At 49.8% G+C, this 69926-nt stretch overlaps 2 protein-coding genes across 5 annotated transcripts; both read left to right on the top strand.

The window, feature by feature from the left end:
* The first annotated feature begins 14420 nt into the window (after positions 1-14420).
* Positions 14421-29674, top strand: LOC307057720 (uncharacterized protein C7orf57 homolog). Its single transcript, XM_079710961.1, has 8 exons — positions 14421-14477; positions 14724-14892; positions 22268-22453; positions 24117-24225; positions 25033-25189; positions 26232-26329; positions 27809-27966; positions 29034-29674. Exons 2-8 carry the CDS (start codon positions 14838-14840, stop codon positions 29060-29062), a joined length of 792 nt encoding a protein of 263 aa, XP_079567087.1. The 5' UTR covers positions 14421-14477; positions 14724-14837; the 3' UTR covers positions 29063-29674.
* Positions 29675-35183: 5509 nt separating this feature from the next.
* Positions 35184-57176, top strand: UPP1 (uridine phosphorylase 1). Of its 4 annotated transcripts, none has more exons than XM_079711433.1 (8): positions 35184-35290; positions 44420-44483; positions 50198-50312; positions 51932-52090; positions 53114-53228; positions 55744-55953; positions 56238-56340; positions 56977-57176. In XM_079711433.1, the coding sequence occupies exons 2-8, from the start codon at positions 44440-44442 to the stop codon at positions 57017-57019; spliced, it is 789 nt and encodes a 262-aa protein (XP_079567559.1). In that variant the 5' UTR covers positions 35184-35290; positions 44420-44439; the 3' UTR covers positions 57020-57176. The 4 variants fall into 4 exon arrangements, with proteins under 4 accessions (XP_079567559.1, XP_079567556.1, XP_079567558.1 ...); XM_079711430.1 differs by having other exon boundaries at positions 56194-56340; XM_079711432.1 differs by having other exon boundaries at positions 56172-56340.
* The last annotated feature ends 12750 nt before the right edge of the window (positions 57177-69926 follow it).

Raw genomic sequence — 69926 nt, 5'->3', positions numbered from 1 at the left:
CAGGAGCAGAGAACTTACATGCTGTTGAAGTTATGTTGGTACCAATTCAAGCTGTATTGTATGACTTCAGAGCGTTAGTTGTAATCTCCGTGGTAGTCACCAAGAAAACTTCTAAACAATATACAAAAAATGAGAAGACATCAAAACAGTACACTACAGGGACCTCCCTGGTGGTCCAGTAGACTCTGTGCTTCCATTGCATGGGGCACAGGTTCGATCCCTGATCAGGGAATGAAGATCCCACATGCTGTGTGGCACAGCCAAGAAAAAAAACCCAAAGAAACAATTAAACACAAAAGGCAATAATGAGTAAAATGAGGACCAAACAAGGTATAAGACAGAGAAAACAATAAGGAAAATGGCGGAATTATTTTCTTATCAGTAATTACTTTACATGTAAATGGATTAAACTCTCCAATCAAAATAAAGGTTGCCAGAATGGATTAAAGAAACATGATCCAACTGTATGTTGCCTATAGGAGATGCATTTTACAACCCAAACTGAAAACTATAAACCAATGCTGAAAGGTATTTTTTAAAGATCTAAATAGATCAGGATGCTTACTATTGTTAAGATGACAATACTACCTGAAACTGTCTATAGATTCCAGGCAATCCCTGTCAAATTCCAACAATGTGGTCCAGGCATAAAGATAGACATATAGACCAATGGGATAGAATTGCAAATCCAGAAATAAGCCCATACATCTATGGCTGATTGAATTTTTTGACAAGGGTGACAAGACCATTCAATGGGGAAAATAGTCTTTTCAACAAATGATGCTGAGACAACTGGATGTCCACTTGCTAAAAAATGAAGTTGGATCCCTACCTCAGGCTATATACAAAAATTAACTCAAAATGGATCAGTGAGCTAAATATAAGAGCGAAAATCATACAACTCTCAGAAAAGACATAGAAGTAAATTGTCACGACCTAAAATTTAGTAATGGGTTCTTAGATATGACACCATTAAAATTAAAACATTTTGTGCATCAAAGGACATTACTCAAAAAGTGAAAGGGCAACCTACTGAATGAAAGAAAATATATGCAAATTATATATCTGAGAAGGGTCTAATATCCAGAATATATTAACATAAAGGACTCTTACAAGTCAACCACAAAAAGACAAAAACCCAATCAAATGGGCAAAGGACTAGAAGAGACTTTCTCCAAGGAAGATATATAAATGTCAAACAAGCACATAAAAAGTGGTTCAATATTAGTCAATATCAATCATTAGGGAAATGCAAATCAAAACCACAATGAGACAGCACTTCACATCCACCAGGATGGCTACAATCCTAAAAAATGGAGAGTAACAAGTGTTGGTGAGGATATGTGGAAGCTGGGACCATCATACATTGCTGGTGGGAAAGTGAAATGGTGCAGCTTCTCTGGAAAAGAGTTTGGCAATTCCTCGCTAGCAATTTACTAGTAGGAATATAACACAAAGAATTGAAAACAGGTACAGTAAGTCCACTACATGTGAACGAGTTCTGTTCTGAGAGCCAGTTCATAAGTCCAATTTGTTCATAAGTCCAAATACTTATAATACTTTTCACACAAATAATACATAAAAAACAAACACAAAAAATAAAGAAAACATTTTAAATTCTACAGCACAGTACCTTGAAAAGTACAGTAATACAGTACAAGCTGTCATACAGGGGCTGGCATCAAGTGAACAGGCAAGAAATAAAGATACTGTACTACTGTACTCTATACAGTACTGTAAAGTACACAAAAGCACAACCACTTGTAGAGGATGCAGTGCACGTGACAATGTACACCAGACATGTGAACTAAGTTATGTGACTGGACATGTGAACGTATGTTCGAATCTTTGAAAGTTCACAACGTGAAGGTTCGTATGTAGGGGACTTACCATATTCAAACAAGTACATGTACACACATGTTCACAGAAGCACTATTCACAACAGCCAAAGGTGGAAGCAGTGGATGCCCATACATAGTTGAATGGATAAACAAGTTTTGGTCTATTGATACAATGGAATATTATTCATCCACAAAAAGGAATGAAGCACTTACTCGTCTACAACATGGATGAGCCTCAAAAACATGATGCTTAGTGAAAGAAGGCAGACAAAAATGGTCATACATTGTATGATTCCGTTTATATGACACATTCAGAACATGTCAATCCTTAGAAACAGAAAGCAGATTGGTGGTTGCCAGGGGATAGGGGAGTGACTGACTAATGGGTGTGGGGTTTCTTTTGGGGTTGATGAAAATGTTTTGGAATTAGAAGTGGTAGTTGTACAACATCGAGAATGCACTCAATGCCACTAAATTGTTCGCGTCTAAATGGTTAATTTTATATTATGTGCATTTCACCCAAGTAGATAAAAAAAGGATCTGAGGGGCTTCCCTAGTGGCGCAGTGGTTACGAATCTGCCTGCCAATGCAGGGGACACGGGTTCCAGCCCTGGTCCGGGAAGATCCCACATGCCGCGGAGCACCAAGCCTGTGTGCCACAGCTACTGAGCCTACACTCTAGAGTCCATGAACCACAACTACTGAGCCCGTGTGCCACAACTACTGAGTCTGCACTCTAGAGCCTGTGCTCCACAACAAGAGAAGCCACCGCAATGAGAAGCCTGCGCGCCGCAACAAAGAGTAGCCCCAGCTTGCCACAACTAGAGAAAGCCCGCGCACAGCAACGAAGACCCAATGCAGCCGAAAATAAATTTTTAAAAAAAGGATCTGAGTCCAGTTTAATTCCATTGAAATCATTAACACATCAGTGGTGTCTAAAATGGATTTGGCCCCTTCGTGGGCAAGTGGGCAAGCTTACAGTGGGGAAAGACAAAGAAGAAGTTTGCATGCACTGTGAAGTTGTAACTTAAAAGACGTCAAAGGAATATAGGGTATTCATTTCCAAAACAAGGAAAATCCTGAGCACAAATAATTCTACGGTTCACGTGGTGTGTTCCTGACACAGGCAGGGAGGTGGAGCCTAAGAAGAGCAGGCGTGGATCACTGTACACGGCGCTAGGGTAGAGCTGTGGGAAATCTCATCACAAAGGGTCCACAAGTCAGAGGCGGGCAGCAGCGAGGGGTCGGGGGGGCGGGTGCGGCCTCCTGAGGTTCACAGTCTGCAATCAGCAGAGATGAAGACCAGACAGCTGGAAGCAGCAGAGCCAGGCAGCGTGCAGTTCTCGGTAGGAACTGGAACATTCAAGGTAGAGTCCAGAGGTCTGCTGAGATGGGGTGGGTGCTCAGGGCACTAAGATGCAGCTAAAGGAAGGCTGGTGCAGGCTTCAGAGAGCCCTCGGTCCATGTATCTGCATGCAGTCCCAACGAAACAGCCCCCACTGCCATGTAAAACAGCATTTCGTGGTGAAACTGCGTGGACCTCTTTCATGGGCAGCCTACACTTCAGGTTGTCCGCATACCACAGAGCAGTTTTCTGGTGTGCTAGGGTTTGTGATGGGTGATATTTACAGTCAGAAAACTGCAAACGGCATGTTCCATCATTTCTTCAAGAATCCCATGATAAGCCAGAGTTTTTGGTTGTCAAAATCCCATAAGATGAGTCACCCAGATTTAGAAAAGGTCAATTGTATGTGTTCTCAATAAAAATATAAAGGATTCTTAACTTCAAAGCAACTTCTTTCATTTTAAACTGTGATTCTAAGAGAAATAAAGTACTTGCTAAGTTTTCACAAAGATGCCCATATTACTTTTACAATCAGAAATAAAAGACAAAAAAAAAAATGGTTCAAGAGCGTGTAGTCACTTCCAGGCTCCTGTGGAATTTATTACAAATGTGACTCATTCCACTGTGATGTCTCTCACCACACACATCCTGTGAAATGGCTTCAAGGATCATTATTTAGGAAGACTCACCTAGAAGAAGAAAAGTCAGTATAAACACCATACTCGGGACAGTCTTCCGTGGTCGAGTTAACCTAAACAGAAGAAAAATAACAGCAAAAAGAATTTAACAACGCATCACCCTTAACCTTTAATTTGAACTTTAACCTCTACAACCAAGTCAAGAAACATGACTAGTCTGAGTATGTGAGTTAATTTAATTCTTAATCCACTATCTGTGAAATTGAGGGAAAACAGTATTCAGGCTGGTGTATATACATATTCACACATACATACATACCCCTCTCTTTCACACATTACTGTCATGCTGTTGCATGTTTTTATGCCTATAAATGCTTATAAAGAAGAAAACAAAGGAGGTTATCCTAGAGGTCTGCAATGTAGCGTGAGCCAAAGAGAAAAAAGAAAAGTCAGAGTCTGATTTTGTGGAAATTCGGTATTAAGCTAAGGAACTACGACAATGAGCAACTATCTGGTAAAATTCTTGAAAGCAATCCTAACCTTTTTTCCCACTTTTTATTGAAGTACAACATACATACAGAAAAGAGTGCAAACCATCACAAAGCTCAGTGGACCTTCACAAAATGAACGTATCCGTGTAACTTCACCTAGAACCAGGAAAGAGCACGGTGGCTGGTCAGCAGCCCCTCTGGGCCCCCATCAGACCCTGCATTTCCTGACCCTGAAGGGCACCTCTCTCCCAGGCTCTGTGCCCACTGAGTAGGCTTCCTGGTTGGGAAGCATGGTAAACGGAACATATGTGTGGCTGCTCCTCTGAATGTCTGCGAGCCACCCATAGCCTCACGCTGCATGGCTGGAGACCCTTCATTCTTATCACTGCAGAGTACCCCACTGTGTGAGTACACACACGGGTACCATCCTAATGCTGGTGGGCATTAGGGGCCGTGATGCACACCACCATTGCAGTCTTACAAACGATGCTGCTGTGAGCGTTCTTGTCCATGGCTTTTGATGAACACACCGTGTGGATTTCATTGAGGTGAACTCCCAAGAGAGGAACTGCTGGGTGGTAGGGTCTGTGCATATTCAGCCTCAGTAGATTTTTCCAAAGAGCTTTACAATGTGATCCCAGGTATAACCTTTTCACATCCAACTTTAAAGATTGTTTAAAAAGAAAATGGCTAAAATAGGCTAATCACGTTAAGACAGAAGGCTAGGAGCTTTGGGACAAAGTACTCAAAGCTTTGGGACAAAACGTCCGAAAAACTACGTAAAGATGAATCACTCATTAATTACAGATGGCACCTTGATGTAGCAGGAGAAGCACTGGGTCACAACTTAGGAAACGGGGCGTTGTTACTGAACGCAAGTCTGTGTGCCCGATGCACAGTGAGGGCAGACAAAACAGAAACGTTGGAGTGTGGAGCAGAGAAAGTTTTATTTCAGGGCCGATCAGGAGACGGGTGGCTCACGCCTTAAAACCCCTGAACTCCCTGAAGCCTTTCAGCAAAGCCCTTTCATAGGAAAGGTGAGGGACGGGCGTGGCTGGTTGCTGCAGGCTTCTTGGTGTCAGAGCCTTTGTTCTCGCAGCTGTCCGGGAAGATCAGGTTACGATGTTCCTGTAAACCTCCATCAAAACCAATGTTATCCTCTGTCCTGTAAGTTTTTATCTAAAGGTGTAATGCTATTAAAGGTCATAGACAAGAAACAGAAAGACCGGCATTAAATTCCTTCTCCATGCGTCCTTGCGGCATCATCACCCCACATCTTACTTGTTCAGGTCCCAAGTCTCGACTTTCGCCCTCCGAGGTCCAGGCCATGGCTGAGGGGACGAGAGTCCCTGTGCGGGCCGGTCACCCTGCCGGGGAGCGCTCATGCAGAACACAGTCTGGGTCTTCCTGCCAGTGCCCAGGCCCCGCTGAGGAATTTCAGCTGGCAGTGCCCTCAGGGCCAGGTCCCCAAACTTGCCCAGCCATCATCACTGAGGGAGCCAGGTGCCCAGCACCCAGCCGGCCCTCAGCCTCCTCAGGCCACGCAAATGGGGACTGGGTCCCTCGGACCCTTGGAGACAGACGTGTGCCCGCAGTCTGGCGATAACGGCCCGCTGCCCGCCCCGCCCCATGACACTGCTGGGCCTGAGCTTCAGCAAGTCCCTTGAGCAGTTTGGGTTTGGGGTTTTGACCTGTTATGAGTTAGTTTCCATCAACAGAAAGGCAGAAGTCCCTGCTCCAGGCGAATGAAGAACGGCTGAGCAAGGGACCTCAAGGCTGGAAGCTGCTTCATTCACAGTGCTGGACCCTGCACACGACAGAAGCCAGGCAAGAGACCACTGACAAATGAATGACCCGAGAGGCTACAGTTTACTGTCATAATTTCACACTGCTGCTGAAGTGCCTTCTTTAAAAGAGGATGTCTTCTCTTTCATAACCCTTGTCCCCCAGTTGCTGTAATTAACCTAAAACCCCAGGCCACAGAAAGTAACATTGCTGTTTAACATGATACGAAGGAGACAGGAAACAGATTTCCTGAATTCGTTTGAGCTAGTCGACCCAATGGACAGATTTACTCCCTCAGGGATCTGCTCCTGAGCTGTACTGACCATTGGGCTTGTAACCTGACAGCTCGGGAAGCAGCTCAAACCCCGCGGGGAGCATAGACGCAGGACTGTCCCGGAGGAAAACACTTTCCTCTCCCCTCCTAGGCTCCTCTGGCTGGTCTAAGAATTAAATGGACCTGAGACAGATTAGGCAAACACAAGTTATATAACAGGTACGTGTGAGGGAGGCCAGGAAAACGGAGTCGCTCACCCAGATGGCTGAGACCCTCACCTCAAATACCATCTGCAGTTAAAGGCAGAAGAGGAGGTCAGGGTTGGGACTTCAGAGGGGAGGAAGGCAGTTCACATGGGGATGGAAAAGCAAGTGTCTGGTACATAAAAGCAGAGACAGTGGGACACAGAGTGGACTCTGATGTCTGGGCCCTGCCGGTCCCCACCCCGTGCCCCAATTCTTTGCAGACATCCCTCCCTGCTGATAGCTCTGTTCCAGGGACAGTCCCTTTATCTCAGTCCTTTACGCAGCTAAGGGGGCGGGTAAAAAGAACCACCCGAGACTTCTGTTTCTTCAAAATAATCGGCCTAAATTAACCCTCATGCCAAAAAGACAGATTTTATGGGGGGGGCAAATTTTGTTCCTCTACAGAATGAGCCACCTAATTCCCCCCACATAGAATCTTTAAGTGGCTTATCCATCTACAAAAAGCAAGCATGTCTATTGTCCATCCAGGGTGGTGAGAATGTGCTGAGAGCAACAGAGAAGAAGGTCTTCCCAGCCTTCTTCCCCGGAGGGACGTGCATTCTTAAAACCACCATACCCCTTGAAATCTCACTGGTCACCTGGGGGATCCACTGTCTAAAGAGAGTTACTCAAAGGTCATGGACCCCTCCCGAGGGACTGGCTTAATGAAAATTACCACATACCCCATTAACCAAAGGTTAACTAACCTTTTTGATTAAACCTTAGCTGTTACCATGGGGACGGTTACTTCATTACTCTTTGTTTTGTTTTCCCAGCAGGCAGTGCCAAGGGGGCAGGTGAAGGGTCTTGGGTCTTTGGGCCACCCAAGTGGCCAGGGCTTTTCTGCTGTCTCCTCACGTGCTCTAACTAGAGGAGACAGTTATTAGCTCAAAATGTGTACCCACTAACAGCCTGTGTAGTCAATTCTCACCCAAGGATGTAACAAATGCCCTCTGTGTCCACAGTCGTAAAGCTCAGCGCTGGACCCTGCACACGGCAGAGACCGGGCAAGAGGCCACTGACGAATGACCCGAGACACTGAAGGTTACAATCACATAATTTCACACTGCTGCCAAAGTGACATTAAAAAAGAATGTCTTCTCTTTTATAACCCTTGTCCCCCGCTTGCTGTAATTAACCTAAAAACCCTGCCATGGAAAGAAGACAGCAGGCCACAGAAAGTACTGGGATTCAGAGAAATCTTCCGAGGCTTTCTCTATAAAGGAGGGTTATTTTCCAGGTAAACAGAGCACATAGGACACATGACACGTATCCCACCGGATCTTACGGAATCCCCCTGCAGGTACGTACCCGCTGCCGTCAGGGATTTCCTGCTCGGCGAACACCCCGCTCCTGCTCGAGCCGCTGCTGGCCTCCTCAGAAGGAGCCCTGAAGAGCCTGGCCCCCCACCTCGACCTGGGTCTTCCACTCATTTTCCTCAAGAGGAACAAATTGCCGGTAGATGGAATACCGTCCGCTGTCTCTTTGCTGCTTTAACGCGCTTTGGGTTGGTTTGGGTTTTGTCTTCTTACTTCTCAGGTGGTTGTCCTTTGACGAGGAAACCGAATGAACCAACCCTGAGATGCCTCGGGCTCTTCTGTTGCATCACCTTCTGTGACGCATCACAATGGCCCAGCCCCGCGCAGGGGGTGCCCCTGTTTGATGGTGCTGCCGCCATCTTTTTTTTTTTTTTTTTTTTGCGGTACGCGGGCCTCTCACTGTTGTGGCCTCTCCCGTTGCGGAGCACAGGCTCCGGACGCGCAGGCCCAGCGGCCATGGCTCACGGACCCAGCTGCTCCACGGCAGGTGGGATCTTCCCGGACCGGGGCACGAACCCGTGTCCCCTGCACCGGCAGGCGGACTCTCAGCCACTGTGCCACCAGGGAAGCCCTCTTCCGCCATCTTGAAGCTCCTCCTCCGTGGCTCTTTTCTTATGATGGCCCACCTGCTGACATTTGTGACTTCCTATTGTTTTATTCTCCATAGCGCTCAACTGTCCCTTCATATTTGTTTTTGATTTCTTTTCTCTTTTTTGGTTTTTCTGTCTTTGCTATGCTGATTTCAGGGTAAATTTGTAAATGCTAGTATATAATTCACTGATTTTCTCTTTTGTTTGTTTAATTTTTTTGATGTGGACTATTTTTAGTCTTTATTGAATTTGCTACAATATTGCTACTTTTTAAAATGTTTTTTGGTTTTTTGGCCATGAGGCATGTGGGATCTGAGCTCCTGCCCCAGGGATCGAACCTGCACCCTCTGCCTTGGAAGGCAAAGTCTTTACCACTGGACCACCAGGGAAGTCCCACTAATTTTCTTTTTAACTCTGTGAAGTATAGACCTATCCCAAGAAATCCCAAGATTCCTGATTTTTTACCTAATGGTCCCAAATTCAAAAGATACAAAACGATACACGGCAAAGTGTTGCCTTATTTAACCCACTTCTGCCTTGTAGTTATCAGTTCTCCACCCTCCTTGCATCCATGGGACCATTTTCTTTTATTTTCTTTCAAAGATATGATATGTATGTACAAATATATATGTAAAATACATATACTTATGTACAAATTTATGTGTGTATATATGTGTGTATCTATCTCTCTCCATCTATCTGTCTATTCATCTCTTCACTTTGTTGAAAGTAAATGGTAGCTTGCTAGGAACCATGCTCTGCATCTTGCTTTTTTCACGTAAAAATATATCTTGGTGACCGTGATAGTGGTGGTGGTTATGAAAAAAGAAGAAACGTAAATAATAGCTTTGATTTTAGGGTAGTACCTTTTCTCTCTCAGTAAATGGTTTATGAAATTTCCAAAGAGTCTTTAATCTTTTAAAAATGTATTCTAAAATCTGCCAAGTATAATAAATTAATTCATACTAGGAAAAAATATATCTTGGAAGTTTTTCTGACTCACTTTGAGATGATCTTCCTCATTCTTTCATGTCTGCCTAGGATTTCATTGTATGAATGTGCACTGAACAGTTTACCCTGATGACCATCTTTATACTGAAATCAGTGTTCAGTAAATAACCACATGCTGAAGTTATTCTGAGTGTATGAGTACATCTGCAAGAATGCACAGCCAGAGGAAGAACTGCTAGGTCAAAGTCTCTGTGTGTTTGTAATTTTGATAAATGCTGCCTTTGTCCTCTGCGGAGACTCTACCAGTTAAGTTTCCACTAGGAATTTATGAGATTTGCTCCTATTCACCAACATGGTGTTTTATCAACCTTTTTATCTTTGCCAGTTGAATAACTTTTAAAAAACTGTACCTCAGGATAGTTTCCTTTTGCATTCTGATGAGTGAGTTTGAGCTTTCTTTTTCCCACATGATTAAGACCCAAATTCTCCTGGGTCCTGCTCTTTTTGTTGTTGTTGTTGTTTTGTTGACCTGTTTTTGCTTTGTTTCTTTTGCTTGGAAATTTATTTTTAAAATCATTATCATTCTTTCATTTATGTCTTTAAGTGTATACTTATTTCTTTAAGTGTGTACTCATTTTAAAACCCTTTTCAAACAACTGGATTAAAAACAAAATCTGTCTGGAGATTATTCATTTCCTGATGAGTCACCATCTTTCCATGGCCTGTTTCCTCAGTGACTTAGAGTTTTGGATAGCAGACTTATTTTGAGTGGGGAGTTTCCTAATTTCACTCCCATCTCTGATCTTCCGTGTTTATTGGCACCCCATGACTTCCAGACTTGTTAAATTTTTTCTATTTGTATTTTGTCTATTGTTGTTATAAATTTGGAATAAGGAGGTACTTGAGACCACAACCCCAAATCTGATATTTTTCAGAAGACCCCAACATATATATATATATATATATATATATATATATATATATATATATTTTTTTTTTTTTTTTTTTTTTTTTTTTTGCGGTACGTGGGCCTCTCACTGTTGTGGCCTCTCCCGTTGCGGAGAACAGGCTCAGCGGCCATGGCTCATGGGCCCAGCCGCTCCACGGCATGTGGGATCCTCCCAGACCCGGGCACGAACCCGTGTCCCCTGCATCGGCAGGCGGACTCTCAACCACTGCGTCACCAGGGAAGCCCCCCAACATATTTTTAAAAGCAGTATTGTGACACAGACGTTTCAGCCTCTTACATGCAACTGGGTTTCCTTTCTTCTATGAAAACAGATCAGGAAAACCTCATTTTAAATGGAATCAGAAAGCTCCTGAAGGGGGAGCTCTCATGAAGATGCCGGGAGGAAAGAGGGAGGTAAGAATTGCTGTAACAAGGTATGTTAGTGTAGAATCGTCTTGGTCTCAACTTCTTATCCATGATAATAAGAATGTTACTTTTCTTCTGGCACAAGGAGGGCATTCTTCAACATGGGAATTTCTTCTCCTGATTTTAAGGGCAGGAAGATCCCTCCCCACCCCAGTAACAATGCACTAACCACAACTTGCAGCCAACAAGAAACTGCCACAACCTGGAACTCTTGTTCTTTTCTAATGAACTTTTATTCAAAACAACCCTCCCCAATTTCCTCCCAAAACCTAATAAAAACTGACCTTCCCTTTGGACTTGCCTATGGTTCACCACAGTGTGGACAAAGAATGTGTCCTGCCATGTTAGTAAACAGGACATATGGCCCTCAAAAGCCATCAGCCACTGCAGTCTCATGGACTGTGCACCCTGAGGGGACCCAGAACGGAGAAAACCTGGACACTGGCCCTAGACAGCTGAGGTGAACATCAAAGGAATGATTTCAGGGAGCCCAGACTCTTGTATCCTCCCATACATACAAAAGCGCTAAATTCATTAACCTGAGATATCTGGTTTTCTTTACTTAACAGTAATCTTTCGATGTTCTGACCACCTGGTCTTTGTTGCAAAAACTCCTACATATTCTGGCCACCCCGTTACCTTTTGGGGAGCAGTCCTTCCGAGCGAGCTGAGAGGCTGTCTTCTCGGCTTAAGTCCTCAGCAAGTCCACTGAATAAAACATAAATTTCGACTTTTAGGTTGTGCTTTTTCTTTTTTTTTTTCCAGTTGACAATCTTGTTTGTCCCAGATTGCAATTCCTCTGCTATTCCCAAATAAACTCAACACTGCTTTTATAATTTGTCGATTTTTTTTTTAAGATTACACTTTCTTTGGTTCAGAAGGAATTCTGATTGGCCATAATCTATATTAACATTTCTCTTCCCCAGCCCTGCTTGGCTGTGCCCTCTGAGACCCTTTCTTTGCAGGACCTTCCCAGCCCAGTTACTAGCTGTTCCCAGCTGAGCAAGGAGCAAGAGAAATATGCCATCCCTGCCAAAAGTTGGGGAGTGTTGCGGCTGGAAGCAAAAATTTGGGAGTCGTCTCATATGCGGGGGCGGGGGAGGGGGTGGTGTTTGGAGGAGATTGAATAACCAGTGAGTATGGATAGCACACAGAGATAGATGTCCAAAGACTGAGGTCTATGGCACTCCAAAATATAGATGCCAGGAAGAAATGTAGGATCCAGCGATGAAGACTAGCTTGCAGGATTAGCTTGTGAGTTAGAGTGAAAACAGCAGAGTCCCAGGTCTTGGAAGGCAAGTAAAGAAGGTGTGTGGGACCACTTATCCAAGCAGTCTTAACTGTTAGTTTCCAGGTGCAAGAGTTTCAAAGCTGTGAAAGATACGGGAACTTCTGGTTCTGATGAATGATCCAAACATAGTTCTAAAAGCCAGTTCCTCCTGAAATCCTAAACATGACGCAAAGCCTTTGTCTTAGTCCATGAGGGAGCCCACAGACTGGGTGACTTATAAACAACAGGAATGTACTTCTCCCAGTTCTGGAGGCTGTAGCAGGTCTGGTGAGAACCTACTCCTGGTTCCCAGACGCCATCCTAAACATGATGCAAAGCCTTTGTCTTAGTCCATGAGGGAGCCCACAGACTGGGTGACTTATAAACAACTGGGATGTATTTCTCCCAGTTCTGGAGGCTACAGCAGGTCTGGTGAGAACCTACTCCTGGTACCCAGACGCCATCCTAAACATGATGCAAAGCCTTTGTCTTAGTCCATGAGGGAGCCCACAGACTGGGTGACTTATAAACAACAGGAATGTACTTCTCCCAGTTCTGGAGGCTGTAGCAGGTCTGGTGAGAACCTACTCCTGGTTCCCAGACGCCATCCCCTCACTAACCCTAATCCCTGGGCAAACAATGCTGTGACTTATGCAAAAGGCAGCCCTATTATTCTTAGTGACAGTCTACGTGCCTCTACCTGCAGTGGAACAACATTTGACATTGAAAAATGAAGTCTTGATTACTTTCAAGACTGGGCCAGCTGAGGATCCTGAAAATATTATATGAGGGCTGGATAAACCTCAGTTAGGGTTCATTCCCATCACAGGAGTTATCCTCTCATTACCCAATTCGTACATCACCTGTCTTCTGCTAGATTTCTAGAGCTTTCCTTGTGTAGCAGAAGCAGCACCTTGTTTAATTAAAGTTGCCAAATGACCACCTTTAAAGACATCTTGATTTTTCTTTTTTCTGCAGAAGAAAACCTTAGCTCCATTCTACCGCCCGGGTGGTGGGAACCACAGGGTCTCCGGCGGCTAGTCCTCCCCCTCATTCTGTCCGGATGACCACGTCGTGGCCCCTGCTGCGGCCTCTGGGCTCACGGGGCACAGTGGGGAGCACGACTCACAATAGAGACCGAATCCAGGTGGGACAAAAGTTCGCACTGAAGTCAAGCGTTGGGACTCTGAACACTGTTCCGAGGAAACACCGCCAAAGACTTTTTTTTTTAAAGGATCTCGCAATTTCCAAACCAGAAATACTGAAAAAATAAAGTGTGTGGAAGGCGTTTACATGGTAATTTTACTACTGATACACAATTGGCAGGAATGGCTGTGTGCTGAGTTTTCCCAGGTACTTATTTGTCCTTTTTAAAAATTAATTAATTAATTAATTAATATTTATCTTTGGCTGCGTTGGGTTTTCGTTGCTGTGCATGGGCTTTTTCTAGTTGCAGCGTGGGCTTTCTCTAGTTGCAGAGAGCAGGGCTACTCTTCGTTGGGGGTGCATGGGCTTCTCATTGCAGTGGCTTCTCTTGCTGTGGACCACGGGCTCTAGGCATGCGGACGTCAGTAGTTGTGGCTCGAGGGCTCCAGCGCGCAGGCTCAGTAGTTGTGACGCACGGGCTTAGTTGCTCCGCGGCATGTGGGATCTTCCCGGACCAGGGCTCGAACCCGTGTCCCCTGCATTGGCAGATGGCTTCTTAACCACTGCGCCACCAGGGAAGCCCTGTCCTCTTTTTTTTAATGCATTAAATGAATGGGAGATTGACAAGAAAATCCCTGTCGAATTTCTTGGACAGCAGGGAGGCGAGGGCGCACCAGAACTCTGAGGCCGGCCTCACCCCCAGCACGCCCCATGCCTCGCCCCGCCATCAGCGCGGCCTCGCCCAGGCCAGCACCGAGGCAACGCCCCTGTCAGCAGCGCAGTCACGCCCCCGCCACGCCCTGAGGCCTCGCCCGGCCCCCAGCGCGGCCACGCCCAGGCCAGCACCGAGGCAACGCCCCTGTCAGCAGCGCAGTCACGCCCCCGCCACGTCCTGAGGCCTCGCCCGGCCAGCAGCGCGGCCACGCCCAGGCCAGCCCCTAGGCCACGCACTGGCGCCGGGCAGTTGATAGTAGGAGCCCGCGCTCTGCCCCTGGAGCTGATTGGCCAGCTGCGGCCCCTCACACTGCCCCGATTGGCTGCCGCTGCTCCCGCTGCGACCGCCGGTTGGCCCAGGCCGTTGCCCCGGCGACGCGGGTTGCTGTGTTTCCGCGCCGCGCTGGGAGTTTGGGGTTGATCCCAGCCGCCCGCCGGAACAGAGTAACCTCGGACGCTGCAGGTGACAACCACCCAGACCCTAGGCCGGCAGGTGAGCGAGCGGGGTCAGACGGCCAGTGGGGTCGGGGCAGGGAGGGGGCCACCCGTCACCCGGGCCGGGGGGGGTACCTCGGGCCCTGCTGTCCCCTGCTGTCTACTCGGCGTGTGTGTGTGTGCCCCTGCTGTATACCCTCCCTGGACGTGTCCCTGCTGTATACCCGTGTGGATGTGCCCCTGCTGTATACCCTGCCTGGACTTGACCGCATGTCCCGAGTAGTAACGCCTGCATACCTGTCAGGTGGAGGAGGACAGACAGAGCAGGAACGGGGACCCGGCCTCTGCAGCTCAACCCCCGCGTCGGTTCCTGGTTCCCCCGAGAACAGAGAACAGCCGGTCCAGCGTGTCTCCCGGCATGAGGAGCACGAGCAAGGAGCTGCACGGCGCCGCGAGCCGCTATGCTCCCTGCGGTGAGTAGCCCGGGGAGAGGAACCCCGCGTTTGCTCTGCGGCTGGCTGGACTGGCTCACACCAGCGGGGGCGGCCGGGAGGGGACAGGACAACACGGGGTACCCTCAGAGAAAGCTGCACACTGCCCCTATGCCCCGGTGTGGAAGCAAGGCTTAAAGGGCAGCATGGGGGGAAACTAGGCTTGTTAGTTTGCTTGTTAGTTTTTCCCCTATATCCAACAAAAGAAAGCCAGGCTACCCACTGCTGTTGGAGCTTCTCAGTTTTGGGGGCGATAGCATCTCTGAAAATTTCTCTGTAACAGCAACCCTGTGTAAGTCTCACAGGGCTCTCCCTGTATGTTGGCTTGGGCCCTTTCATTTTCAGCTGCATCCCCATGTATTTCATTGATCACCTATCTCTTGCTCCTAATTTAGACCCCAACCAGGGTAGCTATGTCTCCTGCTTTAAGCGCTGGGACACAGGAAACAAGCCTCTGGTGGAGGCTCCCACGGCAGTGGGCTTCTCACTGTGAAGCTGGCAGAAGGGAAGGAGGAAGACCTGGGTGCTGGAGGCTGGTTTTGCCTTGGTTTTTACGCTGCCCCATCGAGAAGGGCTGGAGAAGGCGGGAGGAGAAGAGAGCCCCAGAGCTCTGCCGGGAAAGGCAGGGGGAGGGCGGGCAGTGGGACCAAGCGTGGCCTTCTTCACAGTCTCAACGTGCTTCTTGCCTGGAGCTCTGCTGTGGCCACTGTGGGTGGGTCCGTGGCTGTGCTGGGAACGGGGCAGGGGACAGGAGGCCTGGGTCCCCGTCTCCACGGTGGGCTCTCAGCCTGGGTCTGACGTCTCAGTGCCTTAGTGTGTGGCCTCCCCGTGTGAGCAGCGCAGAAGACGGCAACGCTTGCCAGGTGCTCTGGTAAACGCGGTCACACGAACACTGAACTTCAGAACAACCTGCTGAGGGGTCCTTAGCCCTGGTTTATAGGTGAGGAAGCCGAGGCTCAGAGTTTCAGGAGGCTGCCCTGTTCTCCAAGGCCGCGGCGGCCCAAAGGCAGGGCTCCAGAGCCCCGTGGGATGCGCCCTCAGACGCCAGAGAGCTGTGGGGCTGAGTCACCTTGCCGTCTCTCTGAGCCTGGCTCCTATGGATAAAGCAAGCATGCGAGGGGGTAAGGGAGCTCGTAAAGAAGTCTACATGGTACGTAAGTGATCTGGCGCCATACAAGTACGGGTAATGTTTGAGGACAAGACAGTTCTCGTTCCTTTAACCGTGTGTGTGTGTGTGTGTGTGTGTGTGTGTGTGTGTGTGTGTGTGTGTGTGTGTGTGTGTGTGTGTGTGTGTGGTGACAGTTGGTTCACAGTGACTCGCGTGCTGGCTCTCTGAGCAGGGCACGCAGTGATAAACAGCCAACTAATTTAGAGCTCAGTGCCCGCCCAAAGCTTCCGGTAATGAGAAGTAGACGCTACTCTGTTCTCTGTTGATTAATTAGTAATCAAAACACAGAGAGGAAAAATAAAGCTGGAACCGAATGCCTTCCCTCTAAAAGAAAATATTTGAGCTGAATACAATCAGATAAGATGGTCCTACCCATCCTCCTAGCTCTTGAATTAATTCTCTGTGAGCTTGGGCACACTTCTTTAAAGCTTTCCGGGGCAGGGCGGCGTTGGGCGGGGTTCTCCTTTTCAAAACTATAGTGTTTCCATTATACTGTTCATCTAATTACTGTTCTTTAGATATTTAAAAGATTTCCCATGAACATTCATTTTTAGGCAATGAACTAGCTTTAGTTCCAAGTACAGATTGGGTGGCTAACTTTTAGCTTCAGAGGATGGTGACTTCTTGTTCCTGGGATCCATGTGTGCTTGTGTAAAGGGATCTATTCAGCACCGTTTTCCTGTGCTCCTGCTGTACCAGTCAGGGTTCTCTGTAGCCTAACGTGTGTGTGTGTGTGTGTGTGTGTGTGTGTGGAGAGAGAGAGAGAGAGAGAGAGAGAGAGAGAGAGGGAGGGAGGGAGATTGACCGGAAGATTGATTTATTTTAAGGAACTGACTCACCAAGTTGTGTAGCAGGCAGGTCCAAAATCTGTAGGCCGGAGACCTAGGGGAGGGCTGATGCTGCAGTCCTGAGTCCAAAGGCTGTCTGGGGGCCGAATTCCTTCCTCCTCAGGAGACCTCAGTCTTTTCTCCTAAATCCTTGAACTGATGGCATAAGGCCCACCGACGTTAGGGAGACTTACCTGCTTTAGTCAGAGTCCATTGATTTGACTGTTCATCTCCTCTAAAAAGCACCTTCACAGTAACATGCCAGACTAAACATCTGGGAACTCTGGCCTAGCTAAGGCGACACGTAAAATTACCCATCACACCTGCCAGAAGCCAGTCCTATGTTAGAACCTGAACGCCATGCTTTTTTTTTTTTTTTTTTTTTTTTTGGCCACAACGCACAGCTTGTGGGATTTTAGTTCCCCGACCGGGGATTGAACCTGGGCCCTCGTCAATGAGAGTTCAGAGTCCTAACCACGGGACTGCCAGGGAGTTCCCTGAACACCATGCATTTTTGACAGCTGGTTCCAGTAAGCTCTTAAATGCAAGAGTTACTTGAGCTACGATAATGGCATCTTTCTTATTTCACCCTCCTGGATTTTGTGTCCAAAGTTTTCAATCAGCTGTGATATTTGTTCTTATATTTGGACATGTGGTTAATCAGTTTCTGATGTAAAGAGTCACCAGAACACCAAGAGCCCGAGTGTCCCAGGGTCTTCTCTCTGTGGAGCCATAAGTGGGCCTGATCACTACAGGTCCCTGGGCTTCTGCCCACAGCTCTCGCTCCTGCCAGGGACCCTCACAGGTGGTCACAAAGCAGCCTGCAGGGCTGTGACTTGGGTGCCCACTGAGGGGGCCTCAGGACTCTGACAAGGCCAGTTCCGCTCACCGCCCCCCCGCCTGCCGTGGCCACTCTGGGTGGGGCGGGGGTTCAGATCGATGGGGAGGGCGGGCAGGGAGTAAGCTGGCCTGCATCCACCACCCCTGTTTGTCCTCCCACCCTCCGCTTCACGGCACCCTCTCCCCTAGAAATCCCACACCTTTATCTACACTCACCGCACTTCACCCTTGCGGGACCAGACTTGATGTTTCCATGGAAGCCACACGTAGCCCACCCCCGCCAATCTGCGGCTCGAGATGCTTCCCACAGCATGAGGAAGCCCGGGACAAAGCCCCCCGCCCCGCCGCCCCGCCCCGTTCAGCCACCCTCCTGAGTGCTGCTCCCCTTTGCTGTCTGAGGACGACTCGGATGTCCCGCTTTGGCCTCAAGCAAAAGGAAAGCTGGGTGGGGTTCAGATGACACTGTTTGCCAGTGAAGCCTCCCTGATGGCGGCACGCAGCCCTGCATCTTTCTGCTCCTGTCGAATTAGCAAACCTGTTCAGTTAGGCCCTTACTTCTGTCTCAGTGTTTGTTTGTTTGTTTGTTTTTCCAATTGGAGTCTAGTTGATCCACAATATTGTGTTAGTTTCAGGTGTACAGCAAAGTGATTCACTTATACATATATATCTATTCTTTTTCATATTCTTTTCCATTATAGGTAGATACTGAGTAGAGTTCCCTGTGCTATACAGTAGGTCGTTATAGATGATCTGTTTTATATATAGTAATGTACATATGTGAATCTCAACCTCCTAATTTATCCCTCCCACCCACCTTTCCTCTTTGGTAACCATAAGTTTGTTTTCTATGTTTGTGAGTCTGTTTCTGTTTTGTAAATAAGCTCATTTGTATCATTTTTTTAGATTCCACATATAAGTGATATATGTGGAATTTGTCTTTCTCTGTCTGACTCTGACTTACTTCACTTAGTATGATAATCTCTAGGTCCATCCATGTTGCTGCAAATGGCATTATTTCATTCTTTTTTATGGCTGAGTAATATTCCATTGTATATATGTAGCACATCTTCTTTATCCATTCATCTGTCATTGGACATTTAGGTTGCTTCCATGTCCTGGCTATTGTAAATAGTGCTGCTTATGAACATAGGGGTGCCTGTATCTTTTTGAATTAGAGTTTTCATCTTTTCTGGATACATGCCCAAGAGTGGGATTGAAGGATCATATGGTAGCTCTATTTTAATTCTTTTAAGGAAACTCCATAGTGCTCTCCATAGTGGCTACACCAATATACATTCCCACCAACAGTGTAGATGGGTTCCCTTTTCTCCACACCCTCTCCAGCATTTATTATTTTTTTAATTAATTAATTAATTAATTTTTGGCTTCGTTGGGTCTTTGTTGCTGTGTGTGGGCTTTCTCTAGTTGCAGTGAGCAGAGGCTACTCTTCGTTGTGGTGCGCGGGCTTCTCATTGCAGTGGCTTCTCTTGTTGCGGAGCACGGCTTCAGTAGTTGTGGCACAAGGGCTCAGTAGTTGTGGCTTGCGGGCTCTAGAGCACAGGCTCAATAGTTGTGGCACATGGGCTTAGTTGTGGGATCTTCCTGGACCAGGGCTCGAACCTGTGTACCCTGCACTGGCAGGTGGATTCTTTTTTTTTTTTTTTTTTTTTTTTTTTTTTTTTTTTTTTTGCGTTATGTGGGCCTCTCACTGTTGTGGCCTCTCCCGTTGCGGAGCACAGGCTCCGGACGCACAGGCCCAGCGGCCATGGCTCACGGGCCCAGCCGCTCCGCGGCACGTGGGATCTTCCCAGACCGGGGCACGAACCCATGTCCCCTGCATCGGCAGGCGGACTCTCAACCACTGCGCCACCAGGGAAGCCCTGGCAGGTGGATTCTTAACCACTGCACCATAAGGGCAGTCCCAGCACTTATTATTTGTAGACTTTTTGATGATGGCTATTCTGACTGTTGTGAGGTGATAACTCATTGTAGTTTTGATTTGCATTTCTCTAATAATTAGTGATGTTGAGCATCTTTTCATTTGCCTATTGGCCACCTGTATGTCTTCTAAATGTTTATTAAACCTAAATGTTTATTTAGGTTTTCTGCCCATTTTTTGATTGGATTGTTTAGGTTTTTGTTATTGAGTTGTACGAGCTGTTTGTATATTTTGGACATTAAGCCCTTGTCCATCATATAGTTTGCAAATATTTTCTCCCAGTCCATAGGTTGTCTTTTCGTTTTGCTTAGATTTCCTTTTCTATGCAAAAGCTTATAAGTTTGATTAGGTCCCGCTTGTTTATTTTTGCTTTTATTTCTATTGCTTTGGGAGACTGACCTAAGAAAATGTTGCTACAATTTATGTCAGAGAATGTTTTGCCTGTGTTCTCTTCTAGAAGTTTTATGGCGTCATGTCTTATATTTAAGTCTTTAAGCCATTTTGAGTTTATTTTTGTGTGTGAGAGAGGGAGTGTTCTAATTTCATTGATTTACATGTGGCTGTCCAACTTTCCCAACACCACTTGCTAAAGAGACTGTCTTTTCCTCATTGTATATTCTTGCCTCCTTTGTCACAGATTAATTGACCCTAGGTGTCTGGGTTTATTTCTGGGCTCTTTATTCTGTTCCACTGATCCGTAGGTCTGTTTTTGTGCCGATACCACACTGTTTTGATTACTGTAGCTTTGTAATTTTGTCTGAAGTCTGGAACAGTTATGTCTCCAGCTTTTTCTTTTTCCTCAGGATTGCTTTGGCAATTCTGGGTCTTTTGTGGTCCCATATAAATTTTAGGATTGTTTGTTCTAGTTCTGTGAAAAATGTCACGGGTAATTTGATAGGCATCATGTTAAAGCTGTAGATTGCTTTGGGTAGTATGGCCATTTTAACAATACAGTAAGTCCCCTACATACAAACAAGTTCCATTCTGAGAGTGCATTCGTAAGTCCAATTTGTTCATAAGTCCAAAAAATTTCGCCTACGTAACCAAATAACACCATCGGCTATATAGTACTGTATTATAATAGGTTTATAATACTTTTCACACAAATAATACATAAAAAACAAACAAAAAATAAAGAAAATATTTTTAATCATACAGTACAGTGCCTTGAAAAGTACAGTACAACAGCTGGCATCCAGGGGCTGGCATCCAGTGAACAGGCAAGAAGAGTTACTGACTGGAGGATGGAGAGGAGGTGGGAGATGGTAGAGCTGAAGGATCATCAGCAATAGGAGTTGGAGGGCAAGCTGCAATTTCACTCACGCCTGATGTTGATGGCACAGGTTTTGGTTCCTTGCTGGAACCAGATGCATGTTCACATCTTTGAAAGTTTGCAACTTAAAGGTTCGTATGTAGGGAACTTACTGTATTAATTCTTTCAACCCAAGAGCATGGGATATCTTTCCATTTCTTTGAATCATCTTCAGTTTCCTTTATCAATGTTTTATAGTTCTCAGCATATAAGTCTTTCGCCTCCTTGGTCAGGTTTATTCCTAAGTTTTTTTTTTTCTTTTTGATGTGATTTTAAAAGGGATTTTTTTTTTTTACTTTCCCTTTCTGATATTTCATTGTTACTGTAAAGAAATGCAACAGATTTCTGTAATCTTGTATCCTGCTACCTGGTTGAATTCATTTATCAGTTCTAGTAGTTTTTGTGTGGAGTCTTTAGGGTTTTCTATATGTAGTATCATGTCATCTGCATATAATGGCAATTTTACCTCTTCCCTACCAATTTGAAAACTTTTAACTTCTTTTTCTTGTCTGATTGCTGTGGCTAGGACTTCTAATACTATGTTGAATAGAAGTGGTGAGAATGGGCATCCTTGTCTTGCTCCAGATTTTAGTGGGAAGGCTTTAAGCTTTTTACCATTGAGTATTATGCTGGCTGTGGGTTTGTCATAAATAGCTTTTATTATGTTGAGATATGATCCCTCTGTGCCCACTTTGGTAAGAGTTTTTATCATGGTATCTCAGTGTTTATAAAGTTCTAAGTTGATCAAATCTTGGCTAACATTTGGTCACATAGTCCGGAGGCTTGCCCACATTTTAAGTGCTTTGGGATCTTTCAGGAATGTGTACTCCCGGAAATGCAGTCTAGTTCCAATTCATGGAGGATTGAAGGAGAAGAGAGAGAGAGCTGCACACGTAGGGGATTTGGATACCGCACTGGGAGGCTAAAAACCCCAGGGAAGGGCTCTGCTCTCACTGGTTTGGGACAGAGGGGCAGCCAGTAGAAGACAGGCCAGCAGGCCTCCTAGAAGGTGCTCGTCATCTGCTGGGCACCGTGGCTGCTGCCCGTGGCCTTTAGGGACTGTTAACTGCACGACCGGCAGGATTACGCCTCAGGCAACAGGTGTTTACAAGAGGGCAGTTTCACCTGTGCTGGTGCCCCATGTTGATGTCCTCTACTGGTGTCCTGGGAGGGTGTGACGCCCTCCCTGGTGTAGTTGTCTTCTGGGCAGTGGACCAAACCAGCCTGGATTCCTTAAGTAATGATCTGACCCTTGGCCTCCTCTTCCCTAGATTGGTATTACCAACTTCCTGCGAAGCAGCCTGAGAAAGCTGTGGATGCCCCGCCAGTGTCCCAGATCCCAGGCCTCAGTGACCTGAGGGAAGCCCCCCGTGGGTACACGCCCGGGGAACGAAGGTACTTGGTGAAGGAAACGGACTCAGAGTACGTGAAGCTATCGAAGCAAGGCGGCCAGCCCGGTGAGCACCGCAGGCTTGTGCTTTGTGGCGGGAGTGACACGGTTGTCTGGTCATTGTGTCTTCCCTGTAAAAATATGTGAAGTGTATGAGCTTTGTCCAAGGCCGTAGGAAGTCCGGGCGTGCTGCCGTTCATGGGAAAGACCCACTAGGCTGTGAGTTCACCGAATTGGGATTTTCCTTCTGAGTGACACCCCTGCAGTGACTCCCGTGCCCACCTCCCTGTCTAACTGCAGTCGCCCAGCTCAGGGCCACCCCTTCCCCAGTCGCCTGTGAAGCATCTGTGTTCCTGTTGCTTGTCTCACCGTCCCTCATCCTGTGTATTAATATCTTCTTGGTAATGGAGGCCAGGGAGGAGTGGCCATGGTGATGTTGATGAACATCACACTTTTATCCATGATGTAACTGAGAAAGGCCTGCTCAGCTGTGCTAATTAAAGTTGCTGGTCAAGTTAGGAGTCACATCTATCTAGCACACCTTCTGGCTGGCCTTTGTGGTGAACGAGCCCGAGAAACGCTGACCTTTCTCTCTCTCTTTCTGACCCCTGTTCCTGCTGTGGAGATTGTCACGGGGAGAGTGGGCGACATGGCAGAGGGCAGTACCTGGCTTTAATGGTCAGAAGCCCGCAACTGACCATGTGATTCACTGCGTGTAAAGCACAGAAGGTGCGCCACCTCCCCACTCCCCAGCCACCTGTTAAAAGGACATTAGTGGGACCGCTGGCAGAATCTGAACAAGATCTGTAAACTGGATAAAAGGATTGCATCACACTAATTTCCTGATTTTGATCACTACACTGTGATTATGTCATAACTGTCTCTGGAAGCCTCCCAAACAGTCCCCCAAACAGCAATGACAGTGACAATACTAATGGTTGGGGGAGGGGGGAGAGAGAGAAAGAGCAATAAAGCAAATGGGAAACGAAACTCAACATTTGAGGAATCTGGGTGAACGGTTTAGAGGAATTCATACCATTTTTTGGACCTTTCGTCTAAGTCTGAAATATTAAAAAATGGAAAGTTCAAAAAAGAAAACAGTTAAACACGTCTCGCTAATAGTAAGAACAGTCGATGCTGGCCGCGGCGCCCGCTTCCCCGCCTGACTGACCCCTGCCTGGGAAAAGCCCTCAAGCCGGGGGAGGGGACGAAGACCTGGCAGCAAGTGGGGGAATCGGGAACTGGAGCCCGAGCGCGGCTCTGACCCTCTCAGCCTGGCTCCAAGCGGGGCGCCGGTTAACACTCCCCCTGCCCCCAGGATTTAGAGGGGCCGGTGCCCCGCTTCCCACCGGAAACCTGGAGGGGGCGGCTCACCCCAGAACTGCCGCGTGGGGGGTGGAGAACAGACTGTCCTGGGCAGAGAGAGGAGCCAGGGCGCAGCCCCCCGGGGGGCCCGAGGAGTTGTGTCCCCGCAGATACCGCTCTGGAGCAAGGACCCCTCCCCTCCCCCCAGAGACAGGGAGGAGGTGGCCGGCGGCGGGGCAGGGGTGCAGGAGGGATGTCCTCTGGGCCCCAGGCGGCACGAGCACTGGCGGGTGAGGACCGCGGACACCCCGGCGTGCTGCCCCCCGGCCCGGTGGGGCCCAGGAGGAGCGCCGGTCCCCTGGTCGCTTCGACCTGCCCGCTGGTAATGCGCAGGCCGCTTACCGCCGTGTCTTTTTGGCCTCGAGATCTGTTGAAGCACTTTGCCTCCGGGACCAGGAAGGGCTCCCCCGTGGCCTACTCCGTGCCAGACTGGTACGGCCACCACAGCCAGCCGCCCACGGCCCGCCGGAGGCAGTGAGTATCCTGACCCCCGCGTTGCGGCCCCGCCCAGGCCTGCGTCCCCAGCCTCTGACCTCCGCGCCCGGCCTCTCCGCCCGCCGCCTCCCTGCAGCCCACTGTCTCCGGGAGGCTGGGCGCCCCCTTCCGTCCCGTCCTTGCTGGGGGTCCGCTGGTTGCCCAGCTTCTCCCCGGCACTGCATCCCGGAGGGCCCCTCCCCTCCCCTCCCCTCCCCTCCCCCTCCTCTCCCCTCTCCTCCCCTCCCCCTCCTCTCCCCTCTCCTCCCCTCCCCCTCCTCTCCCCTCTCCTCCTCTCCCCTCCCCTCCCTCTCCGCTCCTCCTCCCCTCCCCTCCCCTCCCCTCCCCTCCCCTCCCCTCCCTCTCCCCTCCCTCTCCCCTCCCCTCCCTCTCCGCTCCTCCTCCCCTCCCCTCTCCTCTCCTCCCCTCCCCTCCCCTCCCCTCCCCTCCTCTCCCCTCTCCTCCCCTCCCCTCCCCTCCCCCTCCTCTCCCCTCTCCTCCTCTCCCCTCCCCTCCCTCTCCGCTCCTCCTCCCCTCCCCTCTCCTCTCCTCCCCTCCCCTCCCCTCCCCCCTCCCCTCCCTCTCCCCTCCCTCCCTCTCCCCCTCCCCCTCCCCCTCTGCTACGGGCCTGGACTTTATCCTAGCAGAACCAGGAGCCCAGAAAACGAGGGGGCTGTGGGTGGGCGGGGACTGGAGAAGGTCAGAGCTGGGTGCTGGGGCGGGGGAAGGGGAAGGAGGGAGGCAGGGAGGGGAGGTCAGGAGGTGGCCCTAAGCCGCGGGCCGGGGCCCTTCCGTCCGTTCCTGCAGGGTCCCCGCTGTGTCCATACCGGATTACATGGTTCATGAAGACTCTCACCCCGGTCACGCCAGTGGCAACTACGAGTACAGAAGGGGGCCCTTCGACTTCGACATGAAGACGGTTTGGCAAAGAGAGGCCGAGGAACTGGAAAAGGAGGAAAAAAAGGTGACTGGAGCCCCACTAGACGGCATGGCTTTGCTTGCCGCCCGGAGCACGCCCCCGCGATGTGCTTGTCGGCAGGGTGTGTCTCGTGGCCCCGGGGTCTGCATTGTAAGTTCGATCTGCTCAAAGGCCAGAGGCCACGGGAAATTAGCTTCCTTCTTCTCCTTATGAATTCACCCCTTGAGGTAAGATTGCCTTTCACTGAGCGAGTTTTAAGGAGCTGACGCTCGTCTCCGGGAAAGTTGGCCGTCACTTCTCATCTGCCCGGATAGAAAGGACATTCACCAGGTTCTGAACAAGCCCGTTCTGTTGACGAGTTTAACATTCCCCGCAATACTCTGTACGGACAAGAAGGGAAGAGGAGACGCTGCTTCTCTTCTGTGCAAACCCTGGGTATTTGTATTTGACCTTGAAGGAGCACCGACTGCAGGGCAACACACTTTCAAGGCATTTCTGTTTCAAAGGCACCCTGTAGAGGCCATCTCGGGTCAGTGGCTTCCTGGTGGCAGCGTCTCGGTTCACGGGGCTGGCGTGGCTCCTGGGACGTGGGGGTCTGTGGGTGAAACTGGTGACATTCACGTTAAAACCGGCAGCGAGTCCTGACGATGAGCAAGGCTGGCCGCCCTTCCCCCGCACAACAGGGGAGCGGCCTCGCTGGCTGGCAGGTTCCTTGCCTGACCCCAGCCTGCTTCACAGTGTCTGCTTGGAAGAGAAACCCTGGAAGTTTATTCCGGGGCTCACAGAGTTGAGCGCTGTGCACAGTGTCAGCTGCGTGCAGCAGGCCGGCTGTCTGTCCTCAAGACACCCGGTCCCAGCCCTGAGCCTGGCTCTGGGGGGTTGGCGTGTTCAGTGAACGGGCTGCTCCTGGCGACGCTTCCCAGCAATAAACAGAGGCTTCGGATGCTAACCAGGGTCACGGTGCCCGTGCCCTATACAAGGCTGGACGCTGTACTGCCGCCAAACCATTGACAGAGCCATGCAGGGGCTGAGAAAGTGCAGGGAGCAAACACTTCTAAGTCAGGGTTTTGTGTGTTTCTCTGTACAGGTGAGGCTACCAGCCATCAAGTCCATGTATCCGAGCAAAGCCGGGACCCCGCTTGGCCCCAAAGACCCTGCAGGAAGCAAACTGTCCTTTCCCCCCATGTAAGTGCACGGGCTGCACCAGCGTGGTCTGGATTTGGTTTGGGTTTGGTCTTTGGTCCAAGTGACCACAGTGACAACCATGACTCCAGTACACGACGCTGACGCCAGCCTAACGGTATTCGCTTCCCAGCAGCAGGTTGTGGTGATGTGACTTCAATGGCACAACTTCCCATGGCCTGGCCCTGTCTACTGGCCTCCTCTTCCATTTTCCCTTTCCTCCGGATGCCCCCCCGGGCCCCTGTGGACCCCACCCTCCCCCACCCTGAGCGCTGAGCTGAGCTCTCTCCTCTTGTCATCCTGTGTCACCCAAGCTCGCCCTATAAACTTGGGGCCACATGTGTGTGCTACTCAGTGCTGACCTTCTCTGTCCCCAAGGCCTGGACCCTGGTGTCTGCGCCTAGTGAGCCCTTGGCTCTGCGTTCAGCTGGAACCTCCGTCGGGCGCCCTGACACTTCGTGACCCGTCCAGCTGTAGAGGGGGTCCCTGAGGCCTTCTGTGTCTCTCCCCTTCCCCAGAATCCCACTGCAGTGCTAGAATTAATGGCGTTAATTGTCTGACTACTTCGTGCAATTTCTTCTCCTCTAGTGGGGCTCGGGGAGGAGCGATCCATCAGTTACACTGTGTGACAAATGCCGTGAAAGCACCACACTCAGCCTGCGAGGGCAAAACAATGATATCTATCATCTATCATCCATCTAACTATCTATCTATCTATCTCTGTATACCTCTATGTCTTTCTATCTATCTATATCCATCTATATTTCTATATCTACCTATCTCTCTATCTCCTTATCTATCTGTCTATCTATCTATCTATAGAGAGAGAGCCCGCCAGAGCCATTAGGAAGACTCTTGACAACAGAGTGATTTACAAGTAAGAAACCGGAGGCTGGGCGGGCACAGGTGATACGCGTCACGTGTTTTACAGCCCATCTCCCCGCCTCTCCTAATGGAGGTTATGATAAGGTCTGCAAAGATGTAAATGACAGAGAGAAGACAGAAGTGTGTAAAGAAGCAGCAGCTAATCTTTAAGGTGCACAGGGAAGAACTAATTAAGAAAGGAACAATTTGTTTAAAAGTGGTAGAGTCTGAGTCACGCATCCCTCCCCAGGGAAGGGGCGGTTCTTTCAGAAGAAGGCATCCCTGGGAAATGCTGGAATTCTTCTTCTTCTCATTGGCTGTTCTGAAGAAAGGTTTTGGAAACTGAACTAAGTATGCACTCACTGTGTACAAGGATGCTTGGAGGTTACTTCCTTATGCTTCAAAGTGGAGAGAGATTGAGAAAGAGAGATAGAGGGAGAGAAGGAGAAGCGTCTCTGTCGTGTCTTCAGGGGCGTAACGCATATAATTTACTATCAGTATGTTCGCTGAGAACGCTTCTGGATTCTCCTTCACCTTTGTAATTAAGTACTTAATTTTTCTCTTTTTGAGGCCTGGTCAAAAAACCAGTTCACCCACAAACTTTTCCAAACTTATTAGCAATGGATATAACGCTGAGTGGTTACAGCAGCAAGCAGCCCCAGACAAGAGGACCCCGCAGACATCCAGGGGCTCTGCTTCGTCTCCGTCCCAGTCTCCGTGGGACACCGAGCCGCCCCCAGACCCAGAGGCTCCGGAAGGCGCCAAGGAAGGCCCAGGTGAAGTGCACGGCCCCTGAAACCCCTTGTGTCATTACCTACATCATAATGAGTGATCTAAACACCGCATAAAACACCTACAGAGTTATTGAGGGTACAGTTACACATGAGGATAATATATATTGTGCTTCCTTCCTCTTTATTCAGATGAATAGCAAAAGTCATTATTTCTGTGGCTTTACATTTTTCTTTTAGTTGTCAAAAATTCTGATGCTTTACAGGGAGATCAGCTCGGTGCTTTGTGACTGCCTGGAGGGGTGGGAGGGAGGGAGATGCAAGAGGGAAGGGATATGGGAACATATGTATATGTATAACTAATTCACTTTGTTACAAAGCAGAAACTAATACACCATTGTGAAGCAATTATACTCCAATAAAGTTGTAAAAAAAAATTCTGATGCTTTATGTGTTGTACCACACACACAATATCAGTTTTAGTCTCCTGTGTCCAAAAGATTCTGACCCCTGCAATGCTTGGTCCTCTCTGAGGCAGCTTCAGATAAAGCCCCAGTTCTTGAAAAGAACTCACAGTTCAAGCTTGAATTTGTTCCATTATCAGCATTTCTTAAACTCTGTCATTAAACTTTGAATAGCTTAGACATTTCCCTGAAATTTGCTGTTCAAAACAGTTTATTAGTTTGATTTTTAACAATCACTGTCACAGGGACAATTAGTCTTATTTTGGGCCATGTCCATCTTAAGGTCTATCGAGTATGATGTTTAGTTTCTGTAGCTCTAGAACTTACTGACCATTTGCCTTTAGGAAACTCACTTTCACTCTGAGGCTTCATTCCTCTGATTAAGGAGGAAGGAGCTGTGTTGTGTCTCTTCAAGCATCTCAGGTGTTTTATGTGATGTTTTGTAAACGTGAGCTCTGCCCGTCTTCCAGTCCGGTGGGCACCACGCTGGCCTGGCCAGTGTCAATGATACTCTCTCTCCATTGTCATCATGATGCCATTTTAAGTCATACAAACTTTTACTGATTTTTAAGGAATTATTGAGAGTAATTCTTTTAAAATTCGCCTTTTATTAAATCGAACAACTAATGCACTCGTCCTTTATTACAGCGTCTTCTCCTCCAAGTGAGTATTTATAGAGAAACTGACCTGCATCCAAGTATAAAAAGTGTCTCACACAAAAACAATTGATGGACATAGTTCTTCAATCTGAAGATGATGCATCTCAGAAGGCTGTGAGGTCCCTCTCCAAACTACCCATTTTCTAACTACAAAAGCTGGTGACATCTATGTCTTTAAAAAGTCAGAGTTCTAGGACTTCCCTGGCAGTGGTTAGGACTCCGCGCTTCCATTGCAGGGGGCACGAGTTCCATCCCTGGTCAGGGAACTAAGATCCTGCATGCTGCGCAGAGGGGCCCCCCAAAAAAAAGAAAAAGAAAAAAAAAGTCAGACTTCTAGAAACACAGTTTGGGGACAGCAAAAGAAGGACCACTTACATTATTACAACAGAATTATTCTTTTATGCGTATCACACAAGATAAAGCATATTCCAGTTTACTTCAGAAGCATACATTTTATTAGACACTACGTGAGAAATGTGGGTTTAAATAATGGTAAAGAAGTGAAAGGCCAGGAGAGGCCTCTACTTTAAATACAGATGCCCCTGTATACACTACCAAATGTAAAATAGATGGTTAGCGGGAAGCAGCCACATAGCAAAGGGAGATCAGCTCGGTGCTTTGTGACCACCTAGAGGGGTGGGATAGGGAGGGTGGGAGGGAGGGAGACGCAAGAGGGAGAGGATATGCGGATATTTGTATATGTATGGCTGATTCACTTTGTTGTAAAGCAGAAACTAACACACCATTGTAAAGCAATTATACTCCAATAAAGATGTTAAAAAAAAAAACCAGATGCCCCAGGCACAAAGGCCCACCTGCACAGGGTCTCTGAGGGGTTTTAGTATTGTTTTTCTGCATGGTCTTAAGTAGATAGAATTTACCTCACCACCACCAAAATATCTGATCTGGTCAAGGAACTGTCGTTGGACGTTAAGGTGATACACTTTCTACTGGGAAATAAATCATTGCAGTGCTATATAATCCACGTGTTTAATAAATTAGCAGCAAGACCCTCTTAATCTCAGAGGAAATTTTGAACAGTTCAAAATTAGTGGAAGACCAAGTAGGCTTGGTAAAGCCCCTGTAACCGGGAAGAATCACCGTTTGGCTGAGCAGACCTGCCTCTGCGCATTTTCCGGGTCGCCCAGGTGTCGCTGCCCGGGTGCCGCCCCGCCCTCCCCAGAACTTCAGATCCGGCCGCGCGGCGCGCTGGGGCTGACCTCGGCCACTCGCTACCCTCTGTCTCCCGTTCCTCCTCCTCTTCTTGTCCATCCTGGCTTTTAACGTGATGAACAGCAATCGCCCAGCGGAGCTTGCCTTTTCCTTACACGGAACCCCGCCCCGAGCCGGCCGCTGCAACTGTCTGGACCTCATCAAGGCTTCTTTGGTGTGTTTTCCCTGCACCTGTCCCAGGATTATCATTTTTCACTGCAATTTTTGCAGCCGCTCGAGGTGTTTCTGACACGCCAGATAGCTGGCTGGCCTTTTAGATGAGTGGCACCGTTAACGCAGGTGCGCAGGGTGCAGTGTCGGGGTGCACGGTGGGGGCCGGGCAGCATCCCCTGGGGCCGCAACAGCCCGGTGGAGCTGAGCCGCCCCCCTGCCCAGGCCGCGCTCCACTGCGCGTTCAGCTCCGCCCTCCTGTGTCAGCAGAACCTTCCCGGCACGTGCGGGCTTGAAGACTCAGCGATCACCAGCCGCCGGCAAGTTGGAGGCTGATGTTTCCGACGTGCGATTTGTGGCTGCGGGGAGGACCGTGCAGTAGATTTTTGTGTAGACTTAAGTAACTATCCTTATAAATAGGTGCAGAGGTACACGTTTTCTTTTAGTTAAAATTAATAGGTTCAATTTTTAAATTTATAAAACGCGCCAGCTTTTGTCTCTTTGCCATTAAAGTCTTATCTTTATTTTGCACTGCAGGTCCAGTAGCACCTCCATCCGCCTCAGCGCCCGCGGAGCGCAGATAAACCCCGCTGTGATGTGCAGCTAGGACCTATGTAACAGCTATAGTTATAAGGCTCCTGTTACAGTTTGTTAACATAGATTCTCACGAAATGATCCATCTTAGAACAGATTTGACGTCACTGCTGCGTAGATGGTGCCAGTGTTGGGTTTTGTTTCTTGCATCCCTCTGGGACGCCGGACGCGTGGCCTTTGCGCCGCTGCGCCTCGCTGGCCTGGGAAGTCCCAGGGTCTCGGAACAGGCCACTTCCTTCCCACCCTCGGCCGACGTCACCACCTGCCATGTGAGCCTCTACTGGCACCACTTCTGTTGAAATCTACGGTTTAGACACTTAACTGGAAATAACTCACCCAAAAGCTTTTTCACTATTTGGTCCTGTAATCTTTGTAGGAATAATTTTTCTGTTACAAAAAAGTATTTAATTCCAGAATATTGTGCAATAGTTTATATTAAGAAACAGATTAATTTATTATGTCTTGAAATGTTAAACATTTAGTATGAAAACGTTGTAGCATTTGCTAGTTTTAAATGTTTGAAAATATTTTTGGCATAAACTGAAATCCATAATAGTGAACATTTATTATTTTGTATTAAGTAAAATATGTTTAATTTAAATATTTAATTTAGTAGTCTTAACAAAAATGTTTTACTACTCAGACAATTCTCTCAGTTTATAAATTTCATTACTATTTATATGTAAGTAATTAGCATAAAAATGTAGTTTTATATTTTGTACATTTAATTCACTCATAAAATAATAATATCCTGCTGGAAGATTTTCAGAGCGCCAAGTAAGCTCAGAGATGTTTTAGCTTCTTTCCCAGAATAAACTTATGCATTTGCTCATGTAAATTCTAAACGTTTTCAATTAATTCTTTAAACGATATACTGAATTGAACGCATGGATGCGTGTGGTCGGGTAACTACACAGCTCAGAGGACGTGAGTGGCGCGTGGCGGTGAAGGGAGAGTCTGCTCTAGAGGAAGGTGCCGACTGTCCCCGGGTTCTCCCCTCCCCCTTCCTTCGTCTACTTCAATCCCTACCTCATTCTCAACCCGCTCCCCCCAAGAAAAAATCATCAGGAACAGCTATCAGTAGCTTAAGACCCTTCGATCCATTTTGAGGAGATTAGAGTAGCAGACCTGTGACCAGGTCCCGGGGCTCCATGCAGGGCACCTGGGGTCTGTTATTGAAAAGGCCAGTCGTGCCGTTAACTTTCTGCTTGGTCATAGAAAACAAATGTTATGAAAACAGAAGATTTGCACATTCCATCTAATTGTTCTGAAGTAAAGCACTTTTGCCAAAAGATCAAAAATATAGCTAGATCATACTAAATATAAATTGTCAGTTAAAACCAGCAAAAAAAGTGTTTAATGAAATAGTACTTTTACACGTATGTGCGTGCATGCACACTCACACACACCCTTCCAGTGTCGTGATGTTTTTCTGACAGGCACCTGGCAACCTCAGCTCAACACAGCCCAGCTCACAGAGCTTAGCTCTGAGCCTTGGTATCCTCCTTTATCAAAAGGAGATACTTCTGGGACTTCCCTGGCAGTCCAATGGTTAAGACCCTGCGCTTCCAATTCAGGGGGTATGGATTCCAGCCCCAACGGGCCATCCCACAAGCCATGTAGCGCAGCCACTAAATACATACATAAATACATAAATAAAAAGGAGATACTTCCTATCCAAGGGCTGTCATGAAGATTAATCAAAATAAGTTTCAACAAGGTTCCTGACACAATATCTGACACTGTACTCAATCATTCTCTCAGCTTTCAGAAATCTAATGTTCAATTTGGTGGTCAGCTTGCTCATGAAGGGAGTCCCAGATACACGTAGGAAAGCCAGCATCCCTGGAGAAAGCTGGGATTCTAACCTCTGTTAACTGATTTGGTACAGAGCCTGAGATCTGCCTGAAATGGGCCCAGAGGTCACGCTCTATGAAAAGCAAAGTAGAAGTTAGTGGAAGAGAGGAAAGACAAGAGAGAATAGCTTCAAGGAGGAGAATGCAGAGCAGTGCCATAACAAGTAAGGCGGCATGGAAAGAAATGTCAGGAATTAGAGCAGATATGATGATGGAAGAGAATGAGGTACTTCGCACCCTACAAAGGGCTTAACTCGAGCCCAGGAAACATCTTCAAAAATTGGCCAGATTGTACGTTAAAAAGCAGCAGAGGAGCTTCCTGGTGGCTCGGTGGTTAAGAATCTGCTTGACAATGCAAAGGACAAGGGTTCAAGCCCTGGTCCAGGAAGATCCCACATGCCGCGGGGCAACTAAGCCCGTGCTCCACAACTACTGAGACTGTACTCTACAGCCCGCGAGCCACAACTGCTGAGCCCATGTGCCGCAACTACTGAAGGCTGTGCGCCTAAAGCCCATGCTCCACAACAAGAGAAGCCACCGCAATGAGAAGCCCGTGCACCACAATGAAGAGCTGCCCCGGCTTGCAGCAACTAGAGAAAGCCCGCGGGCAGCAATGAAGACCCAACGCAGCCAAAAATAAATACATAAAAAAAAATCATAACAGGCTTTTGTATCTCATCTGACCCTCGTCGACCCCTGCAGCAATGGGCATCGTTCCCATCTGAGGGGTGAGTTCAGCAAGTCACCGGCCAGCACGCAGCGTGGCCAAGGGCACCAGGGTAATTTCACATGAGGGACAATTCACTACAGACAGCACCAGTTAATGGTTTAGAGTGAAAGCAATGGGGCAGAAAGCTCGTGGAAAACGGCCTGCAGGCAGAGCCATGTGGATAACGCTGGGCCCTCGTGTGCCTCTGTCCCCAGAGGGGACACTGGGGGGTGGGGGAGCTGCCCTTTCCTGTGCATCTGCCCGCAGCACTCCTGCAGGTGAAGGCCCAGTGGGCGCCAGCCTGTCAGCAGGCGGCATCCATCAGGTGCCTGGGGACACTCCTGAATGTTTGGGTGGGCGGCCTGAGAATACCCTGTGTGACATGGAGGTACCTTACCCCCCCACCACCACGTGTGCCAGGAGGGGTGCTTTTCTCCTCCATCCTGTCTCATTAAGGATCAAATGCTGGCTCTGCCCCGTGATGTTGGTTCATGACCTCCTGATGGGTTTCTTCAGGGTTTCCACCGTGGCTCTGAGAGGCATCCAGGAAGTAGGGCCGCCCTGGGCTGCAGAGGGACTTGGCCGGTGGGAAGCAGCAGGAAGCCTCACTGAGTATCTCTGAAATACTCTCAGCTTTGGGAGAATCCGACCTTGGAATCACTCTGGGGTTTGGGTGAGCCCGACTGAATGGGTGTCACCACTTGGTGCAGGGCGACCAGTTCTGCAGAAGCCTTTGGAGTTCTCTGGTGGGTTGGGCTGGCCTGGGGCGGTGACGGCGGGGCGTCCTTGGCTTTGCTAGCTGAGGGAGCCGCGCTGGAGCTGGCCGGGGCTGGGCTGGGTTCACCTGTGTGGTTTAGAGAAGACTGGACACAACTTGTTTCCAGGTGTCACACTTACCAGGTGTAACTTAACAAATAGGTAAGTCTTTGGTATTTGGTTTTCTGGCTCGTGTGCAGCCTGTTGGAAAGGAAGGAAAAGGAGGCCTTCATCCCCCAGGGGTAGGAGGCCAGTGCCATCCGCCGCCCCAGAGAACAGGGTTCCCCGCACCTCCTCCCCGCACCCCCCCGTCCGGGTACGTGACGGGACAGGCGGCGCTGGCAGGAGACCCGGAGGCAGTTCCGCCGCTTCAGCTGGTGGTAATGAATGAGTCATTTCCTCCCGGGCCCTCCTGGGTGCCGGGTGCTCCCAGGACCAGGACGGTCCCAAACAGAAACCCAGCGGACCGCGCTGGCCTGCCCGGCCCCGCTCCTACCCCGGGGCCCAGGGCTCCCCATCCTCACCCTCTCTGCCACTCTCCCCCGGCCCCCCGGCTCGCGCTCGGGGTGGGCCCCGCGGACACCCGGGCTCTGGCATGAGCAGTGACCTCGGGTAGTCACCTCTGTCCCCCAGGTCTCTGCTGTCAGGCGGGGAGGAAGCCGCAGGGAGGTGTCGTGGGCGGGGCAACCGGTTTCAAGAATAACCTGCTGGTCACCCGCCGCTGCCCGCTGCGGAACAAGAAACCAGGCGTGGGTGGGGCGGGGGCGCCGGGAGGGGAGGGGCCCCGGGAAGGGAGGAGGGGCTGGCGGGAGGGCGGGGACCCCCGGGCAGCCCTACTCCACTCACTCGCCGATAGCTCTTGGCACGCGTCGGGCGCAACCCGTGGCGATCCCTGCGCGCGAAGTGTCTGCGGCCGGCGTCCTGCTTTCGGGGATCACCGACCTGCCGGTGAGGCGACTCGGGCTCGCGGACGCGGGGCCATCTGCGGGGAGGCTGTGCGTGGAGGTGGCGCGGGGAGGATGTGCGGGGAGGGCGCGCGGGGAGGGGCGCGGGGAGGATGTGATGGGAGGGCGCGCGGGGAGGCTGTGCGCGGAGGGCGCGCGGGGAGGATGTGCGGGGAGGGCGCGCGGGGAGGGGGCGCGGGGAGGATGTGCGGGGAGGGCGCGCGGGGAGGGGGCGCGGGGAGGATGTGCGCGGAGGGCGCGCGGGGAGGGCGCGCGGGGACGATGTGCGGGGAGGGCGCGCGGGGAGGGGGCGCGGGGAGGATGTGATGGGAGGGCGCGCGGGGAGGCTGTGCGCGGAGGGCGCGCGGGGAGGATGTGCGGGGAGGGCGCGCGGGGAGGGGGCGCGGGGAGGATGTGCGGGGAGGGCGCGCGGGGAGGGGGCGCGGGGAGGATGTGAGCGGAGGGCGCGCGGGGAGGGCGCGCGGGGAGGATGTGCGGGGAGGGCGCGCGGGGAGGGGGCGCGGGGAGGATGTGATGGGAGGGCGCGCGGGGAGGCTGTGCGCGGAGGGCGCGCGGGGAGGATGTGCGGGGAGGGCTCGCGGGGAGGATGTGATGGGACGGCGCGCGGGGAGGATGCGCGGGGAGGCTGTGCGCGGAGGGCGCGCGGGGAGGATGTGCGGGGAGGGCTCGCGGGGAGGATGTGATGGGACGGCGCGCGGGGAGGATGCGCGGGGAGGCTGTGCGCGGAGGGCGCGCGGGGAGGGCGCGCGGGGAGGGGCGCCGGGAGGCTGTGCGCGGAGGGCGCGCGGGGAGGATGCGCGGGGAGGCTGTGCGCGGAGGGCGCGCGGGGAGGCTGTGCGCGGAGGGCGCGCGGGGAGGCTGTGCGCGGAGGGCGCGCGGGGAAGACTGCGCGGAGGGCGCCGTCTGGATGCTGGGTCCAGCTGGCGGAGGCGATGCGCGCGTGGCGGAGCTGGGCACGTCTTCCTCAGTCCAAATTGAGCGGGAAGGGAATCGGGAGCACTTGGAACGTCCCCTTCTCGTGGGGGGACAGGGGAAATTACGTTTTGGAGAATGAGTGTTGCCGTACTTGCAGAGTTCAAATAGACTCAGGTGAGCGCCTTGAGCCAACAGACAACAAAGTGTCACACCGTAAAATACTGGCGTCGAGGTGTCCGGCAGGTCAAAAGGGAAACTTCAATCACAGAGTATCTGACACAAATACGATTTGCACCGGGGAGCGGGTCCATCTGCAGCTCTTGTACGCAGCAGGCTGTTCTTAAGACTGGCACCTGGGGCAGCCTCGCCGGCTCCGGGGTCGGGGCGTGACCCGGGGACTCAAGGTCACCGGCCCGCAGCCTCCCTGCCCCCACCGCCCCCCGCTCCAGGACTGGCGGTCTTTGGCCCTCCTCGCCAGAGGTCAGCCCTGCCCTGGGCGGCTCCCCGCCGATGGTGAATTGCAGAGAAACCCCGTCTGAAATCCAGGTTAGAACGGGCCATCTCCTGGAAGGCCTGCGAGGCCGGCTCCAGGCGTGGCGACCCTGCGCTCCGCACTCCCCTGGGCTGCTTTGCGTCCTTCCGTCCGCCTCTCCGCCACCTTGCCCTGACTAGCCTGGCCTCACTTTGGCCCATCTTTCCCCACTTATTCTGTTTTCCGGGTCACAGAGACCTTTGGTTCTACTCGCTGGCTGTGACCTTGGCTTTTAAAAGACTTTCGATTTCCCTGAATAGAAAGATTGCCTCCACCTGAGTTTCCCACCCTGCCAACCCCTCCCATCCTGTCTGCTTTCACTCTGCCAGGCTCTCAGCACTGGGCTCCGCTCTGCCACTTCTCAGCCAGTCTTCCATGACTTTTTTCCCTTTTCAGAGGCCAAACTGACATTCTAGTGATCTCTCTAGTAGACTCCTTAATTCACCCAGGTTTATCAGGCATGAATTATATTCTTTTCTAGGACTTTCAGCCCTGGTGGGCACTGAAGTAACACTTCAGTTGAAACAGACAAAGTAGTTTTTCTTTACATTGGCTTTTGTCCAAGTGGACTTTTTCGTCAATCATAACATTAATACAAACTCACTGCTAAAAAAAAAAAAGAACCAAAACTAACATATAACAGAAAGTGAAACTTCCAGCTTTTCCCACTTCTTAAAGGTAAACCCTGGACATTTCTTTCCCTTCCTCCCTGCCCCCTTCTCTCTCTCCCTTTCTCCCATATACACGCACACAGATTCACTTTTGAAATACATTCATTAAAAAAAAAAATGTTATGGGCTTCCCTGGTGGTGCAGTGGTTGAGAGTCCGCCTGCCGATGCAGGGGACACGGGTTCGTGCCCCGGTCCGGGAGGATCCCACATGCTGCGGAGCAGCTGGGCCTGTGGGCTGTGGCCGCTGAGCCTGCGCGTCCGGAGCCTGTGCTCCGCGGTGGGAGTGGCCACAATGGTGAGAGGCCCGCGTACCCCCCCCAAAAAAAGTTATAAACGTTTACACACTTAGCTATATGCCAAAGTAACCCACCTATCTGAATTTGGTTTAGTGGGTTAAAACTAAAATAAAACAGAACAACAACAAAAACAAAACAAGAAAACCGAAACCACCTGGAGGGCGTTTTGACTTTGCACAGGTAGTGTTGCTGAGACAGTCTTAAGTAAGGAAGGGGTGGGGTCAAACCAGATAATGTCGTATCTCACGGAAGTAGAACAGGCAACAGGGAAATTGTAACGTGCGCCGACAGGCCCACATTGAGAGCTAGAGTGCGAATTTCGTTCGCACTGTGCTCCCTTCAGTGGTGGCTGGGCGGAAGGTGAGCGATGGCCTCCTGTGGCTCAGGTGGAAACAGAGAGTAGTTCTCAGTAATTAATGATTTAAAAAAACAAATAGTTCAGGAACAACCAGCTGTTCTCAGGTAAGAGAAGTCACCATAGCAAAGACAAGAAATCAGTCATAAAGACTCCCAGTTCTGTTTCAAAGGTAAAGATCGGCCTGAAGCACATTCTTGAGCTGTTTTGCAGGATCCAAACCCCTTTAAGCGCCCAACCACCAGATTAACTGGTGCCTAAGGGATGGTGACGCTGACCTGCTGACCTCTGGGACCCACGTGACTTACTCAATCAGGTGCCTGGATTTTGTCAACCTAGAGTGACCTTTGCCTCTTCTTAAAGCTAAAATCTCTGCCCCAAGGGTGGGATTGCCGCCATGTTTGCACATGCACTGTGTGTTGGAGCATGTTGTCCACTAGGCAAGGGCGTCCAGAACTCCAATCTACACGGAAGGTCACGTGTGCCCTTTCATGAGTACGCATGTGCCCTTGGCTTAAAGCGTCCCCATCCTGCTGCTGGGGAGACAGTGCTTGGATGGCTAGCTCCCTGTCTCCTTACTTGTTACCAGCAGTAAAGGCTCCTGCTTTAATCAGAAGCACCTGGTGTGTTTATTGGCTCAGCGCCCCGGGCAGTGGGCCCATCGGGTCCCCTAACAGTCGAGGAACCTGAGACCCCAGAGCCAGGATCAGAGTTCTCTGGGAGGTGGCACCTCCCGGCCAGAATCTAGTGAAACCCTCCTGTTTAGAGAACATGGGGTCCTGGAAGGTGAAAGGAGACAACTTTAGGACACCAGCGGCCCTTGGGACAGTGTTTGTTAGAAGGAATGCTTTCTGAGACAGCTCCAGGTCGGCGGCGTCCTCAGGAGCGGGGTCTCATGCCACTGGTCGGCTGGGCTGTGGGAAAGCTGTCAGCTCTCCTGGAAGCCCTGTCTCTGGACCAGGGCTCACCTGGGACCCTGCTGCCCCCTGAAAGACAGAGTGGAAAGTCCATGCTTCTCTAGTACTGGACTCGGCCCCAGGCGCCTAGTTCCTACCGGCCCTGTATCCCCCAGCATTTCTGCCTCAGGTGATGGCTGCAGGCACCTTGTGCAGGAACCCAGTGCCTCTGATGAAACGTCCAACCTCACCCCTTGCTTGGAACATCACACTGTGGCCTTCTTTCCCTATCCTCCCACTTGACACAGGCATCCCTGGCAGCCTCACCCTGATACCACCTTCCAGCCCTTTGGATTCGCCTCCTGGATGCAGAAGGTGCCACAATTTCCTGTTCTGATTGCATCTCTGCTCACACTGTGTGCCTCTCAAATCCAACGGCAGGGAGGAAAAGCTTCTATCCTCTTAGATTCAGTTCTTGGGGGACTGCAGATTAAAAAGACAAAAGACAGATTAGCAAGAGAAAAGACAGATTTTTATTTACATGTGTATGGGAGAGTTCAGAGAAAATGTGGTTTCAGGAGGTAGTTGGAATTTGGGGCTTATATACCATCTTAAAAGGGGGTGGGGAGGGCTTCCCTGGTGGTGCAGTGGTTGAGAGTCCGCCTGCCGATGCAGGGGATGCGGGTTCGTGCCCCGGTCCAGGAAGATCCCACATGTTGTGGAGCAGCTGGGCCCGTGAGCCATGGCCGCTGAGCCTCTGCGTCTGGAGCCTGTGCTCCGCAGCGGGAGAGACCACAACAGTGAGAGGCCCGCGTACCGCAAAGAAAGGGCACTTAGGGAAACACAGAGGACTTCGGAGAGACAAATGGTCCCTTAGGAAAAGAGATGAGATATAAGATAGGACAATATCTGTTTGGGTTTTTTTCAGAGAAAAGAGTTTTTTCCTAGGAGGGGTCGTGACATGTTTGGAAGTCTCTAGGTTCAGGCAGGTACGGGCTTTCGGGAACTCAAAGTCTTTAGCTCAGAATAGTTGTTATGTGACAGTGGCTCATTCTGGAGCCCTTCGTGTGGATCCAATATACAAACCTCTGACCGTCATTCCCTGCTTCCAGGTTTTCCGAGTCCCCCGGTCACCCCCAGGACGGTTGTCGGTGGTGACACACGGCTGTCTGGGCACCTGGTCCCTAACCAGCGCCCCGATCCTATCTCCCCATGCTGAGCTGGCTGAGCTGTTTGCTCTGCGCCCTCCACACATCTCATGGGGTTTCACGTCTCCTTGTTGTAAATACCGTTAGTCCTGTCCTCTCTATGCCGCATCTTTTCCTGGCTATTCCTAGTCAGGGACCACTAAGAAACATTCCTCACGCTGAACTAGATAGACCTCTGGGCGCTGTTCGCACCTTTCCCTGGCTCTCCGTCAGCCGACCTGCATTGCAGCTCACGGTCACTCATGTTTGCTGCAGTGGACTCCAGCTTCTCGGAGCCCTGGGTCTTTCTCATCTCCCTTCAGATCACACACACCACAGCGGGTGCGGGTTCTAACCTGAATAAGTACACCTTGAGGAGCCAGGACAGCTACCTGTTTGTGATTTTACACATTGGATGACTAACGTGTGCAATGCTTAGCACTTCCTGCTATCTTACAGATAATACTTAATTAGAAAGGCATTAAGTTACTAAAAAGGTGAACTACAAGTACCAGGCAAGTGCCCGAATACCCCCTGATGTTGCGGCTCCATCCACAGCCATAGGGGCTGAGGCAGGGCAGACACACCAACCACACTGAGTCTTTCCTGGTTGGACAGCGCTGTGGCGCTAATTCAATGATGGGGTTTGGCAAGCTGGATCTTCTCGGCCACGGAGGAAACGAAGTGGATGCTCCACACGTTTCGACCTGGGATGATGTCCAGGCTGGAAGTCCGCTGTATGATGTCAAGTGTGTGTCCTTAGGAAATGCACGTACATACTATCTGTTGGAGGAAGCAGGTCCAGGTGCATGATAACACTAATTCAGGAAAACAGTTGAAAAAGCGGTTGTCGGAAACATTCCCTACATTCTCTGAATGAGCTCACCTATGGATGACCGTGCCTAGTTGCACTGCATAAGGGCAGTGCTGGACAGTGCCCGCCCTGGGCCTCTGCGTGCAGAGCAGACGGTGGGGCATCCCCCCACGAGCGTTTGTCCAGGCCTTAAGTTGTGACCCGGGGTTGAACAGACTGCAGTGGACCCTGGGGGACCCTTCTTCTCCATGTTAAACCCTAGTGGACCAAACTTTGGCCTCGTTGGTAAAGGGACTGCAGCATTTCCTGGGCCTGTTTCCTGATTCCTTTGATGGTTAGAAAAAATAATGCAGCTTGTTGACTGAAAAAAAATGCACAACCTAAAATTTGGGAAGTATGTTCTATGCTGTGGCCTTACTGAGGTCTAGCCCAGCCCACAGCCTCTCAGAAAGCTCTGAGGGACTGCTCTGAAGAGGTAAGGGGGAAGCCAGGATGTAGAGGGGGTTTTGCTGAAAAACAAACAAACATGTAATTAAAAGATTACTATTAATCGGAAAAGCAGGCATCTCAATGATTTCAGGGCTTTTCTGTGTGTGGTAAGATGCAAGAGTCTGAGCTCATGGAAATCAGTCCTTTGATGTGCATCTTCACTACCTGGGGCCAGTGTCCTGCTTTTTTCCATCCTGAGTCCCCTCGGGGTACACCATGGGGGCTGCTGCGGTGGCTGATGGAGGTAACATTCCCCGTTTACAGGAATGACTGGTGCCATGTGTTTGCCTGCAAGTTTATGCACTTTTTCTTTTAACTTGAAAATTTCTTCTGAGACTCCTCCATCGCCCTGTGCCCCTGCGTGGTTAGCGCTCCCTTCTTAATCATCACCAGGGTCTCCTTTCACAACAGTGGGGCCCGCTCCCCTTGCTAGTGGCCTCTGGAATGGAATAAGGGGGAGTCTGGGCGAGCGACCAGCCTGCCAGTGAGAGGAGAGTGTCCCCTGGGCTCCCCCTTCTGCTCTCACTGGTCTCAGGGGAAGTAACTTGAGAGGTCCACCTCCTCCCCACCTTTGACCTGTTTCAGTGGGCGGGGGTGGGTGGTGGGTGGTGGTGGCCATATCGTTGATCCTCCACACCCAGGTCCTTCTGAGAGCAAAATGTGGCTCTGGTGAACCCGCCTGTGTGCTCACTCCACCTATAAGTGTCGTAAGATATTTAGTGGGGAAATTTCCAGTTAGAACATTGCAAAAGTCTGCGGTTTTCTCTGCACAGAGTTGGTTCAGTAAAGCCTTGCTGCCCGCAGGATCAGGCCCAGGCCTAAGGAGGAGTTGCTTTGGGGGTGGGGGGAGGGCGGGGTCGCAGCCTGGCGGGGAGCACTCCCCCGGCACTGGGAGGACGAGGGCAAGCAGAACCCGAGCCGACTCAGGAAGGAGCCCAGGTCTGGGGCAGCAGAGGGCAAGGCCGAGGCAGGGGAAACGGGTTCTCTGGTTCAGGGGCAGGAGAAGCCACCCGGCCTAGAGAGCAACACTCTCTCTGCAAGGCCAGACAGGATGTCTTCTCTGCGGCTGAGCTTCCTTTCCTGGAAAATAAGGGTTGGGGACCTTCTGGGGTGCACTGTGCACCTCTGATTCAGCTGCTGCCCTGTGGGAAGGCGCCTCTAACTTTTCCTCTTTCTGAGCTCCCCATCCCCTACCCCCAGAGGAAGAGCCAGCAGCCAGGAGGGGACGGATTGCAGGTGGAGGTGACCCCAAGCCCTGCTTCATCTCTCAGTGGACAGGGGAGAGCCGATAATGAGGGCTGTGGGCTGGCCTCCCCGGAAGGCACGTCTGCACTTACTGCAGACAGTGAGGTGGATCCCAGAGGGACAGCGGCTGCTGACTGCAGGATGGAGGCGCCGAGGGTTGCATTTCCTGGAAGCCAGACTTCTTCAGAAGCTGGGCTGTCTGCATCAGTCTGTCTGATGGATGCTGTAAAGGCAAATTATGACCTAAGATTCTGATCATCAAGTCGAATTCTACTTTGTTTTCCCCACACCGCCAAGCAATTCTCCACACCAGCTCCTACACCAGGAGGTCCTACAATCCAACTCAATTCTGACACTGTCTACCTGGGGACAGTGTCAGACCCCAAAGGCTGAGGGCTCAGTCCCATAAGACTGCCCGCCTGCGCCCCCACCGCCCCCCATCACAAGTCCAGGTTATCATCTGTGCTTCTGACCCACTGGCTATAGAGAGGAAGCTCCCATAACCCCCCTCCTTGGGGTCAATCAATTTGCAGTTGACTCACAGGCTGCCATTTCCTCAGAAGTGTCCTCTAAATGCTAAGGGAGGGTGAAGGCTAGGTGAAGAGAGACAAGGCAGCACTCCAGGAAACTCGGTGCTCCAGACCCAACTATGACAGTATTCTTTGGTTTTCAGAATTTGCCAGAAATGGTCAGGATCTAAGTGTAAGAGCGGCCACCAATCCTTTTTTCCAAAAAGAGGGCTTTGGGTTTTAGCTTCGTGAGGCTGGTTTTCTGGTAAGTGGCTGGTGAGGTAGCAGGTAGAGAACCTGACCTGGGGATGGGGGAGCTAGCTCCACTGTAGACCACTCACTGAGTTCACCCAGCAGGTGCTCGGGCGCAGCTCTGCAGGCACTGGTGTCGGGTCAGTGCACTGGTGGCTGAGCCCCAGTAAGAACTGCAGTTGTGTCTCATGGTTTTCCCTTCCTCTGGTTCTGGAGCGGGACCAGGGCAGGGGTTGATCCCTACCTGCCTCAGGTCTTTCCCTTCCCTTCATGGCAGGCCCTCAAGAGCTGGTGCCTTTGCCGGGCCCCTCTCTGCCCCCTGAGCTGTCCTTGAGGCCTGCTGGAGGAGAGTTAAAATTCTAGAAGCGTGAGGCACCCAGGTGTGGTCTGTTGGGTCAAGGCAGTCTTGGCTGAGGGACCAGGAAGTGAAGAAGGGTTTCCTACCAGAGTAGGAGATGCCAACCCAGGCTTGCTTTGGGCACATTTCTGCCAGCTCCGCTCTGAATTATCAGCCCTTCAGGTCTTATACATGTGCGTGTATGTGATGTGAATGTGTCGGGTTCTTCTTGATGGCATTGACCTTCCACAGGTTAGTGTGGCCTTGCTGACGGTCCGAGTGACCTTGGTTCCTATTGGATCCACTGGTGTTCAAGTAATTAAACGAGGAACCCATTGGCCTGAGGTGTCTCTAATGCCGAGGCAGCCTGTGTCAGCAAACTGAAATCTAAGTTGTAAATGCCTCCAGGCTACAAAGTCCAAATGCGACAAACAACCAATCACACAGGCCTCCTGGGCCTCACGCTGCAGCTGTCAGTAACGTCCTTGCTGTGCTTCCACCTTCTCTCCATCTGCTACTCCCCTGCACCCTTGACTCCAATCGAAATGCGCTCAAATACGCTCCTAAAATGTTGACTATTACTTCTAACAGACTCTGTGCTGTTTTCTCCTAGGGTCCTGCCTCAGCGGAGGGATGGCCTCCCCAGGGGCTGAAACAAAGAAACCTGGAAATCACAAGTAAGGCTCTGACCTGCATGCGGCTGGGCTCAGGATCACTGTGATGACTTTGAGCCACACAGTTTTCTAAGAGCTGACACACGTGGACACCTTGGTTCTCATGTCAGAGCCTGAAGCCCGGAGGACTGACCACTCAGTGGGCATACAGCTGAGCTGGCTGAAGACCCCTGGCACCTGGTGCCAGGGCCGCTGCTCGTAGCCTTGGGATGTTTGTTTCCCAAGGACGTCTGGGCACTTGCTCGGGGTGCCCAGACCTGTGTCCAGTGGGGTTTCTTTACATCTGGACACTCTTCTGAGTCACAGTCCCTGCTTCTTTCCCAGCTCTCTCTTGGTTCTGACCTTTCAATACTTTCCTTATTCCTTTGCAGTTTTTCATTATTCCACTATGTGATTCACATGGCCACTCTTTTATGTATATTTGTGCATTGCTGGTGTTGATGAAAAAAATTACTCAGTAGTTGATCTAAGAAAGAAAAGGAAAATTTTATTTGAGCCAATCTGAGGATTATAACCCAGGAGACAGTTTTTCAGAAAGCTCTGAGCATTGTTTCACCCATAAGAGGTCAAAGCACGGTTATGTATGTTTTTGAGACAAAGAGTAATAATACCAAATTATGTGTTACTGACAGTTTACACAATCCAGATCGACGTGTACAGAGTAGTGGGCATGGTCATCATGGCCCCTCACAAGATTAAGAAGGAAGGTTATCTCTTAAGGAGTCCCGACCCTTGATGAGATTAAAAAGGAATGCTGTTTCCTAAGGAGGTCTGGCTAGTACAGAGGCACAACCCACACTAAAGGGAAGGGAGGGGATCCAAATGGACAAAGGAAATGTTATGTTTAAATTTTTCTCATTTTAAATTTTAAAATATGAACTTTTTCATCAATTTCTCCCTTCTGATCATTAATCTTTTGATAGAAAGCCTTAGGTGATCAAATATTTGTTCCTTTGATGCCAGGGTGGTTGCTTACCTGCCCTGGGTTCATCGTGTCCCTTGATGTCCAGACCTAATAGCCCGCTCCTTTCTTTCCTTTTAAGGGGTTGTATTAGTAAGATGCCTGGCAAGGACTGTCAGTTCCAAGTTGTCCAGTAGAATTTATGCCAATTTAACCTTGCATGTACCTTGTGCATGTTCATTAATTTATAGTGGGCAATGGATGTGATCAAAATTGACAGTAAAATTAATGTCATTAGTAAGGGTTTAAGCGAAGATCCTCCTAAACCAAACCATTTTCCTAGTATTTTTACTAAATTTGGAAGATGATCATTCAGAACAGAAATTTGATTCTTCATATGTCATAAGACGAGTTAACAAATATCTCGGCCAAATGGTCATACCACTGGAAAACTGATAGAAACCCAGAGTCCTCATATTAAAGGCAGATTGGCAGGGGTTGTTTTCAAGGATACCTGCAGGTGAACTTAAGCCCAAGGGAAAGCAACTATGCGTCTTCCTAACCAACCCAGGGAAATCCAAGGCCATAAACTTTTCCGTAGGTCTACTGAGTCCTGTTAAGAGCTACCCAATATTTAACATCTAGTGAAAAGGAGTATTTATGGCCAAGTTCAGAACAGGTGTCATTAAATTGGCCAGGTAGGATGGTCTCACTTAGTGATATTGGTGGTAATGTTAGCTTGAATGGTGCTGATAGTGTTGGTCTTAGTGGAAGTCTAAGAAGGCCTGATATGGTCCCTTCCAAGGTGGCTGTAAAGAGTCCTTTATCTGATATCTTTTCCCATATGCATAATCCCCTGGTTGCAGGTCATGGCACGTGTGATCTTCCTCGGAAGATAGATGACTGAGATAAGTTTCAGAAACAAACTCTACAGTAATGTAACATAGCAACAAGGAATCATCTGAGAAGTGAGTCTGAGGCAGTAAATACAGACCTCAGTTAACAATTATCAGGTAATTACTTTTATTACCTGATAAAGCTGCTGGGAACCTAAGAGTTTCCAATTTCTGGAGAGATCAGGTAGAAAGAAAAGATAAATGTCTCAATTCCACTTACAAGGGAGTAATTTACCCAAATTGCTGTAAGTCATAATTAGCTTGAGGAGAAGAGTTTCCTTATACCAGGAAAACAGATTAAGAAACCGCCAACCAGGGAATTAATTCCCTGGTGGTCCAGTGGTTAGGACTCTGCACTTTCACTGCAGGGGGCTTTCACTGCAGGAGGCACGGGTTCAATCCCTGATTGGGGAACTAAGATCCTACAAGCTGCACAGCGTGGCAAAATGACAACAAAACAAAACCCAAAAAGCAAAACCACCAACCAGGGATTGATCCCAGATCCCTGCAGTGAAAGCAGCTAGTCCTAACCATTGGACCACCAGGGAATTCCCAAAAAGTCCTTTCTATGAATCTTTTTGAAGATGAAGCAGTCTATAAATGACAAAAAAACTTAAAAAAACAAGGTTAAAGATCTGATTACAATGCAATTGTCAAAGAAACTTGGTTATTGCTGTGTTATACAACATTTTAAGACAAGAACTAGAATTATGACTATAAACATTTACCAGGACATATCAGATTCTTAGGCACTCCATATAATTTCTAGAATATGTATATTAATAATATTTACCCATACAATATAACCTAAGAAGGTTTATCACCACTCATTTGACAATGCTTCCCATGTAATTTAACATACCAAATAAGCTTAATTAGTTTAATATTCCTCTCTCTGAGATGCTTCAGGGGTCCTCTCTGAAGAACCCCAAAGTTAGCTAGAGGTCAAAAGAACTTCAGGGAGAATTTGATATTTGGGAGTTTGTCAAAATATAAAAAAAGTTTTAAAACACTTGGTCAAATAGGATATAGGTCACTGTGGAACAATACTTAATTCACTTAACTAAAGTGACAATAAAATATTTCACAAGCAAACACAGCTCTCTTAAAAGGCTCACTTAAAAGGCAAAGAAACTTACACAATCCATTACCAAAAGCAACTCAATGTTCCAAGAAAACTTTATTCTCTTAACAGAGAGAGAAAACCAAACTCCAGTCTTGCATCAGCTACTCTTAATAACAAATGTATTTAATTCAATTCAATGCCATCCCAGCCTCACCACACACAGAACTCTTTTCTCAGTGTTCCATTTTCCACACACCTTCTATAATGTTCTGTCTTTTGTCCCTTACTTTATTATGCAGAAAAAAACAGCTCTAGGACAGAATTAATTTCTTTCCCTTGAACAAAATGATTTCCATTCCTCATACCTTCTTTGGCTGAAAACATGCCTCCTACTTTCCTTGCATACTGAAATGTTTCCCTTATTATTTTAGTGGCTTTAGTTACATATATATTATAATTCTTAACCTTAAAACCTGGTATCCAGCAGAAACCAACAAATAGGCAATTATGAACTGTCTTTTACATTAGCATCCCAAACATTAGCATCCCACACATTAGCAGACTTACACATACTATTTACCATTTCTAGAAAACACATCGTTTTTTTTTTTTCTAACAGAAAATGTCTTAGTGTGGCACCAAATATATTTTTATTAATAGTCCTAAATATCTTTAGTTTCCCTGTAAAAGGAAGCCTATGTTCAGTAATTAATGTTTCAGTATCTTATTTGGAAATAAATTCTGGATAGTCAATGAATTCCCATCATTTAACTTAATCTAACAAAACTCTAAAGATTCAAGTTATCTAAATCTGGAGAGACTATTTTTAAGCAGACATTCCTAAAACATAATTATTCCTTTAGAGTTTACACCAAAACTCTCATCATTTCCATTTAATTCACTTAAAAGTTTAGCATACCAAGTCATTTTTCTTGCTGACAAATTTTGTAACAGGAATAATAAGATCTTATGTAATTTCTAGTGAACCTGGGTACAGTAAGAGTATTTTACTTAATGTTGGTGACTGTAAAGACATGTCTGTATTAAACCATTTGCTTTCATTAAAATTAATTTTAATGAAATTAAAATTAATCCTAGCTCACACGATTCTGAAATTCATTCGAGATAGTTTCTTTTATATTTCTAGGTATGTATATAAGTAGCAGCTAACTTCCTTTAAGTCAATTAAATAGAGCTCTTATACAAATTAATTTTGGCAATACTACACATCGACAATACAGTTAGACACATACAGACACACAGACAGAGACCCCATAGATCCCAAAGTTCCGCAATTTCAGCCCTGAGTCACGAACAATAATAGAAGTCCCTTCAGTTACAAAAGAAGTTGGATTCAGATTGGGTTTCTGGCAGATGCAACAGGGTTGCCTGTCTAGAGGGCCAAACCCTTTTTACTAATATTTATGAAGAAGACACTTAAGATTTGTGTGTCCTTGACAAGTCAAGTTCCAAATTACCTATCCCCCTTTTGTTTTTTTCTTTGGGTAAGAGTTGCTTTCCTGAAATCTGCATTTTAAAAAGATTTTGAAGAGATAATCATTCTGGAGGTGATCTGGTAGAATATTTGCATCTCAAAGGCATAGAAGGAGAAAGGCAAGTTCCTCCTAGGAGGACTTTTTTCTCTTAAGGCCAGGATTTTTTTTTTTTTTCTTCCTCAAGCCTCTGAAGATAAATAGGGGAGGATTTTGGAGTGGTGAAAGGATTGGTAAGCTTTGAGACGTTTCTGAAGGCACACCTCAGGTCCTGTAAATACTAGATTTGTAAAGCAAGGGCAGCTGTGTTTTTAATTCCTCAAAGAATTGGGTAGCCTTCTCAGTGTATCAAAGGACTGACATGCCCATTCATTTATGTTGGAATGTTGACTTTCCCTCACTTAGTTTAGGGGAGAACCCCCCCCCCCAAAAAAAAAATTCCTATCAAGCTCTGAGTATCAGCTCTGGTCAGTCTAGTCAGACCACAGACCAGTGGCCTCCCATCTTGGTAATCCGTTCACAAAAAATTTGAGGATCCTCCCTGGCTTTAAGAAATTCTTTAACTATGGCCCTCAGTTCCAACTTTTTGAGACAAAGGGTTGTATGTCAAATGATGTGTTGCTGACGGTGCACACAATCCAGATCTACAGGTACAAAGTGAGTAGTGGGTCATGGGTCGTCAAGGCCCCTCACAAGATGAAGAAGGAAGGTCATCTCCCAAGGAGGTCTGGTTAATGCAGATGCACAATCTACAGTAAAGTCGGGGGGAGGCGGAAACAGGCAGAGAAAAATTTTATATTTAAAATGTTCTCATCTTGCCCTAAAATACGAATTTTTTTCATCACTGGAAAAGCAAGAATTTTATGTCTTAATCTCAATTCCTACATGGACTTGAAATCCACCACTTTTCCCAGTTTCGTCCCCACCCACCTCTGCTGGGGTTCCCTGGGAAACCCCATCCTGGGCGGTGACCTCTCCTGGTTCTGGTGGCCTCTCGCCTTGATGAGGTCCAGGGCCGTATGCTGCCTTCTGGGAACCCAGCTTAGGGCTCCTTGGTTCTCTTCTGGGAGGTCCCTCAGGAACTGCTCTGGATACTCGCACGTGTGGGTCACCTAATTCCACACATACACCTGTCCCCCCCTTTCCTTCCCCATGGGTTCTGAGGTCCATTTTCAAGTTTTGGAGCTGCCCTGAGTATAGTACTTGCAGAGAGAATTTTTTTTTTTTTTTTTTTTTTTTTTTTTGTGGCTGTACGCGGGCCTCTCACTGCTGTGGCCTCTCCCGTTGCGGAGCACAGGCTCCGGACGCGCAGGCCCTGGACGCTGGTTCTCTAAACTGCCTCCTTTCCTGTTTTGGGACAGCGACTTTGTACAGCTTTGCAATCCCCACGTGGCTGCAATGGAAGAAGATGTCCTCTACCATTTCAGCCTTAGCACCAGCACGCACGACTTCCCGACTATGTTTGGAGACGTGAAGGTAAAAGCAGGGGTTTTGATTCTGGGCATTTGCCCCAAGATTACCCCCCTTTCAGGTGACACAGGTCGATTGCGCCACACAGGGCGGAGATGACAGAGGACGGGCTCTTGAAGTTATATGTTGATCGGATTTTTGCAAATTGTTACCTTTCAAGAATATGAACTATTGAGTGCAAGAAAACGATCACAGAGACTGCCGTATTTGTTCCTATAGTTGAAACAATGTAAAATAAATTTCCTAATGCTTCACTGAGAGACTAGAAAGGAGCAGACACTAATCCTTTTCTAGGGGAGGGAGGGATACCCAGGAGGAGCAGCCGCATGTGTCTGCTGTCTCTCATTTAAGATGCACATCCATCTGCTTAGCTAGTTTGGTCCTGACTCATCCTCGCAGAGGACTTTTAAAGTGTCTAATCCCCGTGTGGAAAAGTGGGCTAACGTTTAGAATTCAAAACTGAAACAAGCCAGTGACCGTAGATCCGGGGCTGCCTCACGCGATCGTAAAGTCATGACCAGGTTACGTCCTGTCAGCCACCCAGATCTTCTGTGCTGCTCGTTTCAAAGCGAGGGATGACTTTCCATGTGCTGTTGTCTTTTTGTTTTTAAATTTTTAGTGGAGTCTAGTCGATCTACAATGTTGCATTAATTTCAGGTGTACAGCAAAGCGAATGAGTTATATATATACATATATCCACTCTTTTTTTAGACGCTTTTCCCATATAGGTCATTATGGAGTATGGAATAGAGCTCCCTGTGCTCTACAGTAGGTCCTTAGTAGGTATCTGGTTTATAGACAGTCGTGTGTAGACGTCAATCGCAATCTGTCAATTTATCCCTTCCCCTTTTTTTCATGTGTTCTTAATTCATTCAGTTTTCATTTTTTCCTTAAGTTTAACCTGTAAGTTTTTCTAGGCTATAGAAATTTTCCTTTTTATGTTAAGGGACTAATAACTATTTGATCACCAAGTCCTTAAGACTGGCTTATTTGCCTGTTTTTCTTTTGACGCTTTCACGTATGGCACTTTGCAGATGAAGGATCTACTTCTAGAGCCACCCGCTCCCCGCGCAGCTGCGGCTCCCCGAGCCCCCACGGGCCCCGGCCCTTTCCACAGGTTGGCCATTTGGGCCTCTGCCGGCCGGGGAAACAGCGGTTAGAAGCCCATGTCACAGATGGGCTGTGGGGCCCTGGCTGCACCTTGAGGGGCCCGCAGCATCTCATTCCAAACGCCGGCTCTCTCCAGTGCCGTGGGCTGCTGTGCACACGATGCACGGAGCCCGGGCAGGCGTGGAGCCTGGGCTTTCCTGCCCGGAGAGGGCAAGGGTGTGGTTGTCCTGCCTTGTGTGGAGCTGATTGCTTTGCACTGCTGGGGCCTCTTGCTCCGAGCTGTGAGTCCATGAACCAGTGCTTCTTAAACTCGAGGGAGCTCCAGAATAACCAGGGGGCTCCTTAGCGCACACATTACTGGCTCCCCGGATGCGGGGGGGCCAGGGAAGGGACCTGCATTTCTAGCAAGTTCCAGGAGATGCTGCCGCCGCTGGCGGGGGGGCACTTTGAGGACCCCCGCTGTACAGACGGGGTGCAGTGCCTGTGCTGATGGGGGCTCTGTTCTCTGTCTGCAGTTTGTGTGTGTTGGGGGAAGCCCTTCCCGGATGAAAGCCTTCATCAAGTACATGGCCGTGGAGCTGGGCCTTGACCACCCAGGTGCAGAGTATCCTGACATCTGTGAGGGCACCGACCGCTACGTCATGTATAAAGTGGGCCCGGTGCTGTCGGTCAGCGTGAGTACCTGCCCTCGTGGTGGGCTCAGCCCTTGGCCCTGCAGGCCCCATCCCCGCCCTGCACGCGGCCTGACAGAGGAAACAGGAGTCGAGGGGAGGCTGGGGCTGGGCTGCAGAGGTCGTGGAGCGCGTCTCCAGGAGAGACAGATACACACGTACAGACACACGCACGCACCCACCCAGCTGTGCGCACACGGTGAGCACCCAGGTTGGAGACCCGGGAGGACGCTGCTCTGCCTGGACCAGGGCCATCAGGAGAGCCGGGCACCAAGTGGCCCCCTCACTGGCCGCCTGTGTTACTTCACACACATGCGGTTCGGCGATGGGTGAACACAGAAACCTCTGGGGTTCTCGTTTTCCGGTTTTGGTTCCCTTTGCAGAGAACATTTTTAGAGGAAGTGCTGCCTTACAGTAAGGCTGCCCCTGAGGCTGGAACAGGCGCCCACCCCTCTGGGCAGCTGAGACGTCTGGTGGCACCAACCACCCGCGACACACCCAAGATCCAAGGCGTATTCAGGTCCAGATAATCCACGGAGGCACTTCCCACGAGCAAGACTGCAGGACTAACACGTTCTCCAAAGAGCGCTTGGCCGCAGGGGCAGCTCCCGGCAGACGTGGCACCGGGAGGGCCTCTGAAGAAAGGCGGTTTCGGGGATGCGGAGGCGGAGGAAACGGCCCAGGCGGAACCGCGGAGGTGGAGCCACCAGCCAGTTACCGAGTTTGGCTGCGGCGGAGCGTGTGGAGAAACGGGAAAACGCGTGCGGGGCTTCCCACGCCAGGGGCTGTCTGTTACCTAGCAACAGCAGCCCTCTGGTCCTCAGCTGCCATCTGTTCCACGGGTGGTGTGGATCAAAGGGGTCATCCATTCGACAGCGTCGTGCAAACCTTTACACTTCCCCAAGTGTTCATAGTTTTTAAATGTACGTTAGGAAGTTCATCTTCTTTACCACCAGTTAGCAATGCACCGCAGAACCCACAGAGGTGCTACCAGAGTGTGACGCTGGCATTTCTCCCCGGTTCTAGCACGGGATGGGCGTCCCCTCCATCGCCATCATGCTGCACGAGCTCATCAAGATGCTGTACCACGCCCGGTGCTCCGGCGTCACCCTCATCCGCATCGGCACCTCTGGCGGGATAGGTTAGTGTGCAGAGCGCCACAGGGAGCCGGCTGGGCAGCGTGGGGACCCAGAGCTCCCTCCTGGGCCGTGCCCAAGGAGAGCTCAGCAGCAGCAGGCGTGTTGCTATTTGTTTTTCTGGTCCAGCTACTTCTCCCAACCCACCCCCCAGAAATAGGCACAGAAAGGCACCAGGCCACGGGCACCCGAAAACCCGTCCTTTTGGAGTTATACAACGTGTGCCTTCTTGTTTGCTTGCTTCTCTTTTTATTCTTGCTAATCCCTCTTTTCTCTGCCTTTCTCCTTCACTTTGCTCACTCCTCTTTATTCCTGCAAGGATGTGAAGCACCTTATGAGAAAACCTACAGGAAAATCAAAGGGGGAAGAGAGAGATACAAATACAGAATTCAGATGTGTCCTTAAGTTGCCTGAAAGCACCCCCCGTTCGCAACATAATTTTTTTAACATCGCAAAGACAACAAAGAAAGAAGAGGATGCAATGAGCAAGTAAAATGAGAAAGTAAAACTCTCACGTTGAGTTTTCAGCCAAAGTCTTTGAGGCAAACTTGCTTTACTCTGATGTCCCAACTCTGGGCCGGTTTTTCTGCTGAAAACTGGGTTCTAGTAATTCTCGCTCCCGCCAAGGAGCTGGGAGCTGCTGGAAGGAGGTCTGCTGCCATCAGCCTGGCCTCTGTGCATTTGTTTCCAAAATTTAGGTTTTCTCGCTATGAAAGAGGATTGCTGTAGGTCCTAAATCTTCTCAATGCGTTATCTCATTTTTCTTTTCACTATATAGACAGATTGATGGATAGCATCCGTGTTTGCAGATTGTAATTCAAAGTTGAAAGGAGTTGTTCTCGGGAAAACACCCCAATGACTGCGAGCTCCCAGGCTGTGCACACTTAGTCTGTGATACCATCGACCCAGCGGACTCGCGGCTGTGCACATGGCACCAGCGTCGGCAAGGAGCTCCAGCAAATCCTTCCTGAGTTCTTGCTTTGGAGGAATTTTAAATAATCAGAGAGAGAATTCTGGAGGGAGTGGGGTGGATTTTGAGTCTCCCAGAATCGCCCCATAAAAATGGAGAGATCAACTATAGAGCCAGACCCCAAACCCCCGACAGCAAAGTGTGACATGGTGTCCCCACAAACCCCAAAAGAGGAACAGTGGGTGGCTGGCATGGGCCGCCACTCGGGAGGGAGCACTGGGTGACTCCAGGGTTTCTGCCAGATGTGAGAATTCTGAAATGGCCAACAGGTATCCCGGCAAAGGGCAGGGCCTGTGTGAGGAAGAACAGCTGACACTGGGAGGGGGGCTGCACCTTCCAGTTTGAGGGCTGAAGTGGCTTGAAAATCCTAGGCCCCATGAATTCATGAAAGCCTCCATCTGAGCTTTCTTCCAGGTCTGCACTCGGTGTGGGGAGACACCTGAGGAGAGTCCACGTTGACCAGAATAGGGACAAAGCGGCAAGGGAGAGGAAGTCCAGATGAACATGCAGGGGGCAAGCAGAGCCCGAGCCTGGCAATTGGCCACGTTTTTTTGTTTTTTAAACTAAAGTAGAGACACAATTTATACTTTATTTTTTAAAATTTATTTATTTTTGGCTATGTTGGGTCTTCATTGCTGCATGCAGGCTTTCTCTTGTTACGGCGAGTGGGGACTACTCTTCCTTGTGGTGCACAGGCTTCTCATTGTGGTGGCTTCTCTTGTTGTGGAGCACCGGCTCTAGGCACATGGGCTCAGTAGTTGTGGCTCGTGGGATCTAGAGCGCAGGCGCAGTAGTTGTGGGGCACAGGCTTCGTTGCTCCGCGGCATGTGGGATCTTCCCGGACCAGGACTCGAACCTGTGTCCCCTGCATTGGCAGGCGGTTACTTAACCACTGTGCCACCAGGGAAGCCCCTGTTTCATGAGAGCGGCAGACGTGGGGCTCTGGGACAGATCTCCTGGCTCCTTCCTCCTCCCTAAATGTTGAGGAAAACCAGTATCACGTTAAAGTAAGCAGTAGTGTGGTAGTAGGAAAGGCTCCTGGTCAAACCCCACGCAAAGTTATTACAAGACCAAAGAGCAAGGAGCAGAGTGACGTCTGTACAATCCTGGAAACGCCCAGAGAGGCACAGGAAGCAGGACCTCCGGTGGGTCAGTCCTGGAGGGAAGCCAGGGCGTCATGAGCTGGTGACCGCAGGAGCCGGATTTGGGGTGCCCCAGTGCTCCTTACTCAAAACCTGAAATAATACAAAGGTACAAAACAGGGACCAGCTGAACACTTGCTGGTAAAGGGAGCCTCGGACAGTTCCAGCAGCAACTGACAGACGCTGCTCTGCGGGGATGGGCCACCCGTCAAGTTCACTGTCGTCTTTGCACTTTTCTGTACTTTCTGCAGCGTCTACGCATTGGAAAAAAAAAAATCTGGTGCTGAAAAGAGATCCTTACCTATTTCCTTTTAGGGCATGACTGACCCTTCAGTGTTATAGTGCGCGCACGGGGCCCTGCCCTCCCTGACCGCCCCTTGCAGCCGGGACACCCGCTTCTTCCTGCAGGTGTGGAGCCCGGCTCCGTGGTCATCACCCGGCAGGCGTTGGACGCCTGCTTCAAGCAGGAGTTCGAGCAAATTGTCCTCGGGAAGCGGGTGGTCCGGAACACGCACCTGGACGAGCAGCTGGCGCAGGAGCTGGCGCGGTGCTCCGCGGACCTGGGCGAGTTCCCCACGGTCGTGGGCAACACCATGTGCACCCTGGACTTCTACGAAGGTGAGGGGTGCGCTGGTCTCCCGCCCGGGGGTCCGCACCGCTGCGGGCGTGCGTCTCAGCGCCGCTTCCCTCGCGGGCCGGTGGGTCGAGGGCAGGCGGGGCCCGTCGGGCTGGACAGCATCTCTGTCTGGGGGGCGGGGCGGGCATGCAGTAGGCGTTTACTGCATGACCGGGGGTGGGGGTGGCGGTGGAATGCGAGGTGGGCGCTCCCGGGCCAGCGTCGGCTCTCCACGTCCCCAGGGCAAGGCCGCCTGGACGGGGCGCTCTGCTCTTACGCGGAGAAGGACAAGCAGGAGTACCTGCGGGCGGCCTACGAGGCCGGCATCCGCAACATCGAGATGGAGTCGTCCGTCTTCGCCGCCATGTGCAATGCCTGCGGCCTCCGAGGTGGGGTCCCTCGGCCGCAGCTCCCCCAACTCCCCCCAACCCGCACCCCCAACCCCGTCCTCCCGGGCCCGCCCATCGCCAGCCTTGGCCTTGCCCCCGCCCTGCCCCCAAGGCGTGTTTCTGGACCCCTGCGCTCGGACCTCCTTGGATTGTCACGTGGTCCAAGGCGGGGTCCTCAGTGTCTCTGCAGGGATTCACGTGCCACTCAGAGACCAGAAAGAGGAGCAAGTCCCCCCTTCGGCTCTGGGCAGGCTTCGCTGCCGGCCTCTACAATGAGTCTGGCCTTCAGAGCTCTTTGGATTTCTGAACTGGGGCTAATCCACTGCAGTTCCTGGCTTCACCCTTGGAGGTCCAGCTCTGCCTTCCAGAATACCTGCCTCACAGCTGTCACATCACCTTGCCTTTCAAGGCAGTGCAGGGCCCCCGAGCTGGTCCTGGGGTTTGCTTGGGAATCTCTGGGAACAAAGGCAGGAAAGGATAAGGACAGGACAGGATAGCGCGGCCCTCTCGGCTTTCTCGTGTTCTCCGTCTATCAGAAGCCACTGTCAGCCCCTTCCCTTGAGGCCTGGACGCTGGTCTCTGTGAGCTAAGCTAGAACCCCGCTCTTTGCACTGACCTGGCATTTGCTCTTTGCAGCGGCCGTGGTGTGCGTCACACTCCTCAACCGCCTGGAAGGTGACCAGATCAGCACCCCCCATGAGGTGCTGGTCGAGTACCAGCAGCGGCCGCAGCGGCTGGTGGGCCACTTCATCAAGAAGTGCCTTGCGGCAGCCTGAGGTCCCCAAGTCTCCAGACATGAGCGTTGGTGTTTGCAGCAAATAAAATCATTGCCACAATCTCTTTCTGTATGACTTTCTGCATCCTTCGTAGAAGAGTCTAGGGAACTGATTGTGTTTAAGAGGCAAAGAATCCTGCATTAACTACACAGGAGTTTTTGTTTTTTTAAAGCTTCATGGGAGAATTTCCACCACATTAGCCTGATCTGGGTTTCCTTTAAGAATGTTCCTCTGAGTATTTGAAATATTTTTAGGGAGGTTTTTCAGAGCTTGTAAATTCTGATAGTTGTCAGATTTCACTCACTAAGAGAAGTCACGTCTGCCCTGGCCTGACATCTCCCCTGCATCTGTGCCCCCGTGTCCCTTGGCTTCTTCCTGGGGAGTCAGGACCCCCCAGATGGGAGACTGGAGGGCAGGCAGAGGGAGAATCCAGTGTGTCTCCCCCGTCTCAGGTGGGTCTGGCAGCTGCTTTTGGGCTGTCCCCGGGTCCCCCCAGCCCAAGGACAGTTGCCCCAGTTGTCTTCTCGGCACGTCTACACCCGTGTGACAATGTTTGGTTTTTGACTCTTTTAAGTGCCCGAGGCGTGGTATTTACTGATTGCACATTTGTGCTACTTGGCAGGTAGCTCTGTGACTTTTCGGGGTGCGGGGAACCGTCCGGGGACCCTGGTGTTGACGTACGAGTATGGTCCACACACTCTTCAAAAACCCTCTTCCCTGAGATTCTTAGGTTCACCCCAAAATGAGGGTGGGTAATCAGGTCATTCGAGACCCACTGAGCTGGGCACCGGTCCAGATGCTAGGACCCCCTCCTGGCCCAGCTTCTGTGCTGGAGGCTGCAGTGTGGAGAGGGAATGCCTGCAGTTCCTCCCTCGGCACCCTGGAGAGGTGTCTGCTGCACCCCAAAATTGAGGCTGCCCAGGAGGGAGCCGCCTGGAGAACCCCGGAAGGCTGGCAGGTCCTGGAATGTGTGTGTCCACTGGCTCTGGGCGGCCTCCAGCCCTGGCACAAGCTGCAGGAGCTATGCCCAGGTTCCTGTCACCGGGCTCCCATCTGCCCCCAAAGTCCGAGTGACCCCGACTTCAGCGAGACATTGCTGGTGCCTCTGGACGCACGGCTGCCCGGCTGACCGGTGGCCCCTACAGCCCACGTGTCCAGTTGGGCCCCCGGTGCTTGTAGTCACTAGGCCCCAGGCCAGGGTGAGGGGCCGTGGGGGACCTGCGAGCTGGTCCTGTGTGCGCCCCTCCCACGCAGGTGTGGCCGCGGGGTCCCTCGTGGTGAAGCTGAGGGGTAGGGGGTTGGGGGGAGGCAGAAGCTGGACGGTTGGCAGCCCAAGGGGCTGTTACAGCCCCAGAAGGGCCGGTTCTCCTTGGGCCGCTGTCGTTGCGGCATCTCCCCGGCCACGGCCACAGCCCCGCGTCCACTGCTGGGAGCTACCCCGGGACCTGCACACCGAGCCCCTCCTCTGGGGCGAGGCCGCGGCAGATGAGTCTGGACAAGGCTCTTCCTACAGATGCCGAGGCCCCGCGGAGGCGCCCGGGTGGGCCTGCGCCGCCCTCTGCTGGCGGGGAGGGGCCCTGCCCGTCCGTCGGGAGAGACCCCGCCCTGCCCCACCCGGGGGGGGGCTTGTGAGGCCACGTGACGGCCCCACGAGGGCTGAATGGTGCCCACCCGCGGGGAACACCGGTCGGACTCTTGTGACGGGATGAAAGTAATGATCACACGCATTTCCACCACGACAGCCTAAGTTGCGGACTAGTGTGGTCTCCGGGGGGGCTCCGGAGCTGACGGCGCCTCCCCCGCCCTCACCGCCCGCCAGCACCCGGGTCCCGCCTCTCCCTCCATCCTGGGCCGGAGAGAACTGGGGCCGGAACTGGGGCGGCTGGAGAGCTGGTTCAGGTCCGAGAGACGGTGCGGCGGCACTGGTGTGCTTTGCACACACGCGTGCGCACGTGCACACACAACAGACACGGGCCCGGACAGAACACGCCCCCGTGCAAACGCGCACACACAGCACACGTGCCCACACACGCGCAGGCCCCGTGCACACGTGGGTGCGCAGACAAGACATTTACTAAGTAGGAAAGGAATGGCACTCAGTTGCCTTGACCTCCAGGGGGAAGGAGAGCTTCGGCCGGCACCAATCCCACCCTCGGGGCCAGCCGGGGAGCCCCGCCGAGGGTGGGGCGCGCCTCCTCGTCTTAGGGTCTCCTCCAGAGAGGATGGTTTAAAAAGAAAAGTTTTTAAAGGTAACGTATGACTGTCCTAGAGTAGATATCAGTGAAATGTGCGCTGTGGAAATGAACCGATCCTGCGGAGAGGGCACGTTTAGAAGAGGCCTGTGTAGTTCTTTTCAGCCCCAGACAGGAAGGACCATGCTGAGGCCACAGGTGCTGGTGGCGTCTTACCCACCCTCTCGTGTCACGAAGCACCTATGCACACGTGTGGGCCTGGCTCTTGTGATCTGGGGCAGCTGCTCACCTGTGACATGAGGATAACGACACCTTCTCCCTGGGTCATGAGGGTGTCCAGGATCCGCAGGTGAGGGTCACCTGGCTCCGTGGGTGTCGGTTTCTCTCACGCGACCACGGCGGTGCTCCTCCCATCAGGCTCGCACAGGCAACGAGGGGGTCCTGGGATGCTCGCTGCCTCGAGGAGACCTCTATCGCGATCGGTCCTGAGGTGGTGGCTGGACTGCCTTCCAAGGTTCTCCCTCCGTTGCTGTGGTTGCTGCTGGCCTTGCTTTACTCTCCTCTGCGGATCCCCTGAGGCCATGGAGTGGAGCAGCCCCCCTCCCACCAGCCCCCCCGGGCCCGGCTCTGGTCTAGGAGTCAGGGATGTGCAGATGTCAGTGAAGATGTTCATTGTCTGGCTACTTGTCTAGGGCCCAAGGGCTTTCCAGCTTCCCCAGGATCAGAGGTTATGAGAGTCCCCTAAACCATATGGTTAAAAAAGTCAATACGGCAGTTCCTCCAAGAATTCTACATAGAATCACCGCGTGATCCAGCAATTCCATGTCTGTGCATTTGCACAAAAGAATTGAAAGCAGGAACTTGAACAGATGTTTGTACACCTGTGTTCACAACAGGCAAAAGGTGGAAATGGCCCAAATGTCCATCAACAGATGACTGGATAAACAAAGTGTGTCAATCCATACCATGGGAATGATTCAGCCTTAAAAAGGGAGGAAACTCTGTCACGTGTTATAACACGGATGAACCTTGAGTACACTATGCTGTGTGGAATAAGCCCGTCACAAAAGGACAACTACTGTAGGATTCTACTTACATAAGGTCCCTAGAGAGTCAAGTCCATAGAGACAGAAAGTAGGATGGCGGTTGCTGGGTCTGGGGAGGGAGACGGGGAGTGAGTGTTTAATGCGGACAGAGTTTCCGTTTGGGAAGAAGAGAAAGTTCTGGAACCCTCCCCCTAACGTGCTTCTCTGACAACCTCCAGCACTGGGTGTGTGGGTGGCCTACAGATTGATTCGATTCTGACAGTTAACTACCTGGAATTATGTCAGGTCCCACAGGTTGAAGGACATGGTCTTGACTTGACGATACTGCTCTTGTTTTAGATGCCAGCTGCAAGCGGGGTCCCCAGGTTACCCACGCTTCAGACTGGAGGCTTCCCATAACCCTTTCAGGTTTGACAGTTTGTTAGAATGGCTCACAAAACTCTGGAAAGTGTTATACTTACGACTACCATTTTATCATAAAGGCTGTAACTGAGCAGCACAAGAAGTAGGCCAGGTCCAGGAGGGTCCCGGATGCAGGCGCTCCTGTCCGCAGCGGTCAGTGTGAGCTTCCCTCTGTACATCCACATTTTCACCAACTGGAAGCTCCCTCAAGCCTGGCGTTCGGAGTGTTTAAATTGAGTTTTCAGTATCTAGACATGATCCAATAAACCACTGGCCACAGGACTGAACCCAATCTCCAGATCTGTTCCCCTCCCCTTCCCGGGGCTCAGATACAGTGGCAAGGGGTTTGTTATTATTCAGTTGGCTGGGGACTGCCAAAACAAAATACCATAGACTAGGGGCTGAAACGATAGGAAGTCATTTCTCGCAGTTAGGGAGGCTGAAAGTCCAAGGTCAAAGTGCCAGCTGATTCAGGTCCCTGGTGAAGGCCCTCAACCCAGCCTGCAGATTGCTTCTGATAAGAACATTCATCTTATCACGGGGGGCCCCACCCTCATGACCTCATTTAACCTTCATCACCTCCCAAAGGCCCCACCTCCAAACACCATCACGTTGGGAGTTAGGGTTTCCAAACATGAATTTCAGGGGGACACAAACATTCAGTCCATAGCAGTTGTAACAAAAGACATTCCAACATACAGTGTTGTATTAGTTTCTGCTGTATAACAAAGTGAATCGGCTGTATGTATACATATATCCCCATATCCCCTCCCTCTTGCATCTCCCTCCCACCCTCCCTATCCCACCCCTCTAGGTGGATCAGCACCGAGCTGATCTCCCTGTGCTGTGCAGCTGCTTCCCACTAGCTATCGGTTTTATATTTGGTAGTGTATATATGTCCATGCCACTCTCTCACTTCGTCCCAGTTTACCCTTCCCCCTCCCCGTGTCCTCAAGTCCATTCTCCACATCTGTGTCTTTTTTTTAATTTTTAAATTTTATATATATTTTTTTATACAGCAGGTTCTTATTACTTATCTATTTTATACATATTAGTGTATATATGTCAGTCCCAATCTCCCAATTCATCACATCTGCATCTTTATTCCTGTCCTGCCCCTAGGTTCATCAGAAACTTTTTTTTTTAGATTCCCTATATATATGTTAGCATACGGTATTTGTTTTTCTCTTTCTGACTTACTTCCCTCTGTATGACAGACTCTAGGTCCACCCACCTCACTACAAATAACTCAATTTTGTTCCTTTTTATGGCTGAGTAATATTCCATTGTATATATGTGCCACATCTTCTTTATCCATTCATCTGTTGATGGACATGTAGGTTGCTTCCATGTCCTGGGTATTGTAAATAGTGCTGCAATGAATATTGTGGTACATGACTCTTTTTGAATTATGGTTTTCTCAGGGTATATGCCCAGTAGTGGGATTGCTGGGTCATATAGTAGTTCTATTTTTAGTTTATTGAGGAACCTCCGTACTGTTCTCCATAATGGCTGTATCAATTTACATTCCCACCAACAGTGCAAGAGGGTTCTCTTTTCTCCACACCCTCTCCAGCATTTACTGTTTGCAGTTTTTTTTTTTCTTTGTGGTATGTGGGCCTCCCACCTCCGTGGCCCCTCCCTTTGTGGAGCACAGGCTCCAGACGCACAGGCTCAGCGGCCATGACTCACGGGCTCAGCCACTCCACGGCACGTGGGATCTTCCTGGACCAGGGCACGAACCCATGTCCCCTGCATCGGCAGGTGGACTCCCAACCACTGCGCCACCAGGGAAGCCCTATTGTTTGTAGTTTTTTTGATGATGGCCATTCTGACCACTGTGAGGTGATACCTCACTGTGGTTTTGATTTGCATTTCTCTAATGAATAGTGATGTTGAGCATCCTTTCATGTGTTTGTTGTCAATCTTTATATCTTCTTTGGAGAAATGTCTATTTAGGTCTTCACCCATTTTTGTTGTTGTTGTTGTTGTTGTTTTTTGATATTAAGCCGCATGAACTGCTTGTATATTTTGGCGATTAATCCTTTGCCTGTTGATTCGTTTGCAAATATTTTCTCCCATTCTGAGGGTTGTCTTTTTGTCTTGTTTATGGATTCTTTTGCTGTGCAAAAGCTTTTAAGTCTCATTAGGTCCCATTTGTTTATTTTTGTTTTTATTTCCATTTCTCTAGGAGGTGGGTCAAAAAGGATCTTGCTGTGATTTATGTCAAAGAGTGTTCTGTCTATGTTTTCCTCTGAGAGTTTTATAGTGTCTGCCCTTACATTTAGGTCTTTAATCCATTTTGAGTTTATTTTTGTGTATGGTGTTAGGGAGTGTTCTAATTTCATTTTTTTACATGTAGCTGTCCAGTTTTCCCAGCAACATTTGTTGAAGAGGCTGTCTTTTCTCCATTGTATATTCTTGCCTCCTTTGTCATAGATTAGTTGACCATTGGTGCATGGATTTATCTCTGGGCTTTCTATACTGTTCCACTGACCTATATTTCTGTTTTTGTGTCAGTACCATACTGTCTTGATTACTGTAGCTTTGTATTATAGTATGAAGTCAGGGAGCCTGATTCCTCCAGGTCTGTTTTTCTTTCTCAAGATTGCTTTGGCTATTTGAGGTATTTTGTGTTTCCATACAAATGAGAAATTTTTTTGTTCTAGTTCTGTGAAAAATGTCATTGGTAGTTTGATAGGGATTGCATTGAATCTGTAGATTGCTTTGGGTAGTATAGTCATTTCCACAATGTTGATTCTTCCAATCCAAGAACATGGTATATTTCTCCATCTGTTTGTATCATCTATAATTCCTCTCATCAGTGTTTTAAAGTTTTTTGCATACAGGTCTTTTGTCTCCTTAGGTAGGTTTATTCCTAGGTATTTTATTCTTTTTGTTGCAGTGGTAAATGGGAGTGTTTCCTTAGTTTATCTTTCAGATTTTTCATTGTTAGTGTATAGAAACACAAGAGATTTCTGTGCATTAATTTTGTGTCCTGCTACTTTACCAAATTCATTGATTAGCTCTAGTAGTTTCCTGGCAGCATCTTTAGGGTTCTCTGTATAGAGTGTCATGTCATCTGCAAACAGTGACAGCTTTACTTCTTCTTTTCTGATTTGGATTCCTTTTATTTCTTTTTCTTTTCTGATTGCTGTGGCTAAAACTTCCAAAACTATGTTGAATAAGAGTGGTGAGAGTGGGCAACCTTGTCTTGTTCCTGATCTTAGCAGAAATGGTTTCAGTTTTTCACCTTTGAGAATGATGTTGGCTGTGGGTTTATCATATATGGCCCTTATTATGTTGAGGTAACTTTCCTCTATGCCTACTTTCTGGAGAGTTTTTATCATAAATAGGTGTTGAATTTTGTCAAAAGCTTTTTCTGCAACTATTGGGATGATCATATGATTTTTCTCTTTCAATTTCTTAATACGCTTTTTCACATTGATTGACTTGCTTATATTAAAGAATCCTTGCATTCCTGGGATAAACCCCACTAGATCATAGTGTATGATCCTTTTAATGTGATGCTGGATTCTGTTTGCTAGTATTTTTTTGAGCATTTTTGCATCTATGTTCATCAGTGATATTGGCCTGTAGTTTTCTTTTTCTGTGGTATCTTTGTTTGGTTTTGGAATCAGGGTAATTGCAGCCTCATACAATGAGCTTGGGAGTGTTCCTCCCTCTGCTGTATTTTGAAAGAGTTTGAGAAGGATAGCTGTTAGCTCTTCTCTAAATGTTTGATAGAATTTGCCTGTGAAGCCATCTGGCCCTGGGCTTTTGTTTGCTGGAAGATTTTTAACCACAGTTTCAATTTCAGTGCTTGTGATTGGTCTGTTCATATTTTCTATTTCTTCCTGGTTCAGTCTTGGCAGGTTGTGCTTTTCTAAGAATCTGTCCATTTCTTCCAGGTTGTCCATTTCATTGGCATAGAGTTGCTTGTAGCAACCTCTCATGAGCTTTTGTATTTCTTTGGTGTCTGTTGTAACTTCTCCTTTTCCATTTCTAATATTGATTTGGATCCTCTCCCTTTTTTCTTTGATGAGTCTGGCTAAAGGTTTATCAGTTTTATTTATCTTTTCAAAGAACCAGCTTTTAGTTTCATTGATCTTTTCTACTTTCCTTTCTTTTCTTTGTTCACACAGCTCCAATGTCTCCTTTTCATGAGGGCACAGTTGTTTTGGGTTAGGGCCCCACCCTCCTCTGGTATGACCCGTATCTCAACTTGACTAACTGTATCTGAAGTAACTCTATTTCCAAGTAAGGTCACATACTGAGGTGCTGGGGGTTAGGACTCTACTGCGTGGATCTGAATGGGGACCGTCCACCCACGACAGAGTGTTAACAGGGCCCAGCCTGGGGCTAAGGCACGCTAGCTCCACTCCAGCCTCAAGAGACACTTGGGAATTTGAAATAACACTGAGCTCGTTGGTGGATTGGGAGTCAGGTGTGCCCCGGGTTCCCCCCAGCCCCCCGCCCCCTGAGAAATAGGCTGGAGCAGATAAAGGGGTTCACTGGCACAAGCCCCCGAGAACACTCTTAATGTTCTCTGCTCTGGGAGGGGTGAATGATAACACGCCCTGCATCCTTCCCCTCCAGGCCGTAAGGCTAAGCTGCAGCCTCAGGGCTGCTCTGGGAGGGGCTGGCCAAGGGGCCGGTGTTGGCCCCACCACTGGCTGACAGCCTCCCAAGCTGCACATCCAGGGCCCCCCCAAGACCAGTGGTCTGTGTCCCACCAGAATGGCCGCGTCAGTGCAGGGACCGGCTGGGTGACACTGAACTCTGGGACACAGGGGCGTCCACCACCAGGGGGCCCGAGGGATGCCCTCATGCTGAGTCCTCACTGCCCTCTCGGGACGTCAGAGCCCCAGGACCTCTGGCCTCATTGGCTTTAGTCCCTTAGGAGGCCCTAGGGTGCTCCGTGGAAGGACCTGGGCCACATGACCCAGGTACACAGCCAGTGGCCTGGCTCTGCTCAGACACTTCTGTTGGTATGTCCGGCACAGGCCACAGGACAGAGCATGGTGGCCCCTGCCCACCCCCGATGGCGGTCAGGGTGGCAGTCACCCTGCTCCCTCTGGTGTGCCTGTGCCTGGCAGAAGCGGACAGTGACTCAGTGCTTCTGTGGACAGAGATCCCTGGGGTCGGGGCATCTTCCCTGGCCAGCTGGTCAGCAGTGGAGCCTGGGGGCAGTGACCTGCTAGCCACCTCCTAGCAGTGACCTCCCCCCCTCCAGGAGACCTCCACCCATGAGCCCACGGAGCTGCAGACTCGGCCTGCTGAGCGAGGTGAGTACAGGAAGGCAAGGGCATCCTCGGGGCAGCGCTGGGGAGCCTGCATGATTCTGTGTTTCCAGCAGTTGCCCTGCTAAGGTCACGGGGACAGCTTACAGGGCCCGCTTCTCTCCCTCTGTCTGGAGTCACATCTCAGGCAGGTGCCCATGACCTCAAGGGAGCCCCTGGAGGCTCGCTAGTAAAACTGGAAAACCATTCAGCAGAATTCTGTCTGGCTTAGAGATGAAGCTGATCATCTTTCTACCAGTCATTGCCCCTGTGAGCTATGGGGTCCTCAGCACTGGCCTGGATACCCTGGACCCTGGGAGGAAACAGGCCCAGTCATGGAAGGTCACTGAAGGTCATTCAGGTGTGTTTCAGTTTACTCAGAGCAGTGATCTAGGACATGCGGTCCAGAAATTGAACTACGGGAAAACAGACATCCTTTTAGAGGGTGGGGCTGGCCCCTGCTAGGCTGGTTGGGTTTTGTTTGCTTTTTCCCCTGGTCATAATCATGATCTCAGCAGGGCCCTTTCTTTCATTATGATTGATCTGGATTTGCTTCTGATCCTCTGACTTTAGTTCCATTTTCCTCCCATGCTCTTGTTCAAAGCACTGGTGATTAAATAAACGATGGAACATAGAAACAGCTTTGAAGGGCCGCGCGGGTTGCCTATAAAGGAAGGGTCTTATGCAGAGTTCTGTTTGTCTGGAAGCATTCCTGATGTCCTGCATCACTGCCTGAGTTTAAGGTGTCAGAATATCCAGTCTTTTAAAGGTATGGAAAACTGACACGACAGGATTTCGAAAACAAGGCGTCCAGTTCTTCATTTTCCAATTGGGTTGTTTGTCAGGGTGAAAGGGTAAAAAAATAATCTTTTTACATTGCTCTTTTGCTGAAATTGCTACCAGAATATTGGCGGGAAGATGACAAGATTATCAGAAGGCTAGTCTGGAAGGTTGTTTCTAGGACGGTGGGTTTGTGTAGCTTCTGTGGCAAAAAAAAATCTAACAACAAAAAATCACAAAACAAGCTGCCTCCTTCTTACTTGGTGGGAATCCTGTTGTTTCCCTGGTTTGTTTATTAATAGTTGATTTCTTTGGCCCAGATAGGCCTGGTTTTTCAAGTATAAGAAAGATTAAGAAAACCAAACTAACCTCCTAGTCACAATAACTACAGAGCGAGAGTCAGAGGACCTCGAGTCTTGTTTGATGAGGTTGTATTGTAGCTGAGGCTGCCTCCTGCGCAAGCTTCCAGACCAAAGAGCACGTTTTCCAGCCAGGAGCTCCGAGGACCGCTTTGCACGGCCTCGGTCTGAGGTCAGCTCTGCGCTTTCCACTCGGTGTGCACCCTTCTCTCCCCCTGGTTCCCACCGGCTGGGGACCATTGCTTGCTGCAGCCACATCAGCGCTCCTCCGAGGGCCTCCACGGTGCCTGTGCGCCCTGGTCCCTGGGGTGTGCCCACCAGCAGGGGTTGGTTTGAAGCTGAAGCTCCTGGCGGATTCTGATCTGCGTACCCTAGACCCCTCCCACCACCAAGGGGGAGGGGAGGCGTGGTGCCTGCATCCCATCTTGACCTTTGACTCAGACTTAGAGAATCACCGCTGGGTGTGGGACAAGGGGCTGCCGTGAAAGACTGAAAATGAGAGCGAAAGCAGAGCTGCACTGGACCTGGGGGGGCCTGTGAGCATGGCGTCTCTCCGCTGCCAGTCCCCTCTCACCTGCGCCTGGGTCACGGCTGCCAAGCCCAGCGGGGTCAGACCATCATCTTCTTTAGACCAGGATCGGGGCTCGCCTGGTCTCCCCACAGCCTGCCTGGTGGACCTTCCCGCTCCCATTCCACCGCCTGGGTCTGGTCCACGCGGCCTGGAACCCCAGGGCTCTCTCCCAGTTTCCTCCAGTGAAGAGCTTTGAAAAAACACGTGTTGGGTATATTTGTTGAAGACTAGCGTGGCTGAATAGGACAAGACGCTACAAACAGCAAGGATTAGGAAATTCTTTCTGGCTGGGGATGGTTTGGCAGTCTCTCCGAGGGGCTGCTAGAGGGACCCGTCTCCAGCACAGCCTTGAACTCTTGTCAGTTGTGCAGCTGGTGTGGCGTGTCAGCCCCAGACACAGGCGGGACTGAGCTCCCCTCTCGTGGGGGCTGCCTGGTTCCCAGCCTGCTTAAAAGTAATGGTCTTAGAATAAATCCGAAATAGTAATATAAGCCAAAGGGGGCTCAAATTACCATCCGTCTCGATGGTTCATGCTCCCTGTCGGTGGCTTCTTTCCAGAAGGGATGTCAAGCCCTGTGATGCCTGTTGGCGTGTCCAGGCTCTGTCTTCTGGCCCTGCAGTGGTTCTCCAGCTGTGAGGGTGTGTGTGCTCTGTGCTTTTGCAGGTTTAAGGCTTATTCAATATTCTATCTTGAGGGTTTAGTGTAAGAAGGAGCATTTTAAAAATTATGTATCATCCCTTATATTAACTACACATCAAATTCTCTTACAATTTCATAATTAGAGGCTTGGCAGTTTCTCTTGCTGTTTGGTTATTAAGACCTTGCTACATGTATTACCAGTGTTTCCACAGCTACTTGTTCTTTTTTTGTGTTTCCTTATTTTTATTGTTTAGATAAAATTTGTATATCTTATCATCTCTCCTTCTCTTTGAAGTATGTCTTTTGTAATTCCAAAATTGCAGGAATTATATGCTTCATTCATCCATAGGTTTGACCAATATTCTCCTCCTCTCTTCTAGTTTTTCTACTACTAAATTTACTGTTCTGGACTTCTGTCTACTGAGAGTGCACTTCCGAGCACTGTGTAAGGCTTTAGTTTATCTTTGTGACAAAATCCGAATTCAGGTGGCCTGACACAATGGGTGAATTCTTCCTTGCTTCATTATATCAAAAAGGTTATTTTGTCATGTGTTTTGAAACTCAGTAGAGTCTAGTTTTGGACTTCCCATGCTATTTCATTGATCTGCATTTTTGCACCAGTTTCATTTTTTAAAAAGCATCTATACTTTAATATGTTCTACTATTTTGTAGGATTATAATCTTCCATAGCTCTTCATTTTCATTCAGAATTTTCTCTGCTTTTGGAGCATATTTGCTCACCAATTACATTTTAGTATCATTTTTGAGTTAAAAAACAAGGCCAGTTGGAATTTGGATCAGAACTGTGTTCAGTGTGAGCAGGTGCTTGGGGGGAGAGGGTGGTCTCAGCCCTCCTCTCTTGTGTGTCCTGCGGTCATTAGGGCCATCTGTGTCCCTATGCACAGAGCACGCCATCCCTGGACGCTCGTCTCCTTGCCCTTCTCCCCTCCTGTGACCTCAGTCAGCCTTTTGGCTGTAGCCTTCTGTATGATCACTGGACTTAACTGTGGCAGGAAACAATATCAAAATCACTTTTTTGGGAGGTACATATTTTCCAATTGTCTCCTTAGAAACATCCATTGAATTGGAATCTTTGTTTCAAAAAGTCTACACATCTACTGTTTTGAAACATATAGTTCACCCGACTTCCAGAAAGGTGATACCAACGCGCATCTCCTACCAGTGTTCCCTTTAACTTGGGTGATTGTTTGCTTGTTTCCTTTGAGTCCTTGAGGGAAGAATTTATTTCTCATTCAGCGTTATGACTCACTCTGAAGTGCCCCGTGCCCGAGCAGTGCTGGAAAAAGCAAAGTGTTAAATGAATGTTTAATGCATGTTTGTTGAAAGAAAAGCAACTGTTTTTCAGTATAAAGCTCAAAAGAATTAAGGAAAGGGAGAGTTTATTCATGTCTTCCTCTTGGTACCAAACTAACTCCATAGCCAACATAAAGGTTTGGAAAAGGTCCTCTTGGGGAGGGAAGTTCGGGCTGTGAGGGAGAGACAGTCAGAAGCCCCAGTTCTGAGCTGCGGTGGACTTG

Source organism: Hyperoodon ampullatus, assembly GCF_949752795.1.
Source record: "Hyperoodon ampullatus genome assembly, chromosome: 9".
Taxonomy (NCBI): domain Eukaryota; kingdom Metazoa; phylum Chordata; class Mammalia; order Artiodactyla; family Ziphiidae; genus Hyperoodon; species Hyperoodon ampullatus.
This window is presented reverse-complemented; position numbering and strand designations above follow the sequence as displayed.

What these genes read in the sequence shown, in the direction of transcription:
- LOC307057720 (XM_079710961.1), top strand. Translation starts at nt 14,838, where the DNA reads ATGAGGAGCACGAGCAAGGAGCTGCACGGCGCCGCGAGCCGCTATGCT. An exon ending in GAAGCAAGGCGGCCAGCCCG is followed by an intron (nt 22,454 to 24,116) that starts GTGAGCACCGCA and finishes TTTGGCCTCGAG; the next exon opens with ATCTGTTGAAGCACTTTGCC. An exon ending in AGGCGCCAAGGAAGGCCCAG is followed by an intron (nt 27,967 to 29,033) that starts GTGAAGTGCACG and finishes CCTTTATTACAG; the next exon opens with CGTCTTCTCCTCCAAGTGAG.
- UPP1 (XM_079711430.1), top strand. Translation starts at nt 44,440, where the DNA reads ATGGCCTCCCCAGGGGCTGAAACAAAGAAACCTGGAAATCACAA. An exon ending in CGGCACCTCTGGCGGGATAG is followed by an intron (nt 53,229 to 55,743) that starts GTTAGTGTGCAG and finishes TTCTTCCTGCAG; the next exon opens with GTGTGGAGCCCGGCTCCGTG. An exon ending in CAATGCCTGCGGCCTCCGAG is followed by an intron (nt 56,341 to 56,976) that starts GTGGGGTCCCTC and finishes TGCTCTTTGCAG; the next exon opens with CGGCCGTGGTGTGCGTCACA.